This window comes from Chroicocephalus ridibundus, chromosome 3 (assembly GCF_963924245.1).
Source record: "Chroicocephalus ridibundus chromosome 3, bChrRid1.1, whole genome shotgun sequence".
Classification (NCBI taxonomy): Eukaryota; Metazoa; Chordata; class Aves; order Charadriiformes; family Laridae; genus Chroicocephalus; species Chroicocephalus ridibundus.
In genome coordinates, this window is record NC_086286.1 from 97,768,594 (window position 1) to 97,840,682 (window position 72,089).

The following is a 72,089-nucleotide window of genomic DNA, read 5'->3' on the forward strand; positions in this document are numbered from 1 at the left end:
AACCAGCTGCTCCTTTCACATGGGTCAAGGGATGGACAAGAAACCAGGGCTCTGCACAACAGCTGGGGCAGTACTTTTCAGGGAATAGTTTATGCTGAAAATACCCCTTAGAAGACATACTATTTGGCTGCTCTGTGTCTTAAAACCTCTCTTATCATGTAACTACATGTAACTCTCCAGTTGAGCCACATCGTCTGGAACTCTAATTGCTCTTCCAGCATATAACTTGAAGCAGCACATACTCATGAGCTGAGGAAAAGGGAAATTTAATCAGCTGAAAATATACAGCTGAGGAGGGTGAGGGAATTCCCCATTTTAAGTTATCCTCATCTGATATACTAAACTTTGAACCTTGAACCGAATGTGGAGACAGTTTCCTGGGCTGAGGTATTCTCAATGTAATATAGCAGGCAATAAATGACCTATTATTTTCTAACCAAGAATCATTTTCTTATCAAATTTTATTTCCTTGGAAAATGTATGAACATCTGCACTGCTGAAATTTAAACAGATTCAAAGGAAGAAACTAACAGTGTCACATGTAGGAAGCTGCCAATCTCCTGTTCAGAGGAAGAATCAGTGCTGTTCAAGGGTTTTGGAACGGTGGGGAAAGGACAATTGCACCTTTATAATATACATACAATTTATTCATCCCATTAAAGTTAATTGTATTATTGTATGGTCATTAACTGAAGAATTATTTAGGAAGCCATTTTTAGGATGTATTTCTATCAAGAGAAGATGCTGGCTAGGGGAACAAGAATTTAGGAACTGTGAACCACAAAACTAGAACCATGACCTAAAAACCACAGCGAACTTAACGTAAAAAAAATTAAATAATTGAGAAGAACTCAAACCTGACTTCATGGGAAAAGAAGGAGGAGAACACAATGAAACACATCAGATAGACAGCCTAGGGTAGCCTGGTGGGGTGATCTGAATAAAGGGAAAAGAAAATTGAGCTTGATACAAAGGACAGAGAGGAAGCAGAGAAGGAGCTAAGGGAAAGAGAGAACAAGAAATGTCATCAAAGCACATTACTTTATTCTGTTTAACCTTGCTTTATGGAATTTCCTAGAAGTTAGCATCAGTTACTATGCAGTATCAGAGCTGAAAAAGACACAAGACTTAACTGGCAAATTGAAATGCATGCTGTAATATTCTTTAAGATTCACAAATTTAATTTCTGTATTTCTCAATGAACTATGATATATTTTTCTCTTGTCATATGTATTTTTAACACATCAGCTATTCAACATTTCTTAAAACATCTACCTTGAACTTTTCTGTTCTGATATCACATTTTTAAAAAGATCCACAATAACTACTCTCATTTCTGATAAGCCAGACTTAAACTTTTGCCTTTCAAAATTCAACCTTGCACCTTTAATTTTCTTAATGCTTCCCTTATTGTCCATTCATCGTAGTCATGACAGAAAACTCTGGGTGAAAGTCGTTTGGTCGTGGACTGACACAATAATTCTACTTAAATTTTACTTTTTTTTTTCATATCAGGTGCAGCCTATGTTTCACAAATTCATAAATGTTGTTCCAGAAAGACTTATTAGAACAAACTCTAAGGGTTTTTTTTTTGGTACAAATCTGTGATACACCATGGTGCTCTTAAATAGCACAGGGATGAAATGTATACCCAAAAAAATCAGTAGTCTTGTCCTGCTGTTCAGCTATCTGACCTGAACACACGTTTCTAACAGGAAATATTTTTTCTCTAGTCTAAAATATTCTATTAACTTCTGAACACTTGCTTCAAAATCCCTATCATTCCCTGTTTTTTCTGAGGTAGCAAAAAACATCTGTGAAATCAGGCCACCTAAAGAGCAACAACAAGGCATCTGAGAGTCATCCATAATTTCTGTCCATTGTAAACAATTTAAAAGTATCAGACTTGCAGCTCAAATCAGTCCAACAGATACTGGATGTCCAGAACAGATAGACTTTCTAAAATTATTTCTGTATCATACAAAGCTGTAAATCTGTTTACATAATTAGAAATAAGATTTTGCCATTCTCATGTGAAGCTTTACAATCTGGAATGTAGAGTCTAATTCCAGTTATTACAGATTCAGTGCATTATAAATCTAAGACCCTAGTTAAACTTGCAATTATTAGTTTTATCCCCATTCCTTTATAGTTTCTTGCTCAAGTATAAAAATAACAGGAGTTCCCGAATTTTGATTGTAGCTTTGATTCTTGTTTACTGTTTTGATCTTGGACAAGCCATCAGTCTTCGGGTTGAAGGTACACTGAAAATTGATAGAGCCCTCTCACTTGCAGTTCCCTTAGACTTCTGAAGTGATCATGATGATAGGCTGTCTATCATCACAGTATTTTCTGTATAACTGCATTTAATCTGTACTTAAATTTGTCTTTGGTAGATGTGATTAGCCACTAAATACAGTTTAAAGTAATCTAGATTAGAAAAACCCAAAGAAAACAACAAAAAACCGAACAAGAATGCATGGCGTTTACCCTCAAGAGTTCTTATGTGCACATCCAGGTGGGTCATCTGTGTTTGGTTCTGACAATTGCTCTGGTTTTGGGAACAAATGGCTAAAAGTAAGTAGGTCTTTGATACTTATTATATTTACAAAAATATATACAAAATCCTGTTTCTTTCTGTATAAGAAGAATCAAACATCTGGAGACCATTTCTTTGCTCAGATTCCAAGACACCTTCTAGCCAGCACTTATCCCAAAGGTCTTTTCTCAGGATACTATTCAAGCCTGCATGCGTTTGTACCCAGCATTGCTATCCATGTGTGTCCTTTGTACTTTTGTCTTTATTTTTTACAAACAGGAACAGTTCCAACAGATGGCATTCGGCATTTTGAAGCTAACCACCATTTCCAAAAGCTTTCCCCCCTGCTTTTAGCCTTAGTGATGGGCAGTCATTACTCTCACCAATTCCAATATGATTTAACCCAGTTTAAAGCATCAAAGAAGAAAAAGACATGTATAAGTGCAGGTTACTTTATACAAGGACCTGTGTACTTTTGAGGAAAATATTAACAAGAATATGTGATGATGGTCATATATTTAACAGAAAAAGAGGCAATAATGACAAAATTAATTGCTGAACTCTTTTTGTCAAAAGAGATATACTGAAACTTAAGCTAATGACATTGCAGTCAGTTGAAAGAAAAATGGCTTTGCTCTTCATTGGTCTACAGAAATATTGCAAACATGTCCTGAAAACAAGAATTTCCTTGCACAGATAAGAAACTGTAAGAGGAACAAATGAAGAGTTCTCTCTCTGAAAATTATCTTCAGGCACAGGTGTAACATAAACTCCTAATAGGTTAGACTTAGAAACAAATTATTAGGGTGCAGCATGGACAGATACCCATGTAAAGAACAGAGATGCTTTATGAAGATCAGTTGTTAACCAGCTGTTAATCAGCTGCTCCTACGTGTGTTTTCCACTTTCAAGTGGAAAGTTTAATTCTAGCTCTTACGTACATATTATATAAATTCTGAACTTTCTTCTCGCTAGTACCACCATCAACATCTAATAGATGACTTTGCTGTGGCATTTTTTTCTACAGTCTTCTTCCTAAATATAAAAGACAACTGTACATATTAATAACTTCTACCTATGCCATATTATTTTAATAGATTGTTATCTAGTGACAGAGAAGTTACAGAAGAAGAAACCATTGTGTATGTTTCTCTGTAATATGCAACATATCTTAATGGAAGCTACTTTCAGTGCAAAGCTGACACATATGCTTACATACTTAAAGTCACAATATTAAAGAAAACAAACCCCCCAAAAGTATGCAGCTCCAAGTAATTTAAAAAAAAATACAAAAAATTATTGAAAGTTTCAGTCTCTAGCTGATATCTTATTATCTTTTATTTTGTTTCATAACGTACGCATAGCATTAAAATCTGTAAGGCCCTAACAGTAGTGATGCACTCAGGAAGACCACCATAATTCAGATATGGTCTGTATAAATTGAACTTGATCCAGAGCCACACTATAAGCAACTGTTGCCCCTCTGGCCTCAACACTGTCCAGTGATGACTGCCAGTCAAGGAGCAAGGAATAGCCAGAGACAGACTCTCAACTGAGATCCAGCACATTGGAGAACAGAAGCAACTGGAACTTTACTTTCAAACAACTCTAATTAGGAAAGAAAAAAATAATTTTCCTGATAAGCCGGAAATCACCAACTGCTCCTGATACAATGTCTCAAGATCCCTGAATTTTCTTTCTGTACAGGTATAACCATGTAGGATGAACAACACAATCCACAGGAACTGTTTATTAATTGTGGCTTAAAATCAAATGAGAAGTTGGAGAAATCACAAAAGCACTGTCTTTGAGAGGCAGATAAACAGAACTAATACATTTTGCTATCTAATTTCCTTTTGGGACACTCCAATATTTACTGAAACATCTCTGTAACAGACTCATTTAGAAGCAGTACTGACAGACTCTTTACGGTAAGGGTGGTGAGACACTGGAACAGGTTGCCCAGGGAAGTTGTGGGTGCCCCATCCCTGGAAGTGTTCAAGGCCAGGCTGGATGGGGCTTTGAGCAGCCTGGTCTAGTGGGAGGTGTCCCTGCCCGTGGCAGGGGGTTGGAACTAGATGATCTTTAAGGTCCCTTCCAACCTGAACCATTGCATGATTCTGTGATTCTGTGATTTCTTGGTCTTGCTGCTTACTGCTTCTCAGAGAAGTGTCTGAAAGCAGCTTCAGGCCCTGTTCTTGCAACAGGCAAGCTATTTCCTTCACCAGTGGTGCGACTCACCTAAAAATAATGTTGTTATACAGTGAATTTGGACAGTAAAGTTCTTTGTTGGGGAAAACAATTCATGGTCTTGACTAAGATGGAGAACAAAGAAGGATCGAAATGGTTTTATCAGCAAACTCAGTGATTCAGAAATTGAAGAGAAGGCTGTGATTGGAGACGGGTACGTTTGCCTTTTGGAATGCATGTGTAGGTGTGAGAGGGTTCACAGGTATTTAAACACACACCTTTCCTTTCTTTGTTCGACAATAACAAATGACTTTGTGTCAATGGAAGAGAATTTAATAATTTTTGCCCTGCACATATACCACTTATAAAATTCTACTGTTTCATAGTGGACAATGCTAGAGGAAAATAGATTAGTTATTCTTTATGCTCAGCTTTTATTGTTCAAATCATAGATATTCTCCACAGCATTAATTTAATCATTACAGGTTTTACTTTATTTTGACCCATGCTCTTAATCTAATGGTGACAGCTGCTTTTACAATTAAAGTGGGGACAGAAAGAGACACATAACATCAGGAGAGATGCAGAGAGAGGAAAAATAACAAAGCGAAAATAAGAAACCATAGCAGATTCTTCAAATTATAATACACAGAGTTAAGAGATGCCTTGAGACATTTCAACAAACAGCAACAATATTTCATTTTAATTCACATCAGAGAGGGAGATCAAGCCTGAAAGTGGAACATCCACGTTTTGTCAGACAAACACATCTGATATCTTGGCTAAGAACAAAACCAAGTTTTTCACCGTTTAGCAGCTGCTGCTAGACATATAGTAGACACACTTTGGTGTACAGAAATATTTTTTTTCCTCACAAGGTATCTTTAAAGAGAACTTTTCACTCCTCTCAACATCTGTCCTTTAGCAATTATTCTACTGGGTTTCTAGGAACCTAGAAGAGGTTATTATTGCGTATTTTTGCAGTAGCTGTTTAAGATTTTGCAACAGCCTCTCTTGTTGCTATTATCACATTACATAAAGCCCTACAAAAAATATGGAGCATCTGTGTGTCAATTCTGTATAGACAATGTCAAACTGAACATCTAGAAAAATATCACTTGGTCTGAGAGAAAAATCAATATATGAGCTGTGGTAGGCCATGATCAAGAAGAATTAAGGCTGGCTGTGTCTGGCCACCCCCACAGAAAAAGTTAAGGTCTTCCTTATGATTCATAAAATAATCCAGAAAATGTGTCCCAGTTTACACCCACATTTTCTCTTTTCTGACAGACACATTAAATAATAAAAAACACAAAACCCCCAAAAAACCCACAACCAAGAAAATGAAATAAAGGGCAATGGTCTGTGACAAGGCTTTTACAGAGGTCACAAAATTATGCTAAAAATTATGTTTAGAAATCTAGAGTTTAATTTATCATCTCCCATCCAAACACAGGGTTTGGACATATGTGTTGAGGCAGCATTAAGCTTGATATTTGAAGAAGATAAGTATCTTGTTTATAGTAGTAGCAAAGCAGCTGCTAGCAAGATAAGAAAATTCTCTTACTGTGGAAGGAATGAGATGTCCTAAAATGGTCTTTATAACAACTAAATTATTATTTACCAGGTGGACCTCTGCAGTCATAAGTTACCATGCCTCTTTACCATGGTTATTTCCTATAAAACAAAAAAAAATGTAAAGTAAGACCAAAGCAGAAACCCCGAATTTTTATGTAGCAGATAATTCTTTGCGTAAGAAAAATGTTAAGGGTAAATCTATGGGGAAGTTGAATAGGCTGTTATCAGCAGTTGGTCATGGATAAAACCTGAGTAGTATGAAATGTTTATCTTAAGCCAAAGGAAGATATGAATATAGTATAAAAGTATGGGATTATTTTTTTTATATATAATCTGTTTAGGCATTTGTAGAAAGTCTGCAAAAGCATATGTTTTAAGATACCTTGGAGACAGTATGTCTAAAGCTTAATAAATAAAGCTGTTCACACACTTTTCTATTTAAATGCTATTTTGCTTTAAGATGCAGGTTCTCTTCTTATTAAGGCAAATAATAGTAGCTGGAATAGTGATATAGAATGTAGGAGTTTTGGATAGTGTTTACAAACAAATCAATGATCTAAGCAAGAGCTGAACATTATCTCCCTAATTCTGTTATATTATTTCCCTCAGCATATCAGAATTATTTTTTTTTCTTTTAACATTGGAAAAATGTCAAGGTCTTATGGAATTTTTAATTGTTACAGCTGATTTCTTTACTTTTCTCTTTGAATGGAAATTTCTGAACATAATTTAGTAGATTATGATTTTAAGTCTCAAAGGCAAGCCAAGAGAACTTATGCATAAATAAATATGAACTAAAAATTTTCTGGTTTTCATATAAAGACATCTAAAAATCTCTGAAGACTTTACAAGAGATATATTTAATTCAGACACTGAGTGCTTATTTGAATGTTTAAAAAGAGGTTACAAATAAGTTTAAATATTTTAGTGGTGTACATTTTTCTTAGGCAATATCTTTTATACAGTATTTTATTGACTTTAATAAGTGTGAAATGATTGGAGCTATAATGAACAGTTTATGCTTCAGTGTACAAGGACCCTAGGTATTTATAAATGACAGGTCTACAGAATACCTATGAATGAAAATGACCCCAGGTAACTGAACGCTGCTTGTGCTGCAGGTATATACACAGCCAAATAATGAAGTGAAACCCATAGAGGACTCTCAACGTACTTGACATGAGCTAATTTATGATTACTGCTGGAGTAAAGGAAGTGACATTCAGATTTCCTACAGATCCATTACAGGCTACAGCAGAAGTTGTATCTAAAGCAAGACAACAGAATGCTATTTTTAATGTATAACATATAACATGTACCTGGTGTGTAAAATTAGGTATCTACAGCAATGACAGTATTAGACTAAGTTGATTTGACACAGAGCACGGTACCATATAAAACAAACCTTGTTTTTCTACTATAAATATTCAGACACACTGATAAATACTCATGACTCACTCATGTGATCTGACATCAGTAGGATTGTTTTTCAGAGACCGCATTATATATGTGTGCTCAGCCTGTCAGCCTGCTAGGCAGAATCACTACCATGAGAATGATTAAATTTTCTTTTTAATAAGTCAGCATTGTAACATTGTCCAAAGGCAGAAAAAAATCCTCTTCTCTACCAAACAATAGCCCTGAACAGAATATAGAAACAAAAAAGCCTTCCCTTGTAGGCTTCACCTAGGAAGATTTCTCTACTTTTTTTTCCATTATGATAATTCTTTCATATTTTCTCCTTTTTAGGCTGAACATAGAACTGATTGTCACTCTCACTGAACTCTTCACTGTGGTTGTGCAGCAGCAGAGATTGCAGCCAGTGCTCTCAGCTAAATGAAGACTAATGCTCACATTCAGGCTAGACAACCCAGGTCAGTATGCTGGCAGAAGACCTGCGAGTTGAAAGTCTTTGAGCTTGCAGAGAATGGCAGGGAATTCCCTGAGAATTAAATAGTTTTATACAGCTGGACCAAGGACATAACCGTAATGAGACCATAATGGGTGTTCTAGACTTAAACACTTCTGTTTCTTTTTTTTTCCTCCAAAAAAAGATTTTTTATTTTTCTGTTTTCACACAAATTTTCTAGTCACAAGCTCTTCAATACTGCAAATGTTGGGGCTGCCAGAATCTCAGAATTTTTTCTAGATGTGATATAAGTGCATGATGCAGAATGTGCCATGCATAGAAACATATGGCCTTTCTAATATGAAAGCTGTTGCTGCTCTCTTCAGCATCTCGTAGGGACCTCTCTGTTTGCTGACTACTCCAGAGCACAGCTGTTCATATGCCAGGCAATGGCCAATGGCTCTGGGGTCTTCCCATCTCTTTCAGGAACCCCAAAGCATCCGGTTACCAGATAACTTCCATGCTGCCTTCTTCACTCAGGCTCCTTTATTAAAGCAGAATGACAAGTAGAAAATGAATCAAAATCAGACCAACCCAACCCAACCCCCTTCCTACTGACTAGGCAGCCACCCATTACAGAGTAGGCACAGAGGAGTTCAAGTCTTCTAGTGCTCTCCTTAAATTAGACAGGGTTATTTATTTTTTTTTGGTGGTTATTATTAACCTTCCACCTGGCATTTATGGGACATTTATGCTCTATAAGTGGTTGCACTTGCTAATCAGATGCTTATGCTCCTCCAGCTATTACAGCTGCCTGAAAGGAGTAAGAGCAAGCAGCATGCTCGCAGGTGATCTGGAGGCTGGCAGTGGTGGTAGTGCAGGGACCACACAGGATGGACGCCGGCGAGCAGCTCTGGCAGTGATCATTGGTGTCAGTCAAGAGTCCAGTAGGTCAGACAGGTCCGAAGTGATGAAGGCAGGTCCAAGGTCAAGCTAAAAAGTCACCAAGTTACATCTGCAAGTTAGGCTTTGGTCGGAGTCAGAGAGGCACAGGACTGCGCACCGGCACACCTGCAGCATTGTTCAGGCAGAGAACAAGGGTTAGAGCCTGAGCTTAAAAGCAGCTCCCAGGTGCAGGGGAGGCAGGTCACTGCTGGAGCTTTTCACGGCCAGAGAGGAGCATCTTCAAAGTTGGCCCTGAGCCTAAGCAGCCCAACCCTGAGGGCTGCAGGGAAGGTAGTCAAGGTCCTGAAAACCTCTAATGCTTTCAAGAACTGGATATAAGACAGTATTAAAGCAGATCAGATATAAGTAGGTCAACCACACTTGGCTCTCTTTTCCTAGTGATACACGTGCCTTGTATTTGGCAGGCCGCTGGGCCACAGCCTCTCTCTTTCCTTTTTACTCAGCCAACTGCTAAACCCACACTCGTCTTGCTTTCGGGCTCACATTAGAATCTCTTTTACACATACTGCTGTCACTGTTGATAAGTCACTTAAGGCTCACATAAGCCTGCAACAGTATTGTTTTCTTCTTTCCATGACGAAATGTAAGTCAGTGTTTCCTCAGAGAACAGGAATAGACACGATAGCGAAAGGAATGGGTATATGCATGTGTGTGCATGCTGTGGTTGTGTGGGCACATGTGTATACATTGTTTTAATTACTTTAAACTCCCGAGTAAACTGAACTTTGAAAATGGTTTAAGCTATGTTGGTACCGCTAGGTTATTGTGCAAATATCTCGATCTTCATCACATATGCAACTTTTACAAATCATAATTAATGATAGTACTTATCCTTTATTTTGAAATCATTTGGTATATGTGTTTAAGCCTTTCTGAAGAGCTCTCTCTTTTTTTCTTTTCTATTTTCAGGACAAAATGAAAGCAGAGTCTCATAACTGGATTTCTGTAGAGAATTCCCCATAATCAGTGGGGTCTCCACCTCCACGGGTGACTGGTCACCTGTAGCCTGTTGCAAGGCAGGGAGGCAGAAAGGCAATGTCTGAGGATAGGAGCTCATGGTAAGAGTGACGTGCAAAACAGGGGATTGAAAATTTGCCTATTTCCTTTTTGCCTTCTGATTACATTCTCATATTTAATTTCTTATAGAAACTGTACACAAACCCTGTGATGCTTTGCTCCAGCCCATGGATGTAGAAATACACTCTGCCTACATTCATTCTCCTGTCTTCTTCTAGAATGGGGTAAAAAATCAGTTACCTGAAGAAACTGGTGAATATTTTGTTTTCCTTTTTCTTAGCTACCAGAATCAAAAGCTATACTGCTTTCTTTCTTTGTTTATACCTTGTTTGCTTCTTGACTCAGATTCTATTGTATCATTTACATGAAAAAAATACTATCAAAGACAGTTAATGCTTATTTATAATTCAAGTAAGGGTCATAAACTCTGGACTTTTCTTTGTATTTTTTTTTTTTTTACTCTGTCAGGTTTGGATTTTTAAGATGATGAGTGGAATATTTGCATCAATAGGGATTATAAACTAGACTGGATGCACAGATAAATATTGTTTCATAATTAGATTCAAGCTTTACAGCATAGTCAAATAACTGAGGAAGGATATCATAGAGGAAAATCTGAAGGAAATAAATTATTTTCAGTACACACAAGAAGAGAGAATAAAATTTAAAAAGTAAATTGAAAATATCTCTTTAGTTAGAGACAGGATTTGAGAACAGAAGAGAAGTTTCAAGTGCATGGATTAGAAAAGATACTAAGGTCCAGAACTGTACTTATGTTTGTGGACAGATTGAAGTCGACACAAGACAGAAAAAAAAAAAGAATGAATTTTGAGGGTAGCTCATTCAAGATGATTTTCTGAAACAAATGTTGGGGAGAAACTGAGAAAGGAAACAATGAATGTGAAGGAGACTAAATCTGTTCCGTGGGCAGTAAAGACAGAAACTGGAGCTTGGGAAAAAATATCTTAATCAGTTTTGTTGACTCCTCCGAGGACTTAGCAATGGCCGTTTGTTGTGGTTTAACCCTAACTGTCAACCAGGACCATGCAGCCATTCACTCACTCCCCACCCCCAGTGGGATAGGGGAGGAGTACTCGGAAAAAATGAAATCTCAAAGGTTGAGATAAAGAAACTTTAATAGAACAGTAATGGAAGAGAAGATAATAATAACAACAATGATAAAAGAATATACAAAATGAGTGATGCAATACAATTGCACACCACCTGATGATCGATTTCCCAGCCCATCCCAAGCAGAAATTGTGGACTCCTGCCCCTGGCCAAACCCTGTTTATATACTGAGCATGACTTCTGTGATATGGAATATCCCTTTGGCCAGCTTGTCCTGTCTATGCTCCCTCTCAGCTTCTACGGGAAACTGAAGAAGTCCTTGACTTAATACAAGAATTACTTAGCAACAACTAAAACATTCTGTACTATCAACATTATTCTCATACTAAATTCAAATCACAGCAGCTACTAGGAAGAAAATTAACTCTATCCCAGCTGAAATCAGGACACTCCCAATACGTACTATCTTAAAATGGCCAATTTGAAAAATGTGTGATCTTATTTAATATGGCCCAAGGCAGTGAGATAAAATGAACTAAAGTATTCTGGATCAGAAATTCTACTACGTTTCTGCACTGAACATCTTATCTACTCTTTTAGCAATTATAGATCATTTTCATTTTAAAAATAGCATGTTCCTATACCATTATGCTAATGGTATTTTTCTTGAAGTACCTGGGATAACATTCGTGGCTTAATCTGCGTTCCTTGTGTAATCTTGTGACCTGAAGTTCTTATAGAAAAAAGCAATCTATAACCACACATTAACTAGAACACTTTAATTTAAAGGAGCAAGGTCTACTATACAGGGGAGTATCTGGGCTAAAAGAAGTGTTGCTTTTGACCATAGAGATCATGAAATATTACAACACCTACTAAAAGGCAATTACACTCTAATTAATGTGCTGTATAATTGAAGTCTAGTTATATATCAGTGGATAAATGAAGCTTAAAAAGGAATCAAGCAAACAACAAAGGACAAAAAAACCCATGTGCATTACTTGAAAGAGTACATCTCTGATGGTAAAGGTTTGTGTGCTACAGAAGGTCCAAGGTCCTAGGACGAGGAGAACCTGTTGCCTGCTAACCATGTCCAGGGTCAGTTTATTTTCCCCAGATGTCTGGCAGAGCTTGAATCTGTAGTGAGTGCAGATTTTAAATTAAATTTTGACTCTGTGTGGTCCTTTCTTTACTACTGCTGACTTTGGCTAACATGGTGAAATAAGAATTCCTGTGGCAGCCACAGGAAATTTTGGATGCGGGGATGAAATCCCCAGCACTTTGCTGTCACGTTCAAAACCTAAAAATGCCTCTCAAAAGTATTGTTTTTTAAGAACGAGTCATTAAATCTAAAAAAATTGCTAAAAAGGAGCCACTGTTACCTTTTATGTTCCTGTGTACATTACAACTGTCAACTGTAAGTACGTAACACAGTACTACAAACACCTTCCAAGCCGGAGCGGGGAAGGAATACTGTGCAGTGTGGAGGACTTTATTTGATCTCACAAACACAAATTTAGCAGTCATCCAAGGCTCAAAAAAAAAAAATAGTTTGGATGAAGCTTAGCAGATACAAGAACAGTTTGTCAGGAGACAGGTGATAGGGGTGTTTAGAGAAGTTACTCATTTCCTAAGAGCTAAAGTAGGTCAAGACGAAAAAATTGTCTGCCTCTTTTGTGAAGAAATTTCATGCACAGATACAGTAGTTACTTACAAGGCAAATAAACTGAACTTGTAGCTAGCAGCTATAAGAATACACAAGTGTAAGCTATCCTTCTTTCCTGTAGCAGCCCAAAAATTCCCTTTGACACTGATTGGACATGGCACCTTGCACAGTAAACAACGCTACGATTACTTATGTTTTCTTGAAAAAACAAACCCAATCCCCTATGGCATTTTTAAGGTAACCCTAGGCCCAGTCTATTGCACAGTAGTAACCATTTTGTGGGGCAGCCTTTGCTCATCAATAGTTGAAGGCTGCATCCTGATCTTGATGATGTAGAGAATTTGGAAAGCCTGGGTAAAGAGAGGGAGATACTGGTTCCTTTTCTGGCTTACAGAAGTTTGCAAAAGAGAGAAACATTAAAAAATTTTGCAACCAATGGAAGATACATATTCTAGGAGATTTTTTTGGACAATAGATTAAAGATTAGCTTGCCATTACTGTGTGGCACTTCGAAACAAAAGCATATAATTTCTGCTCCTTTAATTATGTTACCTATTAAACTCACCCATTTCAGCGCTTACTGAAAGCATCATTTGGTCGTGTGTGGGAAAGTCTTTTTAGGCTTTAGTCTGTGTTAAAACTGTGTTAAGTGATGCATCAGCTTCATCTGAGCATAATTTTCTTTGAAGCCAAACCTTAAATCCCTGCTGATACAATCTGAGAGAGAAGTTTAGTCCTTGGGACTGAGAGCGGTGAGAAAGGCACAAGGGTGAAAAAAGACATAGCAGAAAATCACAGCATCAAAGACAGAGGGTCTGTCACAAAGGATGAGGGTGAGTAGTTGAGAGCAGCAGTCAAGCATTGAGAATAACCAGAGAACAGCTGTAAAGAGCTGTAAAGAGACACCCTAGAAGTTAGGGAGCATTAGAGATAGCTTAAGTGTGTCAAAGCCTGGGATACTGCCTCCTGGGATTCCCAGGAAAGAAGATGGGAGTCAAGATTTTCTCCAGTGATTTGAAGCTTGAGGGAAGCTTTATTTTCAAAAATTTTCAGAAATTGTTTTCCCTCTGCTACATCTTCTGGCTTTGGAATTTGTGCCTAAGGATTGTGCCCGTCTGTCCTATAGAAACTGTTTCAAAGGCGCTTCTGGGTCTGCAGACTAATTTTAAGTTTGCTGAGTGGGAATAGAAACAACATCATTGTTATGTCAGGGAGTAACACCTCAGGCTCATCCTAGACACCTGTGCATGCTTGGTGAATAACCTACGGTGAGAAGCACTCCCCAAAAAAAGCACTCATAGCAGTAAATTGCAGAGCACTCAAACAGCAATGATATGTCCTCATGCTCCATTCCAGCACTGGCAAACAGTTATGTACACCGCAAAACCACAAAACTTCATCTCCATTATGAAACAGTAGATATAGCTTTTTCATTTTCCAGGCTTCAGACCCAGGAGGAGCAGGCCCAGAGACTTCCCAGGCAGTTTGCTACCCCTTCCACAGAGGAATGCGCTTTCACTAGGACAGCACTAAGAAGGTACGCCTACAACGCCCACCCTTTCTTCAATCCTTAATTTAGAATAACAGTTTTCTCCACAGCAAAAATTCAATGTTTGTTGGAGACTGGCACTGCTAATCCTTCTAGGAAGCAGAGGATTCAGCGAAAGGTGTCACTAGCTACTCATGGCATGGCTTTCTACCTCCTCTACCTTGAAAGGACAGAATGACTGAAGCCTTGGGTTTTGATGTTCATCATTCAAAATGAACAAGTTAAGTGAGATGCATTCAGTTTTCCCTCTGGGAAGTGAAAACAGGAAATAATGGTAGAATTAATTCAACTTTATTTATTGACCAGTAAAGAAACTGTTTATAGAGGCTCCTCTAATGCATTCCTTCATAAAATTTCTGAAAAAAGTATTTACTGTAAATGAATCATATGTTCCTACTGCTTATCCTGCAACAACCCATTTCTAGCATTAATTCCGAACTTTTTGAATATTGTTAATAAATATTTATTCCAGTAGAAATATTTTGTTCAATCATACTCATTTAATCACTTACTGTTTTTATTCTATTAAGTGCAGGCTGTGGCAATTTTATATCAGCCCATATGTTTGTACTTTTTTCCTTCTGTTTCATTCTCCGTTTTATAGGACTGTACGCTCTTTGAACTGAATCTCCTTATGCCTTTCTGCAACAACTATCAAGACTGAAAATTCCGAACTTGGCATTTGAAAAACTGAAACAATAGCTACAGAATATTTACAAAAAGTAAAGAGGGAAATGACATTAGTCTTGCAACATACTTTATAACATGTTGATTTCTGGCAACTGAAGATTAGTCTGCCCCACTAATTTTCTGAACCCATTCCTGATTATGTAATAAAATTGTTCTCCCCTTGTCTATTACAGAAAATAGAATTTCCCTCTATGGCCCCAGTCTCACCGACAGCTGTGTCTTCCACTAAAAGTTCCATTAACTTCATTGAAACTAGCTGAGTGAACTGATTTAGTTGGGTATGCAAGTGACTGGGAAATTGAAACCTTTGTTGTTATGCAGTTTCTGGATGATTTTCATAGAATCGTAGAATGGTTTGGGTTGTAAAGGACCTTAAAGATCACCTAGTCCAACCCCCCCTGCCATGGGCAGTGACACCTTCCACTAGACCAGGTTACTCAGCCCCCCATCCAACCTGACCTAAAACACTTCCAGGGATGGGCATCCACAGCTTCTCTGGGCAACCTGTTCCAGCGTCTCACCACCTAACAGAAAACAGTTTCTTCCTAATATCTGTTGCAGGCGGATATCTAAATGTAAATCTCCCCTCTTTCGGTTTTAAACTCTTACCCGTCATCCTATCACTACATTCTTTGATAAAGAGTCCTTCCCCATCTCTCCTGTAGTCCCCCTTTAGGTACTGGAAGGCTGCCATAAGGTCTCCCCAGAGCCTTCTCTTCTCCAGGCTGAACAAGCCCAACTGTCTCACCCTGTCTTCGTAGGAGAGGTGTCCCAGCCCTCTGGTCATCTTTGTGGCCCTCCTCTGGATTTACTCCAACAGGTCCTTGTGCTTCTTATACTGGGGGCTCCAGAGCTGTATGCAGTACTTGAGGTGGGATCTCATGAGAGCACAGTAGAGGGGGAGAATCACCGCCCTCAACCTGCTGTCCAAGATTTTTTTGCTGCAGCCCAGGATCCATCTGTCTTTCTGGGCTGCAAGTGTACATTGCTGGGTCATGTTGAGCTTCTGTCTAGATTTTTCTCCTCTCCAAACCATCAGCCATTCATGAAGCTACTTAACAAAATGGTTTGCATTGCTCATTCTCCAGTATGTCTAATTTGATGTTGATAATGCTCATAATTTTATCATATTGTTAAATTCAGGTTTTTGCTGATAGCTGCAGACATTCCAGAAATGCAAATTATTTAAAAACTGAGTTTTATTTAAAAACAAATAGAAAACACTTTCTTGTCCTAATGGATACAGAGAAAATAAGAAAAACATGAAGATAAGTATCAGAGGACAATTAAAAGAATTTGAAAGTTGTTATTATCATTTAGTCTTGTGTTTTAAACCAATCTTGTTATATTCAAAAATTTATCTCATAGTTTCTTGAAATTTGAAGGCTCATGAGGGACCTCTTCAGGCTTGAGGAGTGGGTCCATGAGAACCTCATGAAGTTCAACAAGGCAAAGTGAAATGTCCTGCACCTAGGTTGTGGCAACCCCCAATATCAATACAGACTAGGGAATGAATGGATTGGGAGCAGCCCTTCCAAGAAGGACTTGGGGGTACTGGTGAATGAAAAATTGGTCCTGAGCCAGCAATGTGTGCTTGCAGCCCAGAAAACAATCGTGTCTTGGGCTGCATAAAAAGAAGCGTGGGCAGCAGGTCAAAGGAGTTGACTGTGCTCTTCTCTGGTTAAGACCCAATGTGGAGTACTGCTTCCAGCTGCGTAGCTCCAGTACAAGAAAGACTTGGACCAGAGAAGTGCAACAAAAATGGTCAGAGGGCTGGAACACCTCTCCTATGAAGAAAGACTGAGAGTTGGGAATGTTCAGCCTGGAGAAGAGACAGCTTTAGGGAGACCTTACTGCAATCTTTCCGTATAAAAAGGAGGCTTATAGAGACTTTTTACCAAGGTCTGTACTGACAGGACAAGGGGCAATGATTTTAAGCTGAAGGAGCGTATATTTAGATTGGACATAAGGAAGATGATGAGGGTGGTGCTACACTGGAATAGGTTTCCCACAGAAGTTGTGGATGCCCCGTCATTGGAAATGTTCAAGGTCAGGTTGGATGGGGCTTTGAGCAATCTGATCTAGAGCAAGATGTCCCTGTCCATGTCAGAGGGGTTGGACTAGGTGATCTTTGAAGGTCCCTTCCAACCCAAACCCTTCTATGATTTTATCATACTGCACTGAAATTAATTGCATATAATTTGCTATTTACATTAAGTATTGCTCAGAGCTTCCAAAAGCTTGCTGTCTAAGAAGAAGCACCATAAATAGTTGTAACAAAATAGTCCAAAATCAATTTTTTAAACGATTTTTTTTTAAAAATAATCTACTTAATTATTTACTGTTCTCAAACATATTTAAATTTCTGCATAAGATAACCGTTTCCCTTACTCTTCCATCTCCTCTGGTTTCATCCTCTGTACTGACAGAGCGTATGACCTGCTTTTGAGGCTCTTTCTGAATGTATCCTGTATCCTCCAGGCAGATATCAGCAGCACACTGCTGTAGGAAGCTGTGGCCAGGAACACCTAGTATCAAGGAGAAACAGCTGTTGCACCTGGAGAGGAAGGTTGCTGTCATATTTTCAACTGATTCATGAAAGTGCTATTGGATCTAGGTATGTAGAAACTAGAGTTCTTTTGGATCAAGGTAGGTAGGACACCTTCATCTGACCAAATGCAGAAATTTCTGTGTATGTACTAGTCACACAAGGCTCTCATTATGGTCAATACAGAGAATCAGAAAAACTCAAGGGAAAATTGTTCTTATTCAAAAGCAGAGACTAAAGTACTGTATCGAGACTAAATTTTTTTGTCTACTAACTGTAGAGTGATTCTAACACGGCTAATTCTGAAATACGAGCTTACAGTGCAAACATCTACAGTTAGGTGAGAGAAATCCCATTCATAATGCCTCTGGAGAAACAGAGGGAAACAACATTAGGAAAGTAGAAAATTCATAGGAATTTGATATCTAGGAATGGTAAATTGCAACTGCTCTTCCAATATCCAGTTTGCCTCTGTGGTTATAAAATGTTTGTGTTCAAGAACTACTGCTGACTTGCCCAAGTGTTCTGGTCTTGTTCTGTTAACAATTGGGCTAGGCAGGAATAAAACCTTTCTAATTCTGAAAACATGTTTCTACATATTGTACTGCTGTGAAAGCTGTTCATCAGAAACCCTGTAAATTAGGAAAATATAATGCTTAATTTATTTCAGTTATTTATTGTATAAAGTTGACTGTAAATAACAAAAAAATTTAAAAGATGTTGAAAAATTTTGGCATATGGGTATCAGTGGGAACTTGGAGCCTAATCCCGGTGCCACCTTTGAAAGTCTCAGCAATACAAGCCAGTACTGTCAATTACTGCTGGTTGTTTTGAGAATACCATTTGGATAATGTAATCATAATTTCATAAAATCCGTCACTCTTCTACTTCATTGCCAGATCTCCAGTTTTCAAAAAACTTTCTTATGTAATTCTTTATTGTGAATATAAACCCTACAGATTAGTGGACTGTAAATATGAAATACAGTCAGCAAACTGTAAATATGAAATGAATACAAATATATCGAATTGAATTTCAAAATAAATGACTTGGTTTCTATAATAGTTGTACTGTTCCATTACACAGGAGATTTATTAAAATACAAGACCACTCCTAACCTTCTGTTCTCTTCTTTTTAAAAGAAAATAATGCCAGAGTTTTCAATTATTTTAATATAGTGGTGTTGAATCTATGATTAGGACAAACAATGCAGGTCCAGCTTGCTTCAGAGGACGCAAAGCTTAAATTTCATGTGTCTGAATGGGGGAAAAAAAAAATATTATATCCACAGCCTTATATTTCCTGTAGTTTCTGCTACTCTCCTGGCAATGTTGGCTTGACTGATTTTCTTGACAAAACAGTCAACAATTTTATAGAATTATTTCCCAGTGTGCATTTTACCTCATTTTAGATCATTATTTTTCAACATCAGTTAGAATTCCAACATTTTAAAACATGATTAAAAGCAATTATTTCTAAACAAGTAAAAGCTTCACTCTCCTTTTGCTCCCTCTCCTTCAGTATAACAATGACAAAGATCAACAAGAAATTTATGTTTCTGTTGAACAACTGCCCTGTTTTTGCAGAATAATATTGCATTACACCTTGAAAGCTTTTTTTTTCCAGATTAAAAGTGCAAAGAATATAATACAACCTTTGCATATTTCTGATGTGTCATTTCCCACCTTCAGATAGATTGTTAGCAGTAAGCTAGCTGTCAATAAATTGGACAAGATCTTCCTTAAGTGTTCATTTCCACAGCCATTTATAAGGTTCCCACATCAATCATATTCAATGGCATCCCATACCAGACAAGCAGCACCAGGCTCTTAGCAGACACATGTTCCGTGTGCAGGTGCACTGAATCATGCCAAGAATTCTCTGACAGCTCATTGCCAGACACATTAGAGTTCCTGCTACTTTTCAGTGACCTGCAGCTAAACAAAGTTTTCAAGAACTTAGGCCACACAATAATTTTAAGAACTGGCATACCCTTTCTCCAAAAAGATGCTCTTCAGTCAGAGCATAATGTAGCTTGACACCAGTGCCTAGGTGCAATGCACAGACAGATTCTGCTGATTTTGTACCAAGCAAATGGTAGGGAGGCACTGAGAGAAAATCAGATAAATTCCTTGTAGAGTTGGAAATAATTATCATTTAAGTTCATACAAGGCCAAGAGAATCAAGTAGCATAAGAGCCATTTTGACCAACCAAACTGGGCCTCTCAGTGGTATCAGATTCCGTACATAGACATGCTCTTTCATATTATTCCTTTCATTTTGAAATATTACTAATCACTACATTACTGGTCTGTAGGCACCTGCCTCTGAAATATATGGAGATGCATTTTACCATCTAATACTGTAACAAAGAAAAGAGGACAACTCTACATCTTTTGTTGTTATCTCTATTCTATTGGAAACCTATTGTGTTTTGGACTGTTTGAATTAAAATGGACAAACAATGAGAAAATGTTCACTAGGGAATGATCTGCTGGGGTTAATTTAAATATCTTTTCCATATTTAAATCCTTTCTTTAATACTTGAAGATACAGCTTGAAATGGTAGTTCTTTCCTAATTTAGCTTAAGCTACATAAAACAGATAAGGCACTGAAAGTTAAAAACACACCTTTTCATTTGTTTGCAGTGTGGACATACTCTCTGAGGCAGGGTAGAATAGCCCAAAATAAGATTAAGTACTCCTTGTCTGTCAGAGGATGCTATAAAATCTTAAAGTAAGAGGTATTATTTTGAGAGGATATATGAAAAACAAACAAGTGGAAAAGAGTCTGCAGCTTTTTTTTTTCTTTTTAATAAGGAAACTGCATTGATTTGTATTCCTTCTGGATTTGTTCTGTTTGAAGAATAAATTGGATCTTGAAACAAAGGCCCTGAAACAGATTTTAGAATAACACTGTTTCTGTCCTGGGGTGTTGAAATAGCCCAACAACATGCAAATAGTCTCCTTCACTATTTGGGTTATTAATAGAAAAAAATATTATTTCATTCTTATTTAGAAAATTTAACTTGGTCTGTGAAATACTCCACAATGCCTGTTCTCAAATAAATCCCTGCTTTTGAATGTGTGCCATTTGCTCAAGATGCTTGTAAAGTGCTATTACAATATCTAGGCAAGTTGTTTTTGTGACACCCAGTCCAGTGATATGTTCCAGCTTTTCCTTCTTAAGCTTATTTGAGATTGCTGTCAGTAAATTTACACAGGCCTTTTGATAATATTCCCTGTTAGGCTTTTGATTCTCTTGGTATAAATGTACTTCCTCAATCACTTTCTATTCGGAAATGAAAAATTCAGAAATCTTCAATGTTATTAGTTATTTTCATTATGGTCTTTTTTTTTTTAAGATGTGAAAAATTTCCTTTTTTTTTTTTTTTTGGGGTGGGGCAGGGGTGTAGGGGGAATTTCATGCATTTATTTTCCAAGTCTTAATTCAACATTTAGTGAACAAAGTTCAGATTCCAGGCAGTTCAAATCCCTATGTGACTAACATCAGGCAGTATCACAGAGAGTCAAGTACTCTATTTTTATTCTTTGCTTCTCTTCAGCTTTTCTTATTGACATTGGTGTCTCAGCATTATTGTGTTGTGCTTACATCTGACTCTAGTTTTCATAAAACTGGAAGATCGAGTTTGTTGCTTCGTACAAGTTGTGATGAACTACTTGACAATGAGTATCAGCTTCCATTATTTTCTTGTACAATTGTCTGTGTGCTTTCTGAAACAACCTCAATTACATCACATTTGAACTTTAAGTTCCCTTTACGTTTCCTTAGAGATTTATAAAATAATGATTTTTTGAAGATTGGAAGGATAATTAGAATATCTACTTTGATGTCCTCTGTAATAGAGGCCATAGCCCATTTCTTATGACACTGTTCTTTATCACAGCATCTGTAACTAGTCTTTGCTTAGAATATTTATGACTATTTAGTTTTATTATGGAGTTTTAAAAGAGAAACCATCTTTTAATATCACTGAATCACAGAACGGTAGGGGTTGGAAGGCATCTCTGGAGATCATCTAGTCCAAATCCCCTGCCAGAGCAGGGTCACCTAGGCTGCACAGGAACACGTCCAGGTGGGTTTTGAATGTCTCCAGAGATGGAGACTCCACCACCTCTCTGGGAAGCCCTCAAAGTAAAGAAGTTCCTCCTCATGTTTAGGTGGAACTTCCGATGCTCAAGTTTGTGCCCATTACCTCTTGTCCTGTCCCCGGGCACCACTGAAAAGAGCCTGGCCCCATCCTCCTGACACCCACCCTTTAAGTATTTATAAGTGTTGATAAGGTCCCCCCTCAACTGTCTTTTTTCCAGACTGAAGAGACGCAAATCCCTCAGTCTTTCTTCATAAGAGAGGTGTTCCAGTGCCCTAATCATCTTGGTAGCCCTTTGCTGCACCCTCTCCAGCAGTTCCCTGTCCTTCTTGAACCAGGGAGCCCAGAACTCCCCGTAAAAAAGTAAAAAGGACTGACAAATAGGAAAAAAGTAAAGGTTCCAAATATAATTTTGTTTCATTTGCTTGAAAGGAGTTATTTGCAATATTTTTAAACTGTAAATTTGCAGTCTGGGTACAAATTCATATTAGAACATGTATAGTTTGGTCTTGCTTGCCTAACTGTCAATATTTTAACAGGATGGAATTTACTGAAACTGCTTGCTTATCACATTAATTTCTAATGCCATCACAGTTATTTCCTTTGAAAAACTTTAACACTTTGGAAAACCACTGACATTTGGTCTGTCTCAGTGAAGTAAGATATTTCTGATCTCATATCAAAATAAACTGTAAACTGACAGTGGCTTCATCTGTGATATTTTTTCTAGGGTTTAGGTATCATAACGCGTATTTAGTTACTGATAGGATTATTCCTGCCAATGTACAAGTAACAACGTTGAGTTCAGTGAACTCTTAATGAACATTTGTTATCATCTACATACCAAAGGATGCTTCTTTCCTCATATATACATCCCTTCTCATACATTTTCTAAGAAATATCCCTGACAATTTTAAGAGGATAACTTCTGTATTCTAATTCTGAAAAAGCTTCACTTGTGAATTTCTATTTGCTGTTCTCCGGTGACTTTGACATGTCAGGACATACTCTGCTTATGAATAAATCAGTGAAAAAAAACCTCTAGCCTCTCTATTTGAAGAACAACTTTCAGCTTGGTGAGTGCAAATGTTTTACAGAGCCAGTCAGTATCTGGCCAATAGCCTAAAACTCTTAAAATTTCTGTTATAACGATCCTGTTTTCTTTTCTTCTTGGACTTAAAACACTGTCAGTGATCTGTGTGATCCTTAAGGAATTTATCTGCTTCATGCCAGTGTGGAGGAGTATTTCATGCTTCAGAAATTCAGCTCAGCCCTCATGACTTGGCTATAAAGTTGTGGTGGGTTGACCCTAGCCAGCAGCTAAGCTCCCACACAGTTGCCCACACACCTCTCCACCAGCAGGAGACGGAAGGGAATCAGAAGAGCAAAAGTGAGAAAAATCTTGTGGGTTGAGATAAAGACCATTTAATAGGGAAAGCAAAAGCTGCATGTGCAAGCAAAGCAAAATAAAGAATTCATACACTAGTTGCCATCAGCAGGCCATTTCCAGGAAAGCAGGGTTTCATCACATGTACCAGCTACTTGGGAAGACAAGGCCGTAACTCCAAATATCACCCCCTTCCTCCTTCTTTCCCCATCTTTGATTGCTTAGCATGACATCACATGGTATGGCATATTCCTTTGGTCAACTTGTGTCAGCTGTCTCAGCTGTTTCCCCTTCCAACCTCTTGCCCACCCCCAGCCTATTTGCTGGGGGGGGGCAGACTATGAAAAAGAAGAAAAAATAAAAGATAACATCAATTGTTTTTCTTGGGGGCGCAGTGTGAAAAGCAGAAAAGCCCTTGATACTGTCCAGGCACTGCTCAGCAGCAGCCAAAACACTGGTGTGTTAATACCGTTTTGGTCACAGATCCAAAGCACAGCACCATAAGGGCTTCTGTGAAGAAAATTAATTCCATCCCAGCCAAATCTAGGACAAAAGTCAAATTCCTCCCTGTTTTTTATGGGCCTGGTTATTAAAAATTTTAATCCATATCATTCCATCTCCAGTAGGAAAAGTAGAAGGTAGTGACAACTGACAGCTGAGAGAGTTTTCAGGCAGTTATGGCTTTTAACTTCATCAGCCCAAGAGGACCCTAGATGTCAGGTCTCACACTTCTCAGGAAAGTGCTATAAGGCACCACAAATGGTGGCCTACTCATTCCCTTGCAGAGCACCTCAGAAGCAGGCTAGCCCCTCCGTGTTTTTGGACTTTGTTCTTGATTTTCTCTCTCATTACATCAGGACTGCACATTGGAGATGTGCATTGTTCTGGCGAGTTGAAACATTTAGAAAAGTGACTTGATTTTATGTGGGTTTTAGACTGTGGATTCACAAATAGTATTGAGCGTCTCAAGACTGAGCAGTACAAGGTTTTAGCACAGTTTCTCAGTGATTAGGGTATTTGTCCAAGGCCAGATTTCTGTGTTTTCCCCAGGTTCTGCCTTTCCAGGCTCAGAAGCCTTGCCTTTTCAAGCCATGAGCTGTGCTGTGGCTGGTAGGAGGCTTATGTCCCTTCTCTTGAACCAATATGAAATTGCACAGCAGGAGGAATATGTTGCACGTTGCAGGACACCGCACATCAGGCAAGGCAGAGAAAAAAAAGAACCATTAGGCAGTGAAAATTAGCCTGTGTTGAAGTGAACAAACTATTATCAGGGGATATTTCAAACTACAGCAAGTAGATTATATAAAAAATATATTAATGAACTCTTCTTTTAGCACTTCCAACTTTGCTTCCCCATGTATAAAAAAAAAACAACAAACAAAACAAACAAAATAAAGAGGAGAAAGAAAAGGAAAAAACAATGTAACCCCCAAACTTGTTGATATCACCGTAAAATTGAGCCATGAGACAGGAAGCTCTTGAACTAATAAGTTCCAGAACTAACTAGAAGAATAAGTTCTAAGAACTAATAAGAACTAATTTTCATCACAATTATATGAATTTTGATAGGAAGATCAACCTCATATACTGAAATGAGGACAGTATATTTTTTCTGTAACTGCCTATTTTTCTTTAAATAGATAGTCCTGAAATATGTTTTTCAGTTAGAGTTCCTTGAGTTCCACTGATTTCAGTGGATTTTTCACAGACTTAAAGATATTGTCAGATTAATCAGGTCTAAAAGCACTTTTTCATAGTGACATTTTTTATGTATTTTATTATTAAGTAGAAAGGCAGAAAAAGGCTGTGAGAGGGAAGGCATCCTGTTCTGGAGCTTCATTAGCACCAATAAATCCTGTTGCGTGTAAATGATCTGAAAAACTCAGAGCAATTAGCTTTTCCTTTTAACTTGAGTGTTTTAGTGCAGATTGGTAGCTAATCAAGCTGGGAAATTGAAATAGAGTGTGTAAAAAAATTGTTTATGAGTAATATTGTAAACAAGCTTTGCAGATAGTTCTGTACCTGCTTTAGTGGTATAATAAAATAAGCAGTGAAATCAGCATTGCATCCATTTAGGTGTAATTGTACAAATTGCTAGCTAATCAGAGTGAGAAAATTGAGCCAGGTCTTGGGAGAACAATGCTGTGTGCTATTAACTTGGTGTTTAACTATGTATTTAAAGCATTTGGAGATGATGAATTTTTTAAAAATAAACATAGATTCATTTTCTTATAAAAAGTTTGCCTGATTCTGAGTTGGTTTCATTACTGTAATCCAGAAGAAATTCCACTGACATTTGTGAAGTTAATTCAAACACAAATTGATGTAAGCAGTATGAGAATCAGCACCATTTATTTTATTGTTTTCTGCTGTGTTAAGCCATAGGCGTATCATTAAAAATGCAAAACTGGTCAAATGCATAAAATTCCCACAAATAAACAGCTCAGTTTATCAAGCCAGCTGCAGTCAGCAGTTCAATGGATTTTGACATGCTCAACACAGCAGGGACTTAACTGGAGCCATGTAAGCCTGTCTCAAAGGCTTGTGAACTTTTCAAGAAGTTCAAAAAAGCTTGAAAATTCATGAGATAGGGAAGGATTGACTTGATGCTTCTTTCCTGTAAATTCTGTTTTATTTAAAGTTTTACATGCTCTAGTGCTGTGCATTAATGTGTGAACTATCCGGCTTTGTGGATGCAACCTGAAGTTTTTGATTTTTAAGAAGTACGACAAAAAGTAAAGCTCACCCATACTGATATGGCAAAAACATTTAAATACTGCTGTCATTTACCTGTGCCACAGCAGTACTTTTTAAAGGCTCTGCTGCTAAAACCATCTCTGCATATTCCCAGAAATAACATAACAAATGTATAAAAAGAAAAATAATCATCCTGTAATCATGTATTCATTGTGCTGGAAGGAACTTCAGTAGGTCACCTAATCCCTTTAATACCCCAGACAGCAGCAACTTTCCCTCAGTTATTTCTAACAGGTGTTAGTTCAGCTCACAAGAAAAAAAATATGATGAGATGCCACAGCCTTACAAGAAATCTTCACTAATATTACCGTAAAAGCATTTTTTCTAAAATGTAAATTTATACTTTTTTGAAACTTAAACCCATTATTATTTATTCTATCCACTGTGGTCATAAATAGTGTTTTCCTTTTTTTCCAACAGCAACCTTTTATATTTTTGAAGGCTATTTCAACCCACCCTAATCTTCCTCAGGCTAAACAATTGCAATTTTTTCAATGTTTTCTCATAGGTTAGGTTTTCTAGACCAAAGAGATTGCTCTCCCCTATACTGTCTGGACCCAGGGTTTCAGCCCTGAGGCCTACCAATAACAAGTAGAGGGAAAAAATTACTAGATGTATCTTACAGGCAATGCTGCTCTTTATATATCTCATGAAAATCTCCGGAGGGGAGGGAGGGCTTGTTGTGGTTTGTTTTGGTTGGGGTTTTTTTGGCAGCATTTTGACTCATGTTCTGACCATGATCTGCTACAATTCTTACGTCCTTTTATACAGAACTATTACCTAACCAGATGCCTTTGAAACAAGTTTATGCAGATGATTAATCACTTGGCACTTGCTTGTGTTGAATCTCATCCAGTTGTTTCTTCAAATTCTCAAAATGATTTTAAATTTTCTTTCAATCCAGCAGCATATAGGCTACCCCTGTTGGCTTAAGCTTTTGGGAATGGTTGATAAGAATACCCTGTACTTAGTCAACAAGGTCACTGATGGAAATATTGAATGATGCCTCACTCAAGACAAGAGGAATTAAACTTGACAGACAAGTAGACACTATTTTTAAGCACTTAAGTTTTGTTAATAATAAGGTAGATACACACACACACATTTAAATAAATATGTATAAATATGTATGTGTATTTAATTAAGTTCTCTTCAGGGTTTATGTTATAAATATTTTAATATTCAATACAAAGATAATTAAGAAAGAACACAAATAAAAGTTGAGTTGTGCCCAAGTTTCTTTGCTGTCTATTGAGATATTTTATTAAGATTTAATAAGTCTGACCTGAGGTTACTCACTTATCTCCCTTTCCATTTTGTTACTGCCTTAACCTAAATTACTTCAGCAACCATTTCAATCTAAGAAACTTTCAGGAAGAAATGCAGTAACAAGGATTGTGTGATATTGTGACAGCTGCAGTGCTGTAATGGCCAAAAAGTTGTTAATAAGAAATAGGTAATGACTGGTGATGGAAAAATAGATCAGTAATTGTACAGCTTCGGGTAAGTCAGAGAGAACAAAAGAGAAGAGGAAGGAAGAGAAGGCAGCTGTCAGTAACCAGACACCATCACCAATTCTTTAATTATGTTGTGGGCATCATCAGAAAGCCAGACTATAGAGACATACACCTGATCAGTTTTGCTTTGTAGTAGCCCTGTATAATGTCAGTCTACCACTTTTTCACAAGAAGTCACTCTTTAAATCAGAACTGAGCCTCTATAATATTTTCCTTGAATATTCAGTAACGCTGCTAACACCCCAGTATACTGGAGCATCTACAGTTTTTTATTGCATTGTTTATTTGCTCTTGCTGTATGTAGGGAATTATATTTTTATTAAGAAATAAAAGGTTATATTGTACCACCCGAGAAGAAATTGGTTTGCACAAACACGATAATGACATTTCTCTCTTATAACTGAATGGCAAGTTAGTAGAAACAGAATTCTGTTAGTGGATTCCCGTGAATAACTTAAAACAAGAGTGAAATAAGAAATTGGGTTGCATGCTTAAAGATTGGAGTACATTCACTTCTGAAATACTTTGCATTCTAAGTTTATGATATTTTAAGCAGATGATTGTAATTTACAGATCTCCGATAGGACTTGTTTTTTAGGACATTATTTTCCCGCCTTTAGTAGAGAAATTGTCTTTGTGTGGTGACTGAAGTAAAGCTCAAACCAAATTAAATGAGGATCATTTGAGGGAATATGGGAAAAACTGGGAAAGAGTAAGATACAAGGGTTAGAACAGAAATAAAAATCTTTTAAAGTAAAAAAAATTAGAAGCAGAATTTACATGAATCAGTTACTACAAGCACAAGGGTTTTAAGGTGAAGATTACTCCTTTCAAAGTATGACAGTTTAAAATGATGAAAAATCCAAATATTCATACCATGAATGAAAATGATAAAAAATGGGGCTATAAAACCAAAATCTGTTCTGCAAGTAGAATGATTTAATATCTAATCATCACAATAGTAATATACAAAAATATATAAGGAAACAATCCCTGCAGGAGGACTTACACTTCTCTGTTTGTAATATACAGATAAAAACTGAAACTGGTCCAAACATAAGATTTCATGGCCCACCACAAGCCTGTACTAATAGATTTTTGGAAATTATTTTGGGCATCAGAAAGCAGCCCCAGAAAGCAAAACATATTCCACTGTCCTCCTCTCAGAAGTTTCTGACAGAGCTGTTACTACAGTATGAAAACAGAGCGTATAATCTGTAGCAAATATGGTGAAAAGTGAGCTTGAAAGGCCATCCTATCCATTCGCTTCCTGATCCTATATTATTTGACACTCAGAAGAATACCCTATGAGAGACATAAATTGGCATAGGTTGAGGCAGTCTTAACCGGGTTGGGGCACAAGAAAATGCCCTAAGTAATCAGATGGAAAACTTTCATGGTATAGTCATGTTGGGAACCTCCCACCCCCAATTCTGAGCCCCCTTCTCTCCCAAAAACTGTAAAGGTCATCTAATTTTTCTTCAAGCAAAAACATATATAAATGTAAATCAATTAAAATCACTGAACCTTTGTTTTTACACAAGGTCAACTTACACAAGCAATTTCTGGATTTTATATATAAAAAACAGGTGTGAGCATGCTGAAACTTTTCATTATTTGAACTTACCTTTGCCCAGCAAGTGTCAACTCCACTTGGTATCATTGATAAAGAGAAAAAAAAGACTAAGGAAAAATTTTGAGGCTAAGGCCAGATGAGTAGAATGAACATTTAATTAACATCTGAAAATGAGAGATCACCTGGTTGAAATGAGAGATATGGTTCTGAATTTTTTTTAAAAAGTTCTATGAAAGTCAGAAGAAAGACGACAACTGTAAATGAAAAATAAGTGAGCATGGAACACCTCCTCAGTGCCTATCAGTAGTAAATTATGTCTGTTTTACTAGTATATTAGAGATCATGTTCCTTAGCAATGACAGGGCTAAGTGTAATACTCTGGAAGGAGGGATATATTGTTTCTTTACTTCTTCTGCTTGTCTGTACCCAGGCAAGAAAAGCTCCAGGAAGCTGCAATGTGTAGTAGAAGTCATGAAGGAGATCTAGCACAGGGTTAGAAGCCTGGAGCTAAAGCAGGTACAATACCATTTTGAGGACCAGGGAGTAGACAGTCAGAGCTCAAAAATCATAGGAAGGATTCATGAAGGATCAGAAATTATTTTGAAATGTTTGCTGACTTGACATGCTGCCATACCACCTCAACAAAGCAAACTTAAACAGCAATTGCATTATGAAAACCTGGAGGGGTCTGGAGCACTAATGGATGAGAGAGTTGTGTTTCAAAAAAAACTAAAAAAGCATAGGTTACATGTAAATGTACTATGATGATGAAGAGACCCTCAAATAGAATGTTTAAGTTTAATAGACAAATAGTTGAATAGATTGGAGGTCCTGAACTCTGAATTTAGAGATAGATTATTTGTAGGTTCCCTTCTCTCAAGTGTGGAATTAACGCAGCGTTTCAAACTTGGAGAGTTAGGAAAGGGCACTATTTATTTACTATCCTCTCTGTTGGATTACAAGGCACTCCAATAATGCTTCATTGATTAATGGATATTCTTTGAGGAAATATGAAGGGTATACAGCTGCATATTTTAGTGATTTGCCTGTATCTAGCACCACTTGAAAGAAGCATCTAGAACATCTGGAGGAAGTGCTCCAAGAGATCAGAGGCTGTATTAAATTTAGGCTGATGTACGGAGGAACAAAAATAAATTAAATCGGTATTTTATGTTAAAAGAAAGGATGCTAATTTCTAAAAGTCCAAACTGTGCTAGACAGTTCACTACAAGAAACCATTAATATATAGGAATGTGTAGAAAATTTATTAACTTTTCTACATTTAATGTGTTTATCAGTCAAACTGAAGGTGATCTGGAGAAATGAATAAGCTAGATCTGCCAGGCACTGAAGATAACCATCTGTGAATGCAGGGCTTCAGAGCCCAGATTTGTTGGCTGTGTGCATAGCCCGACTCAAATATTTCGGGAATCAGCACGGGAACAGTTTTTCTAAAAGGAAAGAAGCAACAGATGTAAATGCAAAACTGTTTCTACAGGGACAAGCTACAGCAGGAAAAGTACTTACGGAATCATAGAATATTTTGGGTTGGAAGGGACTTTTAAAGGTCATCTAGTCCAACCCCACTGCAATGAGCATCTTCAACTAGATCAGGTTGCCCGTACAGCCTGACCTAGAATGTTTCCAGGGATGGGGCATCTACCACCTCACTGGGCAACCTGCTCGTGTTTCACCATCCTCATCATAAACAAATTTCTTCCTTGTATCTAGTCTTAGTCTACGCTCTTTTAGTTGAAAACCATTATGCCTTGTACTATTGCAACAGGCCCTGCTAGAAAGTTTGTCCCCATCTTTACTGTAGGTCCTCTTTAAGTACTGAAAGGCCACAATAAGGTCTCCCTGGAGCTTCTTCTTCTCCAGGACAAACAACCCCAACTCTCTCAGCCTGTCCTCATAGGAGAGGTGCTCCAGCCCTCAGATCATCTTCATGGCCCTCCTCTGCACCTGCTCCAACAGGTCCATGTCTTTCTTGTGCTGAAGACTCTAGAGCTGGACACAGTACTCCAGGTGGGGTGTCACCAGAGCAGAGTACAGGGGTAGAATCTCCTCCCTCCACCTGCTAGCCATGGTTCTCTTGATGCAACCCAGGGTATGGTTGGCCTTCTGAGCTGTGAGTGCACATTGCCAGCTCTTGTTCAGCTTCTCATCCACCAGTACCCCCAGGTCCTTTGCAGCAGGGCTACTCTCAATCTCGTCATCCCCCAGCTCATATTCATACCTGGGCTTGCCCCAACCCGGGTGCAGTACCCTGCATTTTGCCTTGTTGAATGTCATGAGGCTCACACGGGCCCAGTTCTCAAACTTGTCCAGGCATCCTGTCCCTCAGGTGTGTCAAGTGCACCACTCTGATGTAGTCTGCAAACTTGATGAGGATACACTTGATCACACTTTCTGTCATTGATGAAGATATTAAATAGTGCTGGTCCCAGTACGGGTTCCTGAGGGACACCACATGTCACCGATCTCGATCTGGACTTTGAGCTTTTGACCGCTACCGTCTAGATGAGACCATCCAACTAATTTATCATCCACCGAACAGTCCACACAACAAATTTATATCTCTTCAATTTAGAAAAAAGGATGTTGTGGGGAACTGTGTCAAAAGCCTTACAGAAATCCGGATAGATGACAGCTGTAGCTCATGTAAAAGTCTAAGGGAGAGTTCTAGGTCAGGTTGCTTTGTAGACCATTTGGTTTTGTTTGAAGACTGCAGAGTATATGAGATGAATTTTCTGGGACAACTGGGCACCATGGCATTCAGCATTTAAGATAATCCAGAAAACAAAAGTAAGGATAGAGTCCCATGGTTAGCCCTAAAGGAGAAGAACAAATTAACTAGCAGTGTGTTGTTACATAGGTTGCAGAGACGAACAGATGTCCTAAACAGCTGCTTTTGATTAAAAAGTGGAAGTGAACATAATATATTCCTGGAGAGCGAGATGCTGCACTGGGGACAGGTAGGATTCCTAATGGAGACACACAAAAAACATGCTTCAGAGAAGGCAAGAGGAAAGAAAACATTTGACAGATGCAGAATTGTAGCCTGCCTCTTAACAGACTTTGATTTTGCTGGATACGCAAAAGATTTTGTGAGTCTAAAAGAGGGCGGAAACCAAGATCGTAGTGAACTAGAAACAATCTACTCCTTTTTAAAGGGTGCTTATTAGTCTTTACTGGCTTCCTGTCTCTAGTTCCTTTACAACCAGTAATAGCTAGATCATCCCAGGCCACTTGACATGCCAGGCAGTTTATGACCCAAGTCTGAGACTTTAGATACTCTCCTTTCTGCCTAAACTCTTAACTACTTGCTAGCAATCAACCTCAGTCTCCCTTAACAATTACAAAGTGACCAACAAAGCCAGTGAAAAAAAGTCACCTTCTCATTTAGTGCCCATTAGCACTTGGTCTTGCCCCAGCTATTGTAAAGGATAATTGAATTCTTTAATTTGCAGCTGGATTGTTTTAGCAGGTTTTTTTCCCCTACTCATTATTGAGTGATACTTAACTCCCATAAGAGTAATTTAAACTGAAAGTTTGCCTTTGCTTTGCATAAAACTGAGCCCAGTTGCTTTATAATGAGTAAATAAACAATGTAGTGCTTTAATCATTGTTGTTTTACACCTGAAAACTGCTATGTAAACTACATAAACACCTCTATGCTCTGTTACATATGTCACTTTCATTTTCTACAGTAAGTGTTTAATTAGATTGGCATCTGAGAAGCTAACTGAAATCCATTTACTTTCATCTGGCATGAACTAAACATTGACACTAGATCTCTGTGAATACTAAAAAGACTGCCTGATTAAGATAAGCCATAAAAAAAACAGAAGAAAAGAATTCTGATACAATCCTGATTACAAAGGAAATAGGTTTAATGCCAGTGAAATACATGAGTGGAAGGATTACCTTTTCTGAGTGTTATCATTCATTCTCTTGAACTTCTAACTTCTCTCCTGGAATGCCACTCTACATCAAGATGATTTTTATATACATGAGATTAAACAAAATCCGACTAATTGTTTTCCAAGATCTGTTATTTAATGGCGAGTGCAGATAAAATAGTGAATAAGATATCCCTATTAGCACTCATTAGGAGGCAATAATCATAGAATCCTAGAATCATAGAATGGTTCAGGTTGAAAGGGACCTCAAAGGTCATCTAGTTCCAACCCCACTGCCATAGGCAGGGACACCTCCCACTAGACCAGGCTGCTCAGATCCTCATCCAGCCTGGTCTTGAACACCTCCAGGGATGAAATAGACTGATGATGGACTATGCATTGATTAGCAAAGGAAAACATGTGATACCCTATTCTTGGATTAATGGGAGGAATGCTTGCAGTATGTTCTTTCTGCGGCTGTTCTTGCCTTTACTGGGATCATTTATCCTGTTTAATGATAAAACTTGTAAAATGAGTAACCCCTACTTCTATATTTAGCATTGTAATGTCAACCCACCAGCTTGGCCAGGCAAAATGATTAAATAAGGTGGCTGAGTTCCCAGTAGAGCGAATAGATATGTGAGCTCCCCAGGGGAACCAAGACCACTAAGAGCAGGGTGTGACTGAACTTTAGAGAAACAGAACTCCAGAGCCTGAACCCTAGACTTAAAAACTGCTAGGACATAACTTCTGTCTACTGGGAAGCCAGCATGGTGGAGGTCTTCTCCTGAGGACAAATCCTTAACTAGAAGAACCCCCATGTCCTTTGTGTAAAACGAAGAAAAATTAAATATTATGTAGTAATTCAGCGATGAGGCAATACACAGGATGTAGGTGAGCAGGCAATAGAAGATTCTGTGTGTAAAAATCCTCTCAAACTTGGGTATTAAAGGCAGGTCTTTGTTTTCTGGGAAAGTAGAAATGAGATGAGAGAGAAAGAGAGTCTTCAAGTAAGCAAGAGGAAACAGTTCAATGGCCTGGGCTCTTCTACGTAGCTTGTGCCTGGGTGATCTGATGAGGGAATTTAAATTAACCTGCATAGGGAATTTCTGTTGCCTTCAGGGTTACATAGCTGCAGTACTGTGGGGATTCTAGTACTTTGTAATTAGGTAAATTTAAATGCCTATTTTTAGAACCCTAAATAGATGTTTTGGATTTTGTCCTAAGCAGCTGCACACAGTTAAGCCATTCCACAGGGTTTTAACTATATGAGGCTGAGAAAATGCTTGGATACAACCAGTGAATACTTGAAATTTAAGTGATATAACTGTCATGAAGTATATGTAGCTCAAAAAAAACAAAAATAGCAGCTCATTACTCTCTTCTTCAATAGGTATTGACAATTTCAGTCACAAAAGGGTATGTATAGCACAGACTTTGGTTATGGCAGCGAAACATGGCAGAGGAGTCAGGAATGTACCTTGAAGCCAACTAACAGGTACAAGGATGACTGGGGTAGCTTCTCTGCCTGATAGGGAATAACAGGAAAGGCAGAAGGTAGCTGCTTAACAAAGGTGTAGCAGGACCTAGAGGAGAGTGTTGGGTTTTGGACTGAGACTTGATTTTTGCAGGCTCTTCTAGAGACATATGAAATTAGACCAGCTTTATTTCCAAAGCTGATCCAGTCAACACCGAGAATATGCCATGAATATGTGCAAGGGAACCCCTGCTGGAAAACATAGCCCAGGAAGCTGCTCATTTTCCTAAGGGAGTTTATCTAGCTATAAATTTAACAAAACTGCCTGGCCTTATGCAGTATTTAGTCCCTGATGCTACAGTTATACTAGTTAATAAAGCAGCTGTAGCTAAAGCAGAGGCATATTGCACCTATAAATGTAGAAGCACACAAAGTAGACTTTAATAATAGCTTGTTTTGAACCCAAACAGGAACACACTAATATAGCATAACTGTGCAACATTTTTTTTTTAACAAATAGCCCAGTAAAAATAGTATTGTCATTGCCAGCAACAGGCCTTATGCTTATTGTGCCTCATGCAAACTGTGTGAAGTTCCAGTACTGGCCTGTTAGGCTTGTTATCAACTTGTTATGAGAAATTGTGAGGTGAACTCAGCTTGGTGCCAAGTGTCTCTTGTTATGATGCACAATTTAAGTGTGGGTTAACTGCAAAGATCTTGAAAATATGAACACTGGTTGAGAACAGCATCCCCAGAGTTACTGCTCATTGAAAAATGCAACCTAGAGAGCTGGGAAAAGACTTCTTTCCCTTTAGGAAAACCAGCAGCAGACGAGCAAGGAAAGAAATAGATGAGTAACAGGATAAGGTATCTGCCACAGCCTGGAAAAGTAACATTGTCCCCAGGATCAGGCAGCCTGGGGTGGAGGCTGAAGGCCAGGAATTGACTAGCCTTATGAAAAATCCCAAATTTGGTGGGTGGGGAGAAGACATCTACTTCAGACACATCTTACCTTCACTGTGGAGACTAAGATCATCCAGGACTGTAGCCATCGGTGCTAATTAGGTGGCATCAGGTCCTTGGTATTGCATTTTGGCAGCTAGTGTCGCCTGTGATTGTTAAAAGACTGACTAAATTGAATACACAGTAATAATGATAATGACTGATAATAAGAACTAGCCATTAGCAGGAAGGGTGTTATTAATGAGTGCTAGTCCAGGAAAGTTTAAAACTGGCCTAATTTATCAGTCTTCTAAAAACTCCCATCTCTTTTTCTTTAATTGATGCTTCTGTGCATATTCAGCTGTTAAATGGTCCCTGGTACTGTTTTGTTGCATTAATTTCCACTTTTCCAGACAATGCCCATGCACAATCTAGCAATACCATATGCGAAGGATTGTTCTCAATAGCCAGCTTGGATCTACCTTCTCTTGTGTGGGGAGACCACAGAGGTCCCTGTGGGGAGAGGCAAAGCATTTGGCCTTGGGATCAGAAGATGCTTCCAGGCCGCAAAAAACATTTCACAGAAAAGAACTTCTCATAATCTAAGAGTTCCTCATTTTAACAAAGGGAATTCAATTGCTTGTTCCATGCTTTATGTAGTTATTTATGTATCTGACTAGCACTAGGATTAAAATTGCTCAAAATTTTTACTAGTATGCAGTAGTACTGTTAGGCAAAGAACTGACCTGAGGACTTGAAGTAAAAGATCTGCAGACATATGACCATGTCCCTGAAGAAAGGTGTGCATGTACCATGTTTTCTGGGATTAAAGTATGAGCTAAACCTGCTTTCATGTCCATTGTCTTCTGCAAAGTCTCCTACAGTCCTATTTTTATGCAGTGGGTCCATGCATGGCCTCTGTGGAGGTATATGAACACTGGATTGGGGAACTTGCAGTTAAAAGTTCAAAACTCAAGTTTATGTGTTATAATTGCTGTGTAGCTGGGTATTAGAGTGGTACCTCTTACACGTGCAGTTAACTTGGGTCATTAATTCCTTGAAGAGTGAGAAACTCCCCCAGACATTCTTTTTCAGAGATGACACAGTGAACATGAGACAAGGTGGTTGACTGAGATCCCAGATCCTTCACAACAAAGTATTTGAGTGTTGCAGAAGGTTTCAAGGTGGTTTCAAGAAGGTTTTCAAGAATATTTCCCCCAGGCAGCTCCTGCTCTGGCTGTACTAATTTTGTGTGCCCAAATATGTTGATTAAAAACCCCAGTGGAGAGTCTGGCCCTTCCAGAGATTCCCTCAGGTGTTTTCTGCTGTAGAACTAACCAAATTGTGCATAGATAAGGTGCTTGCAAATGATCAATAGAGACCCTTGCAGCAGATGCAGAAATAGTCATGTAGGCCAGTCTTTTGTACATAGGGAAGACAGTTAGGAGAGCTTTTATGTGTAGTTAAGACAGCCAATAGCTGGAGCAGTCATGTAGAACCACAGGCCATCTGGAATTTACGAACTGAGCAGAATAGGGATTTGTGAAGACTTATGCAATCCAGCTGAAGACACCATTGCAAGGATGCATGCAACAGAGACTCCTGTTTCCATCTGTAGAGCAACTGACTGTCCTAGTTGAGATTCTCATTCCCCATGCAGAAATTGCCTGGTGCCAAGATTACAAAAAATATTTTTTTTTTAACAAACACTCTGTCTCTGTGTGTCTGTGCAACACAGTCCAGTTCATCTGAAGGCTAATTCCCACAAAAAATCTGCCACACAAATAACTAAATGTTTTCTAGCAAAAAATGAGCCAAGCCTTCCAGCTGCAAAAGAGCAATTATGGCTGGCTAAGCCTATTCAGTCTATTCATTCAAGGTCACTTGGACTGTGGCAGTTAGTTGTGTTATTCTGCAGGTATAGCACGAGGAGAGCTGCAAAGGGCTAAAGTGTTCATTGCTGAGAGTTCTTTGGCCCTGTGGGTATTTTCACCTTAGTTGCCAGACAATTAACAGTGTGATACACGGTTAGAGGCCAATTATTTTTTAAAGGGAAAGAGTATTGTATCTGAAGGTTTGATTAGCTCACTTAGGTAACTGTGCATTATCTTCTTCTGACTTGAAACTACCTGTAACTGCCCTGTCTCCACAAGTCGGAGGTATTCCCCTAAGTAAACTTTGTCTCAAAATACTTTTAATCAATTTATTGTCAATAAGAGTTTTGAGGTGTCTGTTGTTGTTAAAGACACTAAGTTCACCCAAAACAATTTGGACTTCCTATATAATCTACAATACAAAATGTTGTTGGTTATTGCTCTACAATACAAGACATCCATCCAGTAAAACAGTGACATTCTGTACCATATTATATAATTTGGAGTATTATACAGGGAGTATTCTTACATGAACCAGTGGCACTTTCAATATAGACGTTAGCTCGCATTGGTGGGAAAAGTGTATTGCTTTTGTCTAGTATCTGAGACAGCTGAAATATTTTTCTATATTGTGTCTCTAATTAATGCCATAAAGTATAATGAAGACATGTCAGAAGAAGAAGGTACTTCTAGGGAGAATAAGATTGTCCAGTTGTACTTAAAATATTTCTTCATCTCTGATGACAGGTCAACATTATACTTTATGGTTGTAATAAAAATTGTTGCATGTAATGATGCATCTCTAGAATTAATCAGCAAATACAAGAACTTTCCAATTATCCCAGGTATCTAAGGGATTCACAGAGTTCCCTGACTCCATCTTCTCAATCACAGTTACGACTCAGCTGAGGGGACAAAGGACCTTCATCAATCAGGTCTCCATCGAAGGACCCGCAAGAAACATGCATACTTCCATGCGATTTCTTTGCTAACTGTAATGGATATAATCTTTTTTACAGCAGTCAAAACTTAAGTAGTTTTTATGAAGCCGCTTTATATGCAGATTTAGGTGCTTAAGTCCTCCCTAATTTCAGTAAGAATACTAAGAATACCTTTTGATGGTAGGGACAGGTCTAAAGCTGGTTCTTATGAAGTGGAAGTCCGTTGAAGAAACACTTATTTTTATCAGAGGAAATCAAGCACATTTTTGAGGGCTGTACGGGGTGCTGGTGCCCAGGCACTGGCGGAGGGGAGCTACAGGGCGGCCTCTGTGAGGAGAGGCCGGGGCTGCCCCGTGCCGGACACAGCCGGTTCCAGCCGGTTCCGACTGACCCACTGGAGTGCACGGCTGAGCCCCGCAGCCACAGTGGGGGCACCTCGGTGGAAAATGTATTTAAGAAAGGGTAAAAATGCTGCACTGGAGTTGTGAGAGAGAGGAGTGAGAATATGCAAGAGAAAAAACTATGAAGGCACCGAGGCTGGAGAAGAAGGCGGGGGAGGAGGTGCTCCAGGTGTTGGAGCAGAGATTCCCCCGCAGCCCATGGAGAGACCACGGTGAGCAGATATCTGCAGCCCATGGAGGACCCCATGCTGGTGCTGGCGGGTGTCTCCTGAAGGAACTGTGGCCCATGGAGAAACCACGCCAGAGCCGGGGAAAAGTGTGAGAGGGAAGGAGCGGCAGAGAGGAGCTGTTACGGACTGACCAGAACCCCCATTCCCATCCCCCTGCACGGCTCCGGGGTGGGGAGAAGGTGTGAAGTGAGTGAAGCTGAGGCTGGGAAGAAGGAAGGTGGGGTTAAGGTGTTTGAGTTTTTGTCTTTGTTTCTCATCATCCTGTGAGCATAAGCAGCGTACGCATCCCTTCCTTTGAATAAGCAACAAAACTAGAACAAAGCTAATGTAGAAGTTTGAAGTCACTAAGTTATTTTATTAGTTATTTTAAATTTGTTAATTTGAATTTCATTTTATATCACTAAAAATGGCCAAGAGAAAAGTTGCTCCTCTTTTGGAATAAAACTTATGTCTTGCTCTTTTCTAAAGAAATCTCCAAGGGTTTGCCTTTGTGCATATTGTATTCTACGTAATATCTTGGATATTTTCAGTGTGTCAGGACCCCTGACCTCTTAATCTGTGTGCTATTCCCAAAGCCAGTCAGGAGTGTGGGCTCAACTGGAGTGCTCAAGCTCTTTCCTGGAGAAACCACAAAAGCTTTCCAGCCCCAAATGCCGACTGCACGCTCTGCCTGTGTCCTGATTCCACACAGGAAGAGATTTGAGAGCATCTGCAGAGTGTCACTGAGCGAAGCACTGTTCTTTCAGCTACTACAGTATGTGCAGCAAAAATCTATTAAAACAAGAGGAGTTAAACTCAATTTATGCTGGGGAAACAGAAGATGTTGCCTAATAATTGTATATGGATAAAGATATATAATAATCAGCATAAATTAAACAGGGCACACCATGGCAAATAAATGTAATTTCCCTCTTTATTGTAAACACCAGGATAATACAGAAAGAAAATTCATTCCTTATATATACATTATGACAGTTTTATATAGGTCTTCATAATGAGTTCAATGATTAAATGTATCTAAGATAAATACAATAACTAGACTTGTAACTGAGCTAGTAGATGCACCATTAATTCTCAGTCCTTATACTGTGAGTTTTGTCAGACTTTACAAAAAAAAAAAAAAAGGTTCAGAGAGAGTCTATGTGCCATTAGGAGAGCTAAAAAAAATTATTCCAGTCTGCAATTAGGAGATTACATTCTTTTTCTTTAGTCAGTACCTTACAAAAGGTATCACTTTCTGAATAGAATTAGAATTGGAGTATAGATACCAAACTGAAGTATAAGTACTAAATATTTGTCAGAGAATTTTAGAGTTAAGGGGTTTAGGGTTGGCAAGACAAACGGAATTTATTAGGAACTGATTTGTTTCATAGGAGAGATGAAATACATCCAGGTTCTCAGTACACTTTGCACAAAAATAACAGTTATATTGTGCAAAAGGTGGTAGCATCAAGGAAATTATGTGAAACAGAAATCCCATAAAGCCTCTGCTCTGTTTTTTATTTCAGTGAGAAATCTGAGATTTTCTAGCATTTCAAGTCTGGTTATTCTCTTTCATTAGTTGAACTGCTATGAAAGTAAAAAAGGGTGACAAATATTTTCCTGAAGGTTTATTTTTGTAATGATGTTGAAAAGCTATAAAGAGACATTTCAGGCAATTGTATAGAATTAATTCAAGTTTTAAAACCACTATAAGTATAATGAAATGTATTAGTAGAGGAGCTTGTCCAGTCATTTCATACACCTTGTGCATCATTCAGGTGCCTAAATGTGGACATACAATGCTGGCTGAGGTACCCTAGGGCAGCAAAGTCACTTCCAGCAGCCACTCTTGAAAGGAATGGGTCATTCCCAGGTTCCTTATCAAATCTGTTAGCCCCATATGGACACTTTGCATACTTATAGGCTCCCTTATAGCTCTAAGCACCTGCCTGTATTTTACAAATACACCCTGTCCCATCTGCATGGGTCATTGTTGTCCTGTAGCTTGTATATTTGGCACAATGGAGTCAGGGCATTTTGGCATTCTCAGTACAGCTGTGGAACTGTAACAGTCACACGATATAGCTGTCTCAGATAAGGTGATCTTTCCCCATAGTAGTTTACAAATAACTATTTTCATATTTTCCATTAAATTCATCAGCATTATGTGATATGCTATGGTAAATCAAGAAGGACATGTTTGCTCTATTTGGTTTATGTGCTCATTCAATACCAGCAGTAGAAATTATTTAACTGGGTGTGTTCCTGAACAATATTTTGGGATTATATAGCAAAGAACTTAGATAAATGGTGATTCCTATTCAGATCTAGAAAATCATGAGAGTACAAGACATTCAGAAGAGATAATCAGGTCAAACTAATAATTTTGAAGTTTTCCTCCTTTTACCTGAACCAGTCAGTGCAACCTTGCTACAGGTGGCATTAAGCACAGCATAAACCCATACAGAATTATTTTGTTGTTTGCTCTGGTAGTATTTAGTGTCTGGATGGTTGATAGAAATCCAGAATTCTGTTTAAACAATGCAATTATGAGAAATATGTCAGAACGGATTTAAAGTGTTATAATTTAGTGAACATGAGAGAGATGGGTGTGACAATTGATCACTCATGAGTGAAAGACCCAATGATGCTGCCCTGAAACATGTGCTGACATGTGCTCTCTCATTTCTGATGGAAATACACAATGTCCCAAACTGAGGAAGTGATATCCTGCTGGCTGCAGTTAACCATCGTCCATAAAGAGTGAATGAGGAAAAAAAATTCTGCAATTATTTTGGCATTTTACAGCAATAGATAAGACTTCACCTGGACGGTATCACCACATCAGTTTGTATAACCAGGCATCTATCTCTTATTTTTTACAGAGAAGTATAAATTACTTTTTGAAATTGTTACCTACATACCTGCATAAAAATCACTTTGCATGCTCTTCACATGGTTTGCATATAAGTTCAGACATACTTATTACACTAAGAATAGAGAAATTTTACCAAACTTACTAATTAAGATCTAATAAAGTTGGAAAACAGTCCAGGTCATGTTATAATTCTCAGACTGGTTAGATATACCAGATTGGATTCCCCTATGTTTATGAGGAAAGTAGTACCTATTTTTTCTTCAGTTGCTGATACAGCATCTGGAGTCTTCCCTTGTATCCCTATATGATCTCATTGTGACATTTTGGAAACAATGTAGAATATTTAAGGGCTTTGTAAAATTATATTGTAATGCAATCATCATTTATATCTTAATTTTTGAGATCATTCTTGTATTATTAACAAGACCAAAACAATCTGTAAAAATTGGAAATTTAATCTGAATATACCTCTTTCTGAATGGTCATTAGAGAAGAATTCAAACCACAAAGTGAGATTTGGAGGCAACTTTTCAGCTAATTAATTTGTGCAGAGCCTGCCTGAAATTCGAGGTTCTAAATTACAGAGATGGAGAATAATTTGGTGTTACAGAAAATCTGCCTTGGTTTAGTTTTAGATCTGTGTCCTGGTGTGGAATAACAAGATCTACTTATCTATTCCCTTCTCAACACATGTCTGAGGAAGATCACAGAAGAGCACAAGTTTAAAATTCAAGACAATGAGAAAATTACATGTAAACATGCAAATTTTATGACAGCTACCTGTACAAAACATTGCTTACATATTGTGCAGTACACTTTTGCAGTATTATAGTATACTGTTGTATGACCTATCCAGCATTTTGATGACAAAACTCTTTAATCATTCACTTATGACATTAGCTTCTATAAGGGGATGTTCTCTTGACAGTAGGGAGTGCAGTCTATTAACATAATTCTGCACAAAGGTCATAAAAGAACGGTGCTCTACATAAAGTGATGCAGAGCAAATCAGGACTTTGCTGAAAGATGATGGACAGCAAAAATATCAAGCTAAGATTTCAGTGGTACTGTTGCATTAAAAGTAAATGCAGAACATGGACTGAATGTTCTGAATTTATAGTTGGTCTACATCCATAAAAAAGACTTTGAAGGTCTGGTGAATTTACTTTTACAGCAACAGAATTTCTTGATGCCACTGCTGATAAAAAACTCTCTTAGAGTAAGAAATTTGGTCAAGGAAGGATCAGAGAATGTCTGCCCTTTGATAAGTCTGTATTCCTATACTATTCCTATGGTTTTACTACTGCTGCAGCACGAGAAAGACAATGAGGCTGTTTTGCACTGCTCTGAAGCCTGTGATGTACATTTGCGTGTGTGTGTTATGTCTGTCCAGAAAGGTGAGGGATGATTATTGATGCTTCCTGCAGAATTGCTCCAGCATCCCTTACACAAGACTCCTATATATCCATTCTGGCCAGCACAATTGTTATTTTGAGTTTTATAGGTAGATTACTGTTAATATAAAGGTAGATAAGTATCACTTCATCTGATAAAAGATCAACTTTTTATTATTTTTTACAGTTCATTGAAATAGCTTTGCACCATGAAATATAAAGATAGAATTTCTTTTTTTTTTTGGTTTTGTTTTTGAAAAGCATAACTGCACCCAGAACCCCTACAGTCTGTTACCGAAGTTTATTAAACAGGGATGAAAGGTACTGCATTATACAGTAGGCAGTAGGAACCCAAAAGTTGATTTGAGAAGGAACCTGAAAGGAATTAGTAAGAGAAATATGCAGTCCCTGGAAAAGACAATGGTAATTCTGCCTCACCAGTAAGCCAGCACAGGTAAGGGAGAATGGCTAGATTTCAGAGGTTCCAGGTTCTGTCAAGTTCTATAACTAATTACCAACCTCTTGAGCAGTTCCCTGCATCACTCACTTGATATCCAGCTGCATTTACATGCTCCATTTCCAAAGGTGATGTGCCACAATAAAATCTAGATATAGAAATATACTAAACATTGATGCTTCAATTAAAGGTGATCCTATATTAATGAAAAACCCTTTTAAAAGTATAAATTCCCTGGAGTGTTTTCACAAGATATATTGTATAGTTTTGGTCCTTTTCCCACATTTTAATAGGTTTTGCTTAGAGCTGTGTAATAATTCTGCACAGAAAAAAATTATCCAGTGCATAATGTCTAAATGTTTGCACTATTACTACTACCCTCTTTGTCGTGTTAGAGGGAAGAAAAAAAAAAAAAGCTTCCAGATTCATTTGCAGATGCACTGATCCTATTGATTCTGTATCTCTTAATAAACAGGATGTTCATGAAGACAGTCTGTTTATATTCATTTATGATCTGTAGCAGCACTGGGGTTTTTTTTTTGAGTCCTCTCCTCATATTATCTATGAGGTTTATGGCTCTAGAAAGGATCAGAATATCTTTAAAAGGACCATATGTGGGCTGCAAAGTCTTTCTAGGAGCCCATAGGGGTCTCTGTGGGACAATCCATATGGCTGAGAGTTCTGTGGTGCAGCAGGCATAAAACAGCATCTCTGCCTTTGAAACAGACAGAAGTATTGAGATGAAATGACAGAGATGGAAATACCGCTGGAAAAAACAGTGGGAAATAATGTGGCTAGAGGCAGAATTAACTATGACTGTACACTTAACAGTCTTTGCAAAGGGTTAGGTTTGGGATTTTTCCCCCTCCAGTTTCATTTCACTTTGTTTCCTTTCACAATTTAGAATACTGGAGTACGTAAACACAATCTTAAAAATACTTTCCATACTTCAAGAGGACAAATAATGTATGGTTATTTATGTGTTTTAGAAGACAATGTAAATTCTCAGGATCAAAGCTTCTATTCTAGGCCTTTTCTACGATAGGTAGAATATCAGTGAAAATAAGATTAAGTTTTTTGCACAGGAAATTTTCTTGAAATCAAATTTAAATTAACTCCTTGTTGCAAAAATAAAACATCATGGATTTGTCATAATCTTATTGTCCAGCAGTCTGTTCTACAGTGCTGTTCTGTTCTACATCGGTGAGATTTCGATCTGAGTCTGAGTACCTACTCTACAGCATTGCACTAAGACCGGGGTTTTCACCGACAGCTCTTTAATCATGACTGCAGTCTGTTTTAAATCTCATTTCTCACAGATTTCACAGGGGAATTTGTATGCACGTAATGTAAAAGGAACCCAGGCAATATTATGGACAATGAAAGCGTAAGCTTCTCCTTCCTGAAATTCTCCACAGAGAAGCCGCAGCAACTGCCTCTGGGTGTTCTTGGTTCTGTTTCACCACTTTGCCATCTGGGGAAACATAAGAGAATCAATACATCAGATTCTGGAGGTTATGCTTTAGAGGTTATTCCTTTTTAACAGATGAATTGTTTTCCTCCTTTTCCTCATAAATATAAACAAGGGAAAAATATTGTAACTAAATACTGCAGCTTTGCTTAGATACAGATAAAAAGGTTATAAACCTTGCTTGACAGTGTCCAGTCACAGCATGAAGGACAAATTTTTCATGGACTTTGCTTTAGTGTGATGTATGGTTCTCTTTGCCCCCTCCCCCCCAATAAATTACCTTCATCCAGGATAAATGTAAATATAAGAACAAGCAGTAACATTACTCGATAATTTAATTCTCCTTCACTGTGTCCTTGAAACTTCTTACGGAGCATTGCAATCTTTTAGAGTGACTTAATGCATAAAGTATCAAAGTACTGAAACATCCCAATAGTTTCACAAAATTAGACAGACATTGATTTTAAACTGTTGTTTTTTTTACTTCGTCATCTTTATTAAGATCTTTCTTTGTATACAAAATGAAATTTGATGGAATATAGCTGTCTCTGGCCTTTAAAATTATAACGCCAATTGAGATGTTTATTATTAAATAGTTGGCATTATTCCATTTTGGAAATTTTAAAATTGCAAAGTCATTACCTCCTGCCAATAAAATTAAGAATGCATGTACTGATTCATTTTCAATTAAGCATGAAAAAAAATGGCTTTAACTTCTTGATCCTGTGAGAATATGCCTTTATCTGTAGGAATGTCTCAAATAAAAATGTCTGAGCATGATTGGGAATTAATTTTATTTTCTTTTCTGAATGAATGTGCAATGCTGAATACTTCTTACTTGCATCATTTATATCATACCTTACAGTCTTCATTACAGAGACAAAGTGCCTTTGATTTTTAGAGGTCTCAGTACAAAGTAGGTTCGCCCCTGTTATGTTAAACGGGGCCAAGTGGTTTTGGCAGAAGATAAACCCCCTTGCGTTCTAACACTCCTCACCGAGGTGGGAGGCTAGGTGCGGCTAGGTTTAAATTCTGAGTGATGCCCAATTCAGCACTATCAGTCCAATCGCGTTTAATATGTATTAAACTACTACGATTTGGATACACTAATAGTGGACTGCACCTTCAGTCTAGTCGTGCTCATGAACTAGCACGGCCACTCTCGAGTCTTTGGTCGTGTTCAGTGAGAAAGCGAAATGGCTAGCTACTTAAACAGTGCAGTTTATTTAAACAACAGATATACAGGTTCTTAGGATTGCCGGTGATAAATACACTGTCTGCAAAGCACGTGCAAATAAAGATATTGCTAAGTATACAAACGCGCGACAAAATTATAAACGATACAGCCTGGCTATAAATGTAGGGTAGAGATTCTCTAGAGAAATTTCTAAGTCCCCGAGAAAGCGCTCGGTGTAGTCGAAGTCTTACCCAAAGGTGTCCCTATGGGGGGGAAGAAAGGCTCAGCCCGTCGACTGATCCCGGAAATCAGCGATGGAATTCTTCGCGATGGTGTCTTCCCTGACATCCCCTCTCTCTTGGGCTATTTTTATATTATTTTTTTATCTTCAAAGTGGAGTTTGAGTGACTTTAGTCATACGTACTTTTATTATGATTAATGTATTCAAGGAGGAGTGTTCACACCTCGGGGGCGGACAGCCTCCGGGATGGAGGTGTGTTTTGGTGCATTGTGGTGAGCAAAGTTTGCACAAAAGGACAGCATTTCATCAACATTTGACGAAATGTTGGCTCGGGTAGCGTGTAGGCCGCTTATCAGTTCCATAGTACCATCTCGTCCCCATATCTGCTATTCGTCACAAGGGAAGGCCACGGAACAAGCGCGTTCCGTTCCATCCCTCGTGTAGTTTCGCAAACAACCTTGTACAGGGAATCACAGATGTTGCATTCTTCGTGTGCTAGCTGCGGCTGTATTCTACCTCAGAAGCCTCTTGATTTTATGACTTTCCTTAATGTGTGAACAATGCTGTATTTTTGTATTCTTGGCCAATTTAGTAATTATTCCACAGCCCCATGTGGTATAATATTCATAATATTCATATTAAGTCATATCTTCCCAGAATGTCTAGAGGCCCGACGGGCAGGAATCCTTGATTTTTGACTGTGACCACTGAATAAAGAAACAAAACCTCAAAACATAGTGGTCTATTCGTCCTTCTCATAAAGGCAGAAGGTACTGGAACCTTCATCGTTCGACTGAAGGAGTTAACTCACAGGGATGAGTCCCTGCTCCTTTTTGCCTTTTCTCCATCACACCCTGTGCTCCCTGCATATATGATCACCTGGTGGTCTAAATTAATCAGAGTAGTTGTAACTATTCCATTTTAACATACCCTCAGTGTTCATACTTCTTCATTCTTTCAAGGTACGAAATCTATTGTTTCATCTCCATTGACAGGGAGATGTCAGGCCGCCTTTTTTTCGGACAAGTGCTAATCGAGTACAAAACCCAGGAGTTTTACCACTATCACTTTTGGAGAGTTGTGCTAAACTTCAGACACCAAGGAAACGGCAAGGGTAACAATAGAAAAGCTTTAAACTTTGCTAGTTTTGTAAAAGTGCAGGGCATGATGACCATGTGGTCTGGTTTAAAGATCTCATCAGATTGAAGTCTGTGTACCTGATAAGTGGCATGGCTGTGACTTTTGATATTTATGATTTATAATAGGGCACATGAAATTACAATATATATAAGAAGAAAAAAAAAAGCTGCAAAACTTGGTGGATACAGCCACAATACATTTCTGAAAGCAAGAATATTGATACAATTGTTATTAACTAGGACTAGAGGAAAGGTATCTCTAGTCCTTTTACTTCCCTGTTAAATTTGCACTTGGATATCGTAACATTTCCACTTGCTTTTCTTTTTTCAATACCACTATTACTGTAATTATCATGAACAATTAAAAAGGTATTTAAAGCATATTTACCCCAAATTCTGCTTGCAGAAGCAAAGAGCTGCATGAATAGAATATGCATTCTTAATTCAGAGTTGGTAATCACCTTTAGGAACGTTATTGCACATTAGACTAGGTCTTATCTGATATAAACAGATGTGGTTCCACTGATACGATTTGTCCCTTTTAATACTCTTGTCCATAATTTACATAGGTTCGTATTACCCAGCAGTGTATATTGCTGCCTTTTAGACAATGTGCCTGAGCTGTAACCATTGGCATGTGATATGCAGACATGGAAAGTCCTGGGGAAGAAAAAAAAAAGCCCATTACCCAATATTTGGGAGAACCAGCAGTTCTATTTAATGTTAGCTGAAAGCCAAGGATTCCTGATGATAAATGTAGGAGCTCTGTTTTCTCTTGTAACATCTGACTGATTCGGCCTTAACCATAACACTAAGAGGCTTCCAAAGTTTCATCAAGTTAATTTTTTTTTCAGTTTTACTGATTTTAACAGTCCTAGACCAAAAATTAATTTGATCCAACAAGTTCAGTGTCTTCAATAGGAAAAAGTTTGTAATTAGGGAAAAAAAAGAATGAATATACAGTGTATGTATTTGCTTTCTCACCTACACTTTCTCCATGCAGGGAACTAACGTAGACTCCAATAGGATCTGAGGACTATCTGCCACCTGCGTCATCAGAGGTAGTCATAATTGATAGTTTTGGCTCAGCTTCCAGTATATTCTCTGACCTTGCCAAGATGAAATTTGAGCCAGATTTTTTAAATTTAAGATTGTGAGCAGATTTTGAATTAATTCTATCTAGCTGTTAGCAGAACTAGTGGGAGAACACCCAAAATGGCATTGCTGTGTGTGATATGCCTGGGATTGTGGGAACAACCTTTGTAGTACCCCTAGGAAAAGCATCTTGGACTATTTTGTCCTCACACCATACATGTGTACATTACTACTTCCATTCTTTGAAATTTGGTGTCCTTGGTAAACATAGTATCTCTGTGAATTAAGCCCACTTCAGTAAAAGCTTTACCTGTTAGATACTGTGATACAGGTTCTGTTTCATATAGGCAATTTTACTTAAGTGCACCCTGCCTTGAGTAAAAAAAAATAAAATAAAATTGACCTGATAGAGCAGTATCCTTGGCAGTGAGAAAGAAGTCTACATAAGGCCTTAAGATGGAAAATAGATAGATATTGCTAAGGTTCTGGTGAGACCTAGAAAAACTCTTTTAGTAAACCATATCGGGATATGATTTATTGTAACCACAGTTTATCATCCAGTGGGCAAGAGTACATTAGATCTACTGAAAACAGAGATGTGAATTAATCTCTATTCCTCTATGGTGCTTGCATAATGCTCTGTAACATCATGTTTTGAAAAGAGATAGCCTTGCTCTACATGTGTTGTATAGCTTAAATCATTATAAACTGCAAGAAAAAAATTTGACTGTCTTTCTACATTGTTTCTGGATATTACTTGATAATGACACTTTTCATTTCACTGATGACAATTATATGCCAATTTCCACTGTAGAATACAAGTACGACTCTGAGATTGAAAATCTGTCTTGCAAAATTATATCTGACCTTCATCTTAAAACATGCAGGGTTAGTGAGAACATGCTGCTTTTGAAGATAAATCAGCTGTGTAAATCATGTAAGAACTTCTGTCCCATCTGGCTATTAAAGCTATATTTTCTATTACATCATCAATAAGATAAATAGTGACTATGTGGCAGGCTTAAGTATACCATAAAGCCTAAAAAAGAAACAAACATCTAAGACCTCCAAAATATATGTGCTAGAGAACTAGATAGAGCTAAAGAACTGAGCAACGGGTTTCCATATCAATAACTTAGTCTTCAGATTTTAATAGCTTCAGTGATCTAGGGAAATAGACACTATATCCAGCAAAATGCAAGTTTATAGCTCAGTGGATGGAGATTCAGGCTTCCATTATAAATAAATGGCATTGCATTAAATTGCCCTAGCCTCTTACTGCACAACACTATCTGACACCAGTAAAATATTACTATATTACCTTGCCCTTTATAACAACAACAGCAGCACATATTGCGGACAACAATTAATTTGTTGCAGGGAACACTGGGTTCTTTTGGAACTGCAGTACACATGAAAAGAGTGGGTTGATCATATGTTTCCTCCATTTTTTTCTAATGCAAGAAATCCTAGCTTTTGTGGCAAGAAGGATTGAAATGCAAGGGACTAATAAGTCACCTTATCCAACCATTTTTGCTCCTTTGAGCTAATCATTCTTGTATGAGTATGTGATAAGATACATACCGATTTACAATATGCAGTTTGTACTGAGCGCATCATATTTTACATGATTTTTTGAATAAAATATGAAAAATTACCACTAAAGACTTGAATTTTTTAAGTAAATAGAATCTTAAATATTGTCAAAAAGACAGGTAGTCCCCAATTTACTAAATATTTTATAGAATCTTATAAAATAAGGCTTTTCTGTTGACAGCATACATTATACCAGTCTGGTAGAAGTAACACTTATTGAAAGTGGTGTTCTTTGAGTTTGCATTTTACAACTGTTACAAGGTCCTTCTACCTTCTTCTAAGCAGATCATTAAGGGAAACTAATGTGTTTATACTTACACCATGTCATTTTTCTTCCCCAAAGCATCTGCTACTGGCCACTGTCAGAGAGATGACTTTGGGCTAGAGACACTCTTCTTAAGCTTTTATGAAGTGCTTTTACTTAAATTATCATTAATCCCATTTAAGACAGCTACTGGGCCTGTTCAGATCAGGACTTTAATCTGTTACTGCACTCATGATCTTTTCTCACAAAAGAGAGTTGTAAGGGATGCACAAAACATAAAAAATATAAAAATATAAAATATATACATTTACAACCTTTGGATTAAGCTCTTCACTAATGCTTTCATGGTTTGTCTGGACTGTGAAACAGTGGACTGTAAAACTGAAAATGTTTGGGGTTTTTTTCCGTGATTTGGTACTTTCCCCTCGCAGCCACTTCATTCTTCAATATCTCTGCTGTCGTTGGACAGCCCTGCACTAGAAAAACATAATAACCCACTAGTGTGTAATACACGCAAAGAACTATCGTTTTAGTACTGATAAAATTCTATCAGGAAACCTTCACTTTGCCCTGCAATTGTTAATTATACCACTTCAAATAAAACAACTTCTCCTTGTGAAGTGCAGTTTGGTGCTATTATTTTACCTTTGCTAAAGGTTTCTGCTACCTTAGCTGTGTCACTCACATATCACCACTTACCCTTCTTCAGATCAGCATTGCTGTTATTGTTGTGAAAAAATCAAACAAAAGACTGCAATTCTAAATTTTCAGTATAATTGATGCAATGTTCAGAAGGGTCTAAAAAATATGGATGATTTCCCTGCTATTTTCTGGGTGTGTTTTTGGCTCAGTCATTTAATGATGCCGTAGATACTGTATGGTTTGATCCCAGTAATTCAACCGCCAGAAAAGAAGGTTGTTTATATTAGAAAAAGGGCCATGCCTACCCTTACTACATAGTAATAAGATCCGTGTGACAACACCTTAACAGTGCTGATCTGAAGCCACATGTCTTGGTGACCTCTAACAATATATGCACAGCATTATGGGGCTGGGTATGGATTGATATACTTTACTTTTCAGCCAGATTTTGCAACGTATTCTGACCTTAGTGTAGTTATGGCTGTACTAACCCTGGTATCTGTGATAGGTATTCTACTAGCTGAGATATTTCTGCCTTAAACTGCAGTGTACACAAATCTCTTGGTGCCTGGAAATGCCACTTCCATTTCCTAGTGTTTGTTGTTCAAGGAAGACTTTTATCCTCTTTGCTGCAATTAACTTGGTTTCTTGCTTTATGAGATTCTGTCTGGTGGTGCTCCAAATTTTAAAGCAAACTCTTCATAAACATGATCAAAACTATTTTCTTCCTAACTATATTTTGTTTGATGAGCTTTATTGATCATGACTCCCCTTGTTTAGAAACAAACAGAACTGCACTCCCAGAATCACTTCTCTCTTTCCTTCTTCTCTTTAGGAGTAATCATGTCTATCAGCCTCTTTACTTAGTCGCAGAGAAAACTCACCCCTTGCTGTTAGGAACTGTAAATTGAATTACATCACAGAACATGAAATACAAAGTCTCAGATAACAAAAACTGGCTGTAATTACATTCACGCACAAGAAAACACAGAGGGAGACTTTTAAAGCCGAGTGCCAGAAAAACAAAGTGAAACAAAACCCAAACCCAAGGAAATCAAGTTATGAATGAAACACTCCATATGACTTTTAACTTGTAAGTGTCATTAGACACATTATGAAATTCATTAACATGGCAGTCTGCTGTGCTTAGATATTGGTTAAAGTAGGGAAGGTGTCATTGTGTTGTTTGTAAGTTTTATTGGTGGAGTGGGAAAATATGTGCTTGGTGAAGTGTAACCAGGTCTTGAGTCCTAATTCTGTACCTGCTACCTACCTGTGTACATTGCAAGCAATTTTTTTGTGCTACAGTTTACCTGTCTATCAAGTGGGAATTAAACATGTGTTTGGTGGATTAATTAGGTGAAAATTCTGAGGTACTTTTTGAACATGTAGAGTGCTATGTAAATATTAAAAGTCAGATCCACACAAGTGTTTACCACTTATCACCTGTCAAAACAAACAAAATTAAGTGCCTAAATAGCTTTTTTGCAGGTCTGAGCTTTTGTGCTTGCTGTTTGTAACTTTTGTTTTTCCTTTAATAAAGCACTTGTTGCTTGTAGAATGTGTTGGGGAACAAGTTCAATGAAGAAAATTGCATGATGGCAAGCATTTTTCGAATTTGCAGTTTATTATGACTATACTTTCCATTTTATACCATGCATTTTCCATCTGAAGGCTTTATGTAGGTTTCTATTAACATAAGTAGAAATTATTAGGAGGAAAATGGAAGCCTTTATTCCCAAAGTTGAGTTGCTCTTTTGATGTACATAAGTAATCACAATTATTACCCTGGGGAGCACTGTGTGTGAAAGGTTTAGTTTTTGTTTTGGTTTGGGTTTTTACATTCAAAAAAGAATACACTTCATTCATTTTTAGTCTACAGAAGGTATTACTTGTGCCAAAGTACTGAATTCCATCTCTGAGTGCTATGAATAGAAGCGATTGCATGGAAGGAGAGAATATGAGACAGTGTCAGGCACGGTGAAAGAAATGGCTTGAGGAATTCATAACCACAGGGCTCAGTTCTTCAACCTTTGCAGACGGTTCCATTTTCAAGAACACCCTGAGTGTTGTTATTCCATTGCTATGCAGAGATTTCATTCAGTTCCCAGATTCACAGGCCTTTGTGCCTGTTGTCCGGTCACATGTATGAGCTGTTGCTACATAAAGCAAATTCGTATGCAATATACTGCTATGATGCAGGGAACTAGCCACAGCAGTAAAAACGAATTCCCAAATTCTTTCACAGATAGGGAAACAAACAGCATGCTGAAGACATTAATGAAATACATGATACCTCTAACACATAGAGACATCAATCAATGAAGTTGTGCCAGCCTGTACTAGCTAAGAACTGGGCCCACCTTTTTGTTTCAGTTCGTTATTTTCCAAATTCCCTTACTCAATGTCTATATTTTTTGAAAGAATTCTGTCACAGTATGTCCTTTCATATTTTAGGAATATCTTGCATAAAGCAAGTCAGTAGTGACCTCTCAAATGGAAACTCCAAAATCAACCACAAAAAAATTGGAATGTTATAATACTGGAATTTAAAAGGAGAATGATGAATTATTTACATAGAAAACCAGAACAAAGAGGTTAGCTATGGCACAGAAAAGAAAAGAAAATAATGGTTCTATTAAATAGCAAGCAGTTATTAACATGACATCTAAAAAAAGGCCATAGTTTAAATATAGGTTTCACCAAAACAGCACATTTTTGGGTTGCTATTTTCAAGTTTTAAGCCACAACTTTTTTTTTTTCCTTTACATTTATTAAGCGTGAACACATATTTGAACCTATTTCCAGCCCAGGTGGTACAAGCATATGCAAAGTATTACATGTCCTGTTGCCATCCTTATGGCATTTTTTAAAAAGAGTTCTTGTTAAAAAAAGTAATTCTAGTTACCTGTATCACAGGGACAGAACACAAAATTCAGTCTTTATTTGTTGGTTTCCCAAGAACTGATGACTTCAAAAGACTCTTACAGATTCCTATATCCTATGTCTTCTAGAATAAGATAAAGTGGTGCAAGCAAATATGTCAGTATCTCTGATGTATATACAGTAGGCAGATTTTAAAAGGCAGAACAGATCTTTGTAGATACCTTGTCTGGTTCATATATAGAGCTATATAAACAATCTGACATAAGAAATTCTTACATTATGCCTACAACCGAGTTAGATAGTATCCTTTAGACAAAGCTAAAATAAAATACACCTTAAATTTTAAAATTCACTACAGCTCCTTGTGTACACATGCAAAGGTTTGACAGAATTTATACTTATCGATATTAATGGAAACTGCATTCACTTACGGAAAACACAATGAATGATGAATAACTTCTTTAAATTTTGCCTACAATTTTAAGATAATGCCATTACTGGAGTTTAAATTCTGTAAGAGTAGCAATAGCAATAATAATTTGTTTGCATCTTGAAAAGATTACAGTTTGACCTCTCATAAGTCACAGGAAACAAATACACAATAAAAAGGCATGAAATGAAAGAACAGACAAGGAGACAAGGAAAAAGGTCGTACAGATAAAGTCGTTGTTGGACTACTGGTTCTTCATTCTTCCGATCAGTTAAATTTCAGCAAGCAATGAGTCTCCATGTTGACTATCTAGTTACATGCTGGCAGCTTACTTGAAAGCATCATTATAAGAATAAACCTTGTTAAAATCCTTGAAAAAAAAGGAGATTCTGCAAAATAAACAAAGTAAATAATAAACTTATGTATTGCTTCCAAGCTTACAGTCCTGGATTGTTTCTTAAACATGCATATTTTGGGTTAACAATGTTTTAGTACTCTTGACAATAGGGTTGACATTATATACAATGAAAACCTAATGAGTACACATTTAATGCTTTTACTTGCTATATTGCGGTTTTTAATAGAAGATGATTACACTATCTAACTGCCATTTGACCTAGTTTGGATCTAGTCCAACACAAAAGAAGTAGAGGAGAATACTTTTTCTCAATAACTTTCCGAAGATTGTGGGGAGGGTTGTTGTTGTGAATTTTTTGTAATTATTAAGTGGGAAAGAATCAGGTAAAAGGCTTTGGCTTAAGACAGAACAAATCCACCAGGGAAATTCACCGGTATTAGAGAAGCCTCTTGATCCACATAATACAGTCAATAAAGCTGGGACTCCCAAGGTGGGTCTTAAAGTCCTTGTTTTTAGCTTTGTGCCTGTGATGCCTTTTGGGATAGTAACATGTATTTCAGAAGCTCCTGAAATCATGAGAGACTTGGTATCACGGAAGAGGATCCTTCATAAAAGATTACTGGAGACTCATTTGATTCCAGGCTGTAAAGCTGTTAATATCTGAGGGTTCCTGATCTCACATATATTTTTAATAGGTACTGAAGACTGAAGAAGAACTGCTTGCAAGGCTCTCTTAGTATCTGTGGGATTTTTAAAAATCCAAAAATGGATGAAAAGAAAAATCATTTTAAAAGTCTGAAACATGAAGCAAACCTGTAACAAACCTCTGTAACAAACCTTTGAATTTTTTTTAATAAAAATAAGGCACCATGAAGCAGTATTTCTTCTTAAAGGGTGTTGCAGATCCTAATTCTTTGCATAAATATACTTTAATTCATAACTATCCTCTTTTCTTTGTACATGCTTAAACTTGCTGCATTGCAGTATTGTGCACATTTGTAATTTGATGTTGGTAAACCTCTTTAAATGTTAACATTGTTATTTAAACACAGATATGCATTTCGGTTTGAAAATGTAATGATCAAAAAACCCAGGAGGATCTAATTTAGATGAAAGGGCAGAGAAGAGTCAGGCACAATTATTTACATAATCAAGTATCATTTATCAGGATTATTTGTATTTGTTTACCTACTGAACAGTTGCGACAACATAGCAACCATGTACTGGTATCTGATTTAAGCACAGAAATCTACTTAAGGATCTACCGTTTTCAACCCCACTGGTAAGGAGCTTCTGTAGAGCATAAAAGAAATGTTGCAGGTTCAAAGTCATGCAGTCAGAGAACAAAAACAAGGCAGTTAAGACATGTGGTTATGGTCTGTGAAAGAGGTTTTTCTCTTTCACAGGTGTTTTCAAATTTGCTGTTCTGACAAAATCCAGTCCATGATGAATCACAAATTATATCTAGGATGACTCAAACATGTCCATGTGCAGAGAAGTGGTTAATGTTTCCCACTGAGGTTATTTCAGAGGTGCTTGGCACAGGATGTCCTCGTAGAGTGCCTCCAAGTCACAGAGTGGCTGTGCAATTGGTTTCTCTACAATTTTTGTCTGTCTTACTGATAGAAAGGGGGTCTTTGGTTCTAGATCTGTATTTTTTACTCCAAGACAGCTTGTCACATTTGCAGTGAAATGAAACTTAAAAGCGATTTTAAATGTAGACCTTACAGTCTCATTAGATGATGTCTCACCCCCAGCGTTCTCCATTTTCAAAGTCATTTCCTCTGAAACAAGGTCCCTCCTGGAAACATAGGATGGCTACAGAGCTTGTCCTGAAGACCGCTCACCTAGGGTGCATTTTGCAAGTGTCGCAACTGATTTCTTTTGTTTAATCTCTATTTTAATTGTCAGTGTTTCTTTACACAAAATATACCTCCTTCCATTTGGGCATTATTGGTTAGCACTCCTTTTGATTTGTTTCAGTGCACCAACAAGAACATCTGTACAAAATATCCTTTTGTTGTGGTTTATGCTTAGTACACCACAACGTCTGTAAACAGAAGTGTTGGCTTTATTTCTTTTTAATAATCTTTAGAGATTTTTTTCAGTAAATAGAGAAATCTTTTTATGAAGATGGCTTCTTTTTACCAAAAAGGAAATGTTTGTTGTATTATCTATAAGTACCTTAATTTGTGCAATGCAGTCTGTTCATAAACAGCTTTCTCTCTTACTAATGAAATAGATAAAGACTTAAAATCTTAATGTAGCTTGAGAGCTGGTTTATATTTGTACTAATGTCTGGGAAGGATATTGTTCTTGTACAGAAATTAAGGTTATGAAACTAAAAGTTATATGTAATTGTTCAACATTCTCTTACGTCCTCTTAACAGTTTGAGAACACTAAATCTGCATTTGACCAGTAGGTAGGACACAGCAACTAAACTCTTTTTTAGGAAAACAGGAGTTTATTAAATATGAAACTAATAGTTTTAAATACAGACCATTTATCAAAGCAATGTAAGTAGGAGAGGTCTTTTGTTCCTAATCCACCATGTTTTCAGCCTCTGTTCTCCCTTTCTTCATAGGGTAATTTACATTTTTCCAGGTGTTGAGAGAACACAAGACTTAAATGAAGGTTACTAATAAGAAAAGGCAGTCACAATAGATCAGATGATTGTGTAGAGGTTTATATGCAGGAAATAACTTTGTTGGGATAGAGTGATTGAATAACAGAGTCTTTACAATTTAAGAATCTGATTTCTATGAAAGATCTTGATCCTTCATGGAATTTAATCTTATTACAGCAGTTTATATTCCAGCATAACGCATCATACTGTAGTTATATGGGCAGGAGGGGGGTGGAGAAGGGAGGCTGCAGCACAGTCCTTCATTCATTATCATTAGTTGTTTTTCATGGAAATAATGGAATTACATTGCATACATTTATGCTGTAACAATCTTGAACTTCCCTGCTGAGACCACCTGGAAATGTTCTGCACTACTTATTTTTCCCCAGAACTTCCCAATGGAACACCTAAACAGAGAATCCTGCTTCAAAATGTGTAGGATGGTGGGGCAACATGCTATTGCTCGATACTTCAGGGTAGTTTGCACAGGGTTAAATTTACCCATGTGTTTTTATCCACAATTTTAAATTACTTCCCTTCACTTTGAGTTTGGTCTCCTCAGAGGTAAGAAATCTGAACACAGGAGTCTGCAACGCTTTAATGTAAAAACGAAAATACAAGCCTGGCCGTTACAGTATTAGGTTTCTGAGTGCTTGACTTATCGGTAGATATTTTGACAGGAAGCACAGGGAAAGTGTCCTAGATAGCAAATGTGAGTGACCAATTATAAGTAAAGTGCAGACTGAGAGCTTTGTAAATGCAAGTAAATTACACAGATAGGACTTCTAACTTTGTTACCTCCCCAGCTGCCATGCCTCCGATATTATTTTAAATCATATTATTGTCAGTAGGATAATTTAAATATAAAGCACTAAATCTGTTTCACTGGATTATCTGTATGCACCCAGAGATTAATATAACCAGTTCCAATCCACTGACCATTTTGTGTATATTTTTCTCTGACGGCCTACCTATTGATATCAGCAGGCTGACGATCCTTGTCCACAATGAATTACATTGTTCAGAGGTGTTGATCATTCTAGAAAAGTGTAAAAGGGATTTTGCTGGCATATTGATGCTGGTTTCCCCATTAACCTCTTTTTGAATGAGTGAGTTGGGACAGCTCACTTGACAAAAGATTTCAGATGTGTGGAGTAGCCATGAACCAGATATGCCTGGCTTTTGATTCTTTGTTTTCATTTCATATAACATACAATTTCATAAAGTATTTGGGCAATATGTTGGAATAATTAATAAATCTGTATAAGCTGTGATTTGAAAATATATTACACAGAAAAATGACTACATGTATCAAGCTAAATATTTATTTGATTTATTTCTTCAGCTAAAGTCTGCATATTAACACAGCTTTCTGTTTTTGAAAGCAATGCTGCTGAATTACAGTTCCTGATGAGCACATTCAGCCATCAGCAAGTTTTATGGTTATAAATTACATGTATAAATTTGTGCGCCTGTTTTGTATTTTAGGAAGTTTAAGTTCAAAATTTTGCTTCCATAGAGTAATTAAAACAAAGCAAAACAAAGCAATTGTTCCTGGTGGCCAAAGTGATTAGCCAGCTTTGAATCACTGCCAGTTTTCTATTAGTAGAAGTTGTTTGAGCCGGGCATGTTTTTGTTACACCTTCTTTGTGAAAGAACAGTATTGCACTGGAAGTATTTTTTCCTTGAACAAAGCATGAACAAACAGGAAAAAATTTCCACCTAATGATTTCCATACATACTTTACCAGCAAATTTACCAAGGAGCTCTTGGTCATTATTTATTTTTTTCGGTACCACAGTCATGATTGCTTCTCTTGGCTTGATGGAGGCTTTCTGCTTTTAATACCCTTGGATATAATCAGTCACAACTGTATGGCTTACACTTACAATCAGTTTGTGGAGAAACCTGTCACGTTCCATTTTGGCTTAATCATGTGTTGTGTAGCGTAGCATCCTTTACAGTCCCCAGAAAAGGCTCTATAGTCCCCAGATAGCTTATGTATTTGATAATTTTTCACAATTACTTCTTCCATGCAAAGTGAACAAAAAGTCCAATGTTTTCAATTAACTCTGAAGAGGACTGATTACTTAATTCCAAAGGTATATCAGGCTGTCTTCTTAGTCTTCTTAGCTAGGCCTCTTCTAACTCTCTGAAATTAACAGCATATTATGTCCAAAATGGTTCGTTCAGAGTGATAAGACAGTTTGTGCCAAGGAGTGGTATGCAGAAAGGCTCTTGCTTATACGTATTGCTATAACAAACAAGGTCAGATAATTTCTTTATTTGCCCCGTTAGAGGGTCGGAAGCGGAAAAGCGTAGAGGGGTCCCACCTGTGGGGAGGAGCAGACAGGACAGGTGACCAAAACTTGACCAACAGGGGTATTCCATCCCATCTGCCCTGTGCTCAGTATAAAAGCTGAGGGATCAAAGGGTCGACTCTCTTCCTTCAATGGCCAACGTCCCAGGAGGACCCTGTCTGTTCATCTGCCTTTGATTCCCATCTGTGTGTTCCTGACTCCAACTCTGGAACCTGGTTCCCACCCATCGCTGACTGAGTCCAGCCTGGGACCTCTCCAGTGCCTGCCAGTGACATCATCCTGGGAGCTTAATACGGTTTTGTATATACTGTTATCTATTTCATTATTTTCCTTTTTATTTTATTCTTAATATTTTATTAAAGTAGTTTAGTTTCTTCTAAACTTGTAAATCTCTCTTTATCTCTCCCCCTCCTCCCCGTGCACGAGAGGCTGGGGGGGAGCATCTGTTGCTGACCATTGGCTGATTTGGCCAAAACCATGACACAGACATGCCAAAGATATATCAGTAGAAAGTTACCAATCATGACAGGTCTGCTATTAGAATAAAGAGAAGTATTTTATTTACCCATTACAGGATCTTCTCTATTTACTTAGGTTTTTTCTTCCAAAATATTTTTCTGTGAACACTGGGGAAACAAATATTGCTCGTATATTTTCCTCCTTGTAATTTGCTTTCAAAGACTAAGAGAAGTTTTTAATAAGCCTCTAGAAATGTCAGATCCTGTGTGATCTGTATAAGACAAATCTCACCCATTCTAGTCAGAACAGGAAATATAAGTTTTCAGATCATCCAAGCTCGAGTTCAGAAGTTGGTGCTCCATCCATCTAGCACTTTCTTAGACTGTTCTCATGGTCAGTTGTTGCAGTCACTGCCGAATTGAGCTGTAACATAGTCACAAATTGTCCAGCTCAGTAAGGTACCTGATAACTCGTATGGTTTATCTAGGATAGGGGTTCTGATTTCCTTCATCAGTTAGAGTCAGGCCAGTTTCCTGTTTTGGTGGACAACATATTTTTTTTTAGGAAAATATTACATTATATTCTCTCTAACAACATATTGAGGTATTTTTAGTGTTGTGTGGGTTTTTTTGTTTTGTTTTGTTTTTTTGAAAGGATTCCTATACAGTCTCAGGGGTTGGAAATACATGTATTTCTTTGTCAAGATCTGATAGAATTAGTTTACACCCAAAACTTCAGAAACTCAGTGTTATTTACTGGTGTTCTGTAAATCACTGGTAGGGATGGGAGATGCTGGAGCTGGTGTTTTTGGTACTGTCCTACAATAGCACTTGGCTGAACCTGTAGTCCAGTGTACTGGTTTTGGCTGGGGTAGAGTTAAATTTCTTCATAACAGCTTGCATGGTGCTATGTTTTGGATTTGGCACCAAAACAGTGTTGATAACGCATTGATGGTTTAGCTATTGCTGAGCAGGACTTGCACAGCATCAAGGCATTTCCTGCTTCTCATGCTGCCCCGCATGCAAGTAGGCTGGGGGTGCACAAGAAGTTGTGAGGGGACACAGCTGGGACAGATGACCCAAACCGACCAAAGTGATCTCCCATACCATCTGACATCGTGCTCAGCAATAAAAGCTGGGGGAAGAGGGAGGAAGTGGGGAACATTTGGAGTTACAGCGTTTTGTCTTCCCAAGTCATCGTTACGTGTGATGAAGCCCTGCTTTCCTGGAGATGGCTAAACACCTGCCCGCTGATGGGAAGTAGTGAATGAATTCCTTATTTTGCTTTGCTTGAGTGTACAGCTTCTGATTTACCTATTAAACTGTCTTTATCTCAACCCATGAGTTTTCTCAGCTTTACCCTTCTGATTCTCTCCCCCATTCCTCTGCAGGAGAGTGAGTGAGCGGCTGTGTGGTGCATAGGTGCCTACTGGATTAAACCACAACATCCAGCTAAATATTTTTACCTCCTGGACAGTGTAAGTTTGTTGTTCTTCAGAATCACAACAAATTACTCGGAATCCAAGTTTCTCTTTGATTATCTCACAACCCATAACTGGTGAAGAATTCATGCATTAAACTCCTGCTATTGACATGATTGTTAGTCACTAAGTAAACTTCAGGCTATTTTGTGAGATAACAAATTTGACTACAACAAATGTTAATTGCTATTTTCTCAGGCAAAAGTTGAAACATATAGACTGTAATGCAGTCTATTAGTTACAGAAGATACTGCTGCATTCTTTTGTGGGTGAAATTTTCTCTATATATTCATATACGTAGCCAATATCTAATTGTAGATAAATTTTCTCTGTGTTTCTCTGTGATTTTATAAACTTGAAATAGTTGAATGTATTGAGAAATGGCATCACCTGAGAATCTCCTTGCAGTAGACACTGGTACTTATCAAAGTCTGTTTTTAACACCTTTTACATGGTAATTAGGGTTTTTTCCTATTGTACTCAAAGTGCTATCATGGTGATTCTGTGAGTTGCCACAGTACATAGATCTTACAATTGCACTTTATTCTAAATAAAAGACCTCATCACTGGGAAGCTTCTATTATCTCTAGCCCATTGCAGCAAATGTATGCCTACTGATCCACTGGATGAACCAGGATGAATTACAAACAGGAGAACAAAGAGAACAGTTTATATACACACTGAATTCCTTTGGGTACCCCAATCCATTCTCTTCAGCTTAGCGCATTGTCTGCAAACATCAAAGAGATGCTGTACATTTCTAAGTCTGCTGGATGATTACAGAATTATAACTTTACGGGTTTGTTTGAACTTCTTTGCATGTTGGCCTTCAATATTTTTGAATAAAAAAGTTACTGTAGGTTTTGAGAAGTTTTTTTGTATAAAGGTTGGATGCAAATACTCTCCAGATCTAAAAATTTTGGAAGGTGATAGAACAGAAGTTTGATGCAAGTCATTAAACATAAATTGTGGATATCATTGGTGGAGGACCCTAAGCCACAGACTGTGCAAACAGGGAAGACAGACCCAGAGTAGTATGCCTCAATCCTTGTTATAGTGCTGTTTTATTCACCTAAACACCTTAATCTACCAGTGTTCCTGTTGATTTTGCCCTTAGGGCTGAAGAAACAATAAATACAGTATGAAAAAGAAGTTCAACACTCCCTCTTCCCCCCAAAAAAGGTACCAGATAGGATGCTAGGCAGACCACCCTTGACAGTCCCCACTACTAATGGCCAGAGTTCTTACTGATGCCAAGCAGCAACACACAATAGATCACCTCACCAAAATATTAAATGTTTTCTGTCCCCAAATTAGGACCGGAAAAAGAGGCTTGGGGGAAACCAAATGATCACAAGGGACAATAACTGGGAAAAAAAAAAAAAAAAAAGGAGGAGAGTGAGTGCCAAGCTGTGGCACCAAATAGACCGTTCTTAGTGTGACCATTTGTATTGGCCAGTGCACAAGACAGGGTTAAGAAAGGTCTTTGGCCTGGTGCAGTATGACATTTCTAGCCAGAGACTCCCTTTGGATAATGAAACTTGACTCTGGAACATAAACATTTTGCTGTAAGAAGCAACCATCCTCTGAAGTCCTTTGTTCAAATGATAGGGTTGTCCAGTGTGAAATGAAGTTTGAAAATAAGTCAATCGAGGCAGGAACTTTCACAGTCTGAAAGAAATAAGTTGCATCTTGGTGCTTTTCTTTTCTCACCCAAACTCCAAATTATCTAGAAAGGGAGAAAAAGAAAAACCCATATACAATCCTGAGAATTCTGCACGTTTTGGAAGTGTGGAACACTAGAAAGTTCTGCATATTGTCAGTTTTCTCTTGGCCATAGAAATTACACCATTACATCTTTGATAAATTGCCTCCTTTGGTGATAACTCTTCTTTTCACTGCATTTCCAACTTCAGATGTAAGCTCACCACAGACCAGTTGTAAATGCAATGGATTTTATTCAGCTACATTACTATCTACCCATACCACGCTTATCCTAAAAGCCCTTGCGCTAAAGCCAGAGTATTGAATAAGCTGTTCATTTAAATATTCAAGCCTGTTCACCAGAATGACCCAGAAACTAAGATTTATCTTATTTTTTCACCCTCCTTAGTCTTTCTCTAAAGTAGCTATCACTAGAATTGCTGTTTTCAATTTTCATAGAATCATAGAATCATAGAATGTGTTGGGTTAGAAGGGAACTTTAAAGACAATCTAGTCCAACCCCGCTGCAATAAGCACAGAAATCTTCAACTAGACCAGGTTGCTCAGAGCCTCATCAAGCCTGGCCTTGAATGTCTCCAGGGATGGGGCCTCCACCACCTCTCTGGGCAACCTGTGCCAGTGTCTCACCACCCTCATTGTAAAGAACTTCTTCCTAATGTCTAATCTAAACCTACCCTGCTCCAGTTTAAAACCATTGCGCCTCATCCTATTGCTACATGCCCTTGCAAACAGCCCCTCCCCAGCTTTCTTGTGTGCCCCCTTCTGGTACTGGAAAGCTGCTATAAGGTTTTGCTACCTTCATTCTATGTTTACCTATTTCTGTTTATCACAAATGTTCAGCATCAAATTAAAAAATGCATTCGCTCTTCAGATCCATTTTACCTTTAGTAATTAACATTATTCTAGGATGCTGTATTTCAGAGGAGATCTCAAGAATTTCATACTTTTTTCCATCTAGGAAAACTACTACAGTACACAGATGCAATTAAAATATCAGCCTTGAGGCAGGACAACTTGCTCACTGAAAACCAATGTCCCACAAACCATTCATTTGACCTAGTTCTTGTGTTAAAAAATAATCTTCGTAGATTGATTTGCAAGATATCTTTTCTAGTCCTTATTACGGTATAATCAGTCAAAAATGAAATCCAGACCAATTATGAACTCATCCACTATCTTTGATATGCAGAATTTTTGCTTTAACTTCAGAGGCTAAATTTTCAAACACAAATCTTTCCTTATCTCCTCCTCTGATGCCTTCCATGGTAGCCTGTTCTTCCTTTTTCTTTTCCTCCCAAATCCATCAACAACATATCCAAATAAGCAGGTCATATTTACTAATACTTTTAGCTTGTCTAGGCAAATAAATTATGGCCTGAATTAATGCCCAATACTTATGGAAGTTATCATGTACTTTGGTGCTGTAGTTATACTTTCAAGCACAATGCTAGCATATTGTGTGTAGGTTCTTTTGTAAAATAAGTTTCATCTCTTGATATACTGTTAAATGAATTTTTGCCACCATACACTGTTTAAACAAGAGTGCATATTACTTCTGAAATTACAAGTGTAATGGCGCAAAAGCATCCGCAGAAAACTCGTAATAATATATAAATCATGAATATTTACATTTACTCATCTACTGTTATTTTTTTCTCCTTTTTCCTTTTTTTTTGGCAAATTGTTCTAATTCTGTGCTCGCTGGAGACTGCAACTGATACAGACTGAGTTAAGCAGAGAAATTCATAAGACTTCAATGGACTTAGATCAATTTCATATAGTGTTAACGCTAAAACATATGTTTTACTTTAGAGTAGTTTTACCAACTACTCTAAGCTTTGGCACTCTTTTTAGAATATGAACAGATTTTTTTTGCCCTTTTTTTTTTTTCAATACCTTGCTATCAAGGAGTTGGTTTGGACTTTCTTTTCTCTTTTTTTTGTTTGTTTGTTTGTTTGTTTTTTAAATAATATTTTTCCTTCGCTTAGTCTCTCTTAGACATCTGCTTTTCATTTTTTCCATTCATCTAATTTTTTTTTCTCTTCTCCTTTCCAGTTTGGCTTTCTCAGATGTTTAAAAGCATAGTGCCTGACTTTCTGACAATTACAGTTAGTGTCAGCTCTCTTTTTCTTCTTGTGCTGAACCAGCTTTTAAAAGCCACACCGGCTCTCTCAGCAGGTGACTGCTGACTGGTACTGCTAGAAAATCACTGCTTTCCAGAGAGTCAGTCAATGCCAGAGGAGGAAAGCTGCCTTGTGGCAGTTTTAATGACCTAAATTGAATTTGTACAATTGGGTGAGGAAGGCTTGTGCATTACACAGCTGATTAAGAATTGCATAATCTGTAATTCTATTGCACCAGAGAGTGCCAAGTGACTCTTCATGTCAGTAAATGAGGACAATATATTTAGGAGCATGGAAATTCATGCTTGAGGCTCTTTTTCAGTGTTTTACAACTATTGTACTTCTCACCAAAAACTGATATGCCTGAGTAAATATAAGGATACCAGAAACATTATATTAAACCTGGGAGAGTACCAAGTTGCTATCTATCTTATTTTCTGATAATAAATCATTGGCATTTTATTCCCATGATACTAGTTAGAATTGTTCTAAAGAAGTGACTCTAATGTCACGACTCAATGGCTTTTTTTTTTCTGTTAAGAAGAAAGATATTGAAACAGTCTCTTGCATAATTTTCTGGGGTTCCTTATTAGAGTACTTTGGTTACATTTGAGTTACTTAGATCATGTTATTAGCGCACTTAGGTTCTTCTTTGCTCCCCTTTTGGCCATGATAGGACTATTGCTTTCATGGGACAATTCACCTATGCAAAATTGGGCATGGCACTGGGTAGGAGATGTAGGCTTAGTTACAATATGTGGTGAACCATATGGGATGTTTGTATGTGTAGAGAGGAGTAAGAGAGAAAAGAATATGTTCCAGAAAAAAAATTATGTAATTTTATTTCAATTCCAGGGACAAGGGATACAAAGAGTACTTTTTAAAAGAGAGAAACTGTTTGTTCTTCCTTTGGTCCTAGTGGTAGTCCTTTCCTGCCATGTAGTACAGATTGTTAAGTTACACACTAGAAGTACCGAAATCCCTATTCGGCCCTTCTTATTCAAGTAAAGCTGTCACTGATTTCAATGGTAGCTCTGCCTGATTAAAGAGAATTGAATAGGGCCCTGAAGCAATGGTGTTTTGTCCTTGTCTTTGCTCTTCTGGCCCTTAACCATTACTTTTAAAGAGCTTGAAGCAATAACGTCACGGGCAGTTTTTCAGGTGAACAAGCAAAAGGGTAAAAAACAATATCATGAGTCGTTTCAAGCGCTACTACAAGAAAAGCCAGCGTGTATCATATTGAAAGAACTGAAAAACGAAGAATGCATAGAAAATTTTTCAAGTTTAGGGTTTTAAATACATAAAATATCAACATATAACAAAAATATGTAAGCTTTGTTACTACTTCTATTTATATGAATATGAATATGCTAAGTGGAACACCAGGCATATGCTTATGCCAAGGTTATAACCACTGCACTGTTAACTCCATCCCAGTACTGGGATTTACAATGTACACTGTTTTATATAAAAAGCTGACAGATTGTTAGAACTAAGAGCATAAATCTTCACAGCATTAACTGAGAAATATGACTGAATAAAGGTGTGTTAGAAAAACAATGGACTTTTCAAGGTTTTAACACAAAGGTCCACAGCAGTGGGGCTGATACAACTAAATATAAATATGATTTAGATCTCTGTTTTCAGGTAGAAGTATCACTATATATACAGAAAGGAGGCTATGCTGACTAGCTCACAGATGAACCATGTACATTCACATAAACATGTTTAACATACGTATATTAGTATATATAGGTTTGGAGATGGTTTGATCTTGGACAACTACTGGAGATGGTTTGATCTTGGACAGTAGGACTGACTGATAAAAAGAACTAAATAAATCTAGCAGGCTTGTTCCTGCTCCTCTTTTTCTCCACTTCTGCAACAACTCAAGCTCAGTCTCAGAAGTCCCTGGCACAGGAGATTCTTAGTCCTAGATCTTACGTTGCAGTGATCTTCCCCACAGGCTAGCTGAAATTTATTAGACAAAATTCTTCCCTCCTGCTAGGATTATACACTCAAAAGATGAAGAACACATAAAGCAAAGGGTTAAATCAACAGAATCCTGTGTTCATTCTTTCTCTTCCTGGATCTTTTTTTTGTTTTGTTTTTAAATATACCTGTTAAAAAAATCTCCTTAGTACCATATCTACTTGGGAACACCTATAAGGCAGGTCCATCGTGCCTTTTTTTCCCAGTCCCAGCCTACACTCAGCTTTTATTTGAATCCTTTGTCCAATGCTGTCTTTCAGACTTCAGGCTCTTAGACATATATGTTCTGTTTAGACCAGAAGGACAGATCAAAGGTCCTGATTCTGGAAAGTGATGGAAAGCTATTTTGACAGGATGAAACCAAATAGGAAAGAGAGTTCTCCCAAGAATACCTTATTCCCACAATAGTTTTGGCTTTCCGTTAAGGATCAAAGGAGGTAAACCAGCACCCAAATGAGCTAGATGTGCTCCATACATTCAAGCAGGAGACTATCATGCAAATAACTTGAATGTATTTGGTATTCTAATAAAAACTACACTGAAATTCCCTGGTTTTCTTAAACATTTGGCAGATTTAGCAAAATACTCTATTCCGACCTTGTCTTCCTCTCCCATAGCTTTTTTGGCTGTCGTGACAATCCCATAAGATTAAGTCATCATGACTCAATCTATTTCCACCTGCATTTTTCATGCAGTCATTTTTCAGCAAACCCATAAAAACAAAAAATAACTCACTCACTGCAGCATGGATTCACGTTTCCCAAATCATATAACCATTCACAAAGCTGGTTGCAATTTATAGACTGGTGTGTTGTGGGTAACATTATTTCTACTAGAAGAATGTTTTTTGTAGCACCCAGCAGAATACAGTTAATAATGCATTGCTTAGCATTTTGAATAATTTTAACAAAGGAATAATTTTGGCACTATAAACTTACTTGAGATGACTGTTTCCCCTACAGACCTTCTTTATAGCTCTGCTCGTAAAATCATTACATATCTTGTTGACTTACCTCTCTAGCTTTCTTTTCATAGTAAATATAAAGAAAAATGAAGTGAATAAAAAAGGTGCATTCCTCAATGAAAAATTTGAAGGTGTTCATGGAACACACTCTAAAAAAGCTCTTTCAATTGAAGCTTATTTAATATGCCTGTTTTGATTAGAATTCATTGTAGAGAGCTGTCAAAACTGTACATTTCTGATCTCCTACATAAATTCTTTACATGGATACTACTATCACTTAAGGCTTAAGGCATGGCTTAAAATATTCTTAAACTTCCACATACTCAGTGTATAAAACTGATTATCATTCTTGCTGTACAGTTGTGGTTTAATATACATATACAGCATGATTTTATTTAATAGTTTCAAATTTCTACAGACTCTCCATTTGTAAACTCAAACCTGTAAGGAATAGCTTAATTCACTGAGTCTTGCTCATTGATCAAGCATTGAAAACTATTTTCCTTTCCATAAACACAGAAATCTCTGTGTTAAAAGCAGCTGGGTTTTGGTTGGGTTTTTTTTCATTGGTTGGTTGGTTGGTTTTGGCACTGTTTTATTTTGGCTTTAATGATTGTCTTACCTCTGTGTGGCATATCTTCAACTCTTAGATTTCATTTACTAGGTTAAATGAGCCAAGTTTCTCTTCTCTTTTCTTGTAAAATGCTTTCCATCCCCTTGGTTACATTATCTCTTTCCTTTGCTTGATTGCCTTTGGCTTCTTTTTTCTCAAACCCTGACAAATATATTTGATAGAAGTAACATTTCCTTAATTCTACTGAAAAATTTATGAACTGGTGTGTCTTACACTTGCATTCCTCTTTCACAGATGGAAAATGCTGGCAGTTCATAGACATCCTACGATCAAACTCTTGTCCTCTTCCTTCTCAATTTTCAGCTGATAACTGCTGACACAAACTTTTGCTTATTAAGCACAAAGTGTGTGACTTTGCACAACACACAATTCATTTCATTTCATTTCATTTCTATTAACGCAATTCTCAAGGTCATAAAGTTCTTCCTACAATATCCTTTACAGCTGCTTGGTGATGTTTCCAACCTAGTGCCTTTGGCAAACTTGATTATTATGTTTCTAATATCCATGCCAAGATCATTACTGAAATTATTAAATAAGATCGATGCTCGGGCTGATCTCTGATCTGCTGCTAACCAGCCTGATACTTTTCCTTTTTAGTATTACCTATTTACATCCTGTCTGTTACAAGCTGTTTATTCACTCGATAGTTCTATTAATCTCTGGCCTTTTTCTCCATATAAAACGAACATTTCCCACATTGTGCCACCTTAAAAAATTTACTGAAATTCAGGGTGATTGTGTTTATCACCTTCCTTTCTTTTTTCTCCAGCAAAAAAATATCATTTTACTGAAGAATTTTATTATATTAATCTGTCATAATTCACCTTTCCAAACTCGTGTTGCACTTTCTCCCAGTTTCTGTATACGTCCACGTATTATCTGTTTTTAAGTCCTCTCTATAGTCCAGGATTTTGAATCTTACTGAGATCAAACTTACACACGTATAATGGCTCAGATCATAATTTTCCTGATTGCAAGTTAATTTTCCCTATAGCAGCCCTCATATTTCTGTGCTTTGTATTGGTAGCTAGAAAGGTGTTGATAACACACCAGTATTTTGGCTACTGGTGAGCAGTGCTCCCATAGCATCAATGCTGGCTCTCCAACATTTCCCCCCACTCACCAATAGGCTGGCAGTGGGCAAGATCTTGGGAAGGGACATAGCCAGGACAGCTGACCCAATGGAACAAAAGGATGTTCCACACCATGTGATGTGGAGGAGGAGGAAGGGGGGCATTTACAACATTTGTCTTCCAGAGCAACCACAATATGTACTGAAGCCCTGCTTCCTGGGAAATGGCTGGACATCATCTGTGGATGGGAAGTAGAGAATAAAATCTTTTGGTTTTCTTTGCTTCCACGCGTGGCCTTCACCTTTACTTTATTAAACTTTTATCTTAACTCATGAGGGTTTTTTCATCTTATTTTCTCCCCACCGCTGTCCTGCTGAGGAGGGGAGTGACAGAGCAGCTTGGTGGGCACCTGGCATGCAACCAAGGTCAACCCACCACATTAGTACAAGTTCATTTTCACTTATTAACCCTTAAACTCTGTTTTGTCCCTAAAAGAAAGATGATTGTTTTTGGCTCAGTAATTATTTGCTGAAGAAATGTGTAGGCTCTATTCTCCCTCTGGGCAATTACTGAAAATATTTCTTGATTTGAAAATTTAATTAAAAGTAGGTTTAAATTTAAAAACAACTTACTAAGCTTAACTGGGAAACCTCTCCAGCTTTTCCCAGAGTTTTTCAGATTGATTTCTTTGTCTTCCAGACTGTTATGTATTTTGTGTCTGCCTGTTTCTCCTCTTCAGTGCAATCACATTATTATGCAACTTCTTTCTTTTTTACTAATTAGATTAATTTTCTCATATATTATTGATCTTAAGTGACTGTATATGCTTTTACCTGATAAAGTTTATTTGGTTACAGAATGTTGTTCAATAGCTGTGCCCACAAAAGAAAAGTCATCACAAGACTGAATATAATTTTCATATTGATGTAGTTACATCAAATGTTCGTCGTGTAGTCCAGGTGTATTATGAATTGATGTATTAATATGACACCTGTTCTTGAAAGACAAGAAGGCTGTTTTATATTTTTGTCTAAGTTTAAAAAAATAAATAAAATTAAAAGCTATCCTCTAGCAGTCTGTGAAACATGAGGTGTATATGCTGGTAGGACATGAATGCCAAATACTTCTTATGCTCCTTATACATCCATCCAGCCAACCAGCTGCTTGCAACTGGGGTTTTAAAAAGCAACAAGTAGTGATGTGGTTAAGACGTTTTCCATGCATGGAGTTGAAGGAAGATGTCGGAAGACAGATGAAAAAGATGAAAATCTGTGGTAGAAATCTCATCTAAGAGGATATGTGTGACTTTAACTATATATAAGGAAAGCCATTCCTAGCAATCTTTGGATTCAAGCTGCTGGATGACTGAACTCGTTATATTTCCATTTGATTAGTTGTGTGCCAATACTTTTATTTGTTGGTTACTTAAATAAAGGATAAATCTTCTGTCAAGGCATGTGAATATTTTGAAGAGGCGGACGTACTTTGGAGGAGCTAAGTATGACTAGCAGATGACGTGCCAAACCTTTGAATTGCATTGCTAGAGCAAGAGTTGAAAGGCTTGAAAGAGACAACAATTACGTCTCCCACTTCCTCTGTCATTCACATCTGAGACGTGTAAGGCTCTGAGATATGTTCAGCTTCACATTCAGATGATGGGCTGGCCTTGTACATGAGTGCTGATGCTCAGGGTGATTTAAGTAGACATCTAAGGTATACTGAAGATAAGATTTATGAAAGGTCATAGGAGAGGGGGACTTGACATTGCAGAACAGCCTGCCATAGCAGAAAATACTGACATGGCCATTTACAATGAACTATAAATGACTCACCTTTTACAAAAGCTTTATGATAAGCACAGACAAATATGACAGCAATAGGAGCAATAAGAAGAA